The 62,332-nt window shown below is 42.0% G+C and overlaps 1 protein-coding gene and 1 long non-coding RNA gene across 3 annotated transcripts; both read right to left on the bottom strand.

Moving 5' to 3' along the window:
* Positions 1-6,791: 6,791 nt before the first annotated feature.
* On the bottom strand, positions 6,792-35,036 carry GPNMB (glycoprotein nmb). Of its 2 annotated transcripts, none has more exons than XM_060020387.1 (11): positions 34,891-35,036; positions 27,303-27,455; positions 25,256-25,390; positions 23,117-23,266; positions 20,486-20,644; positions 19,833-20,144; positions 15,614-15,721; positions 14,279-14,381; positions 12,087-12,301; positions 8,403-8,499; positions 6,792-7,958 (listed from the first exon to the last, which is right to left on the bottom strand). In XM_060020387.1, the coding sequence occupies exons 1-11, from the start codon at positions 34,958-34,960 to the stop codon at positions 7,808-7,810; spliced, it is 1,653 nt and encodes a 550-aa protein (XP_059876370.1). In that variant the 5' UTR covers positions 34,961-35,036; the 3' UTR covers positions 6,792-7,807. The 2 variants fall into 2 exon arrangements, with proteins under 2 accessions (XP_059876370.1, XP_059876371.1); XM_060020388.1 differs by having other exon boundaries at positions 25,256-25,385; positions 34,891-35,026.
* A 9,951-nt stretch (positions 35,037-44,987) lies between these two features.
* LOC132430621 (uncharacterized) lies at positions 44,988-59,860 on the bottom strand. The gene is made up of 5 exons (XR_009520539.1): positions 58,110-59,860; positions 56,678-56,801; positions 55,856-56,043; positions 45,491-45,623; positions 44,988-45,076 (listed from the first exon to the last, which is right to left on the bottom strand). It is a non-coding gene; the product is annotated as an uncharacterized lncRNA (long non-coding RNA).
* Positions 59,861-62,332: the final 2,472 nt, after the last annotated feature.

A 62,332-nucleotide genomic window follows, 5' to 3' on the forward strand; every position in this document is an offset into this window, starting at 1 on the left:
TTGGCCGTGCTGCGCAGCTTGTAGAATCTTAGTTTCCCGCCAGGGATTGGACCGGAGCCCTTGGAAGTGAAGGTTCAGGGTCTTAACCACTGGACCGCCAGGGAATTCCCAAAAACTTGTTCTTTTGAAAAGTTATAAAATTTTTCAAACACATAGTATAGTGGAGAGAAAAACAAATGAACTACCAGATTGAGCAAATCTTCATTTTGCTCTATTTATTTCAGCTTTTTTTTCCCTTTAGAAATAAAATGTTACAGATTCAGCTAAAGCCCTTTCACAATTCTCACTAATCCCATGCTTTTCCATCCATCGTTAGAGATAAATCACTACCCTGAATTTGATGTGTACTATTCCCATGCATGTTTCTATAAGTTCATATGTAAGCGTAAACAATTTACAGTATTGTTTTAAATGTTTTACAATTTTACCTAAATATTATCATACTGTGCCAATGGCTTATGTTTCACATATCTTTGTTCTCTTCTTTTGCACTTCCCCAGTCACTAGTGTGGTTGAACATCTTTTCATCTGTGTATTGGCATTTGGATTTCCGGTAGATTGTCCGTTCACAAGACTTTGTCAATTTTTTCTACTGAGTTGTCCTTATTTTAAAATTCTTTTTAGAAGTTATTTTACTCCACTTAAAAAATAAGTAATATTTCATAGAAAAGAATGAAATAATGCCATTTGTGCCAACATGGATGGACCTAGGGATTATCACACTAAGTAAGTCAGACAGAGAAAGACATATCACGTGATATCATTTATATGTGGAACCAAAAAAATGATACAAATGAACTTATTTACAAAACAGAAACACACTCACAGACCTAGAAAGCAAACTTATGGTTGCCAAAGGGTAAAGCTGGGGGGAGAGATAAATTAGGAATTTGGGATTAAATTATACACACTACTATATATAAAATAGATCATCAACAAGGACCTACTGTATAGCACAGGGTACTCTACTCAATATTCTCTAAGAACTTATACGGGAAAATAATCTGAAAAAGAATAGATACATGTATGTGTATAACTGAGTCACTTTGCTGTACACCTGAAACTAACAGAACATTGTAAATCGACTATACTCCAATACAAAATAAAAAAAATTTAAAGTAATATTTGAAAACTCCTAAAGAATACATTAGCAGATGGAGACGCAAGAGGGAAGAGATATGGGAACATATGTATATGTATAACTGATTCACTTTGTTATAAAGCAGAAACTAACACACCATTGTAAAGCAATTATACCCCAATAAAGGTGTTTAAAAAAAAGAATACATTAGCATGTAGATAGAACATAAAGAATAATAATAAAACAAACCTATCAGTCAATTTAAGCAATAAAACATGGCTGGGACTATGGAAGCCGCCTGGCTGCTGCTCCCCCCGACCCGTGTTCTTCCTCCGCAGAGGCAGCTGCTGTGCTGAGCTTCACATAACAATTCTTTTGCCTTCTTTTCCATAGGCTTATTACATTTTTTTATACATTCCCATATTGTTTAGTTTTCCATGCTTTTGAAAACTTTACGTAAATGGTATCATATTGCATGTATTCTTTTGCAATTTTCTTTTTTTCTGTCAATATTACATTGGCAAGTCTTTCCTCTGGGTGTTTATAGCTGTAGGTTCATTCATTTTCACTGATAATTAGTATTCCATTGTACATTACAACTGATTTAGCCATTCTACCATGGAGGGACGTTCACATTGCTCTGAATGTTCTTGTCCGTGTCGCCTGAACACGTGTGCAAGGGTTTCTCTGGGGCATTCTACACCAAGGAGTGAGACTGCTGGATCATAGGTGTGTGCATCTTCAACTTCACCAGATAATGCCAGATTGTCCCCCGAAAGAACTGTTCCAGTTTAGACTCCCAACAGCAAAGTATAAGTGTTCCGGTGTTCTCACTTCCACCAACACTTGATTTTGTCAGATTTTTTTTCACTGACAATCTGGTAGGTATAAAACAATGTCTAGTTGTGTGATGATTTGCATTTCCCTCACAATTCTTTACATAACCTAATCTTTTATCAGTTACATGTATTGCAAACATCTTCTTCCAGTCTGTACCTTTCCATTTTCAATCAACTTTACTGAGGTATATTTCTACAAAATAAACCTAACCATTTTAAGCCTACAATTTGATATCTGACAAATGGATACAGTTCTCTAACCACTACAGTCATGCCATAAAATGTTTCCCTTGCCCCCCAAATTCCCTTGTGCCCCCAGTCCCTCTCCTCTCCCTACCTCTAGTGTCAGGCAAGCACAGATCTGCTCTCAGTCACCAGTTTTGCTTTTTTTCAGAATATCATATAAACATACTCATTCAGTATATCTGGCTTATTTCATTCAGCAAAATGCTTTTGAAATTCATCCATGTTCTTCCATCTATCGGCAGTTTATTCCTTTTTATTGTCAAGTAGTATTTCATTTCATGAACACACCACATTTATTTATCCATTCACCAGTTGATGGAAATTAAGGCTGTTTCTAGTTTGTGGCTCTTACGAATAACATTATCGTGAACATTTACATAGAAGTCATTGTGTGAACATGTCTTAATTTCTCTTGGGTAAATACCTAAGAGTAGAAGGGCCATGTGATATATGTATATTTGTTTTTATGAGAAACTGCCAGATTGTTTCCCAAACTGCTGCATTGTTTCCCATCTTGCACTTTCACTAGCAGAGTATGAGAATTCTGTGGGTCATTAGACAAGAAGTCTGTGGCATCTTTTTCATACAGAACTTTAAAATTGTGACGTAATTTGATATATCAATCACTTTCTTTATGGTTGGTGCTTTTGGGGATTTATGAAATCTTTCATCACTTGGTTCTTCATGTTGTGATTCTATTTGTAATTTCTCCTGCGAGGATTATTAGATTTTTTTTTTTCTTCAAAAAGGTCTTTTCTGACGTTTCCCCATAGCAGTTTGTAGGCAATGTACACTTAACTCACTATGTCCGATAATACAGCATTTGTTGTCATTACAGAATAATGTGACATGAGATTGCAGGTAAGAGCTCAATGTGCTCAGGTAAGAGCACATTTCATGGAACTGAAATTCTCTGAAGAATTCTTGTTTTCTCCATTCAGTTCGGAATGGAGTTCAACAAAGTGTCAAAACACAGATTAGCAAACTTTTTCAATCAAGGACTAAATAGTACATATGTTAGGCTGTGTAGACCGTACTGTCCCTGTCCTGACGACTCATCGCTGTTGTTGGAGTGCAAAAGCATTGCCGACAGTACATAAACGGACGAGCGTGGCTATGCTCCAATAAAACTTCATTTACAGAGGCCGAACTTCGAACTTCATAGAACTTTTATGTGGCACAAAATCATATTCTTTTTCCCCCCAAACATTAAAAGATATAAAAACCAGATTTAGCTTGCGAGCCATGGAAAAACGGGCAGAGAGGCAGATCTGGCCCATAAACAGTAGTGTGCCAGCTCCTACTGCTTTAGAACACATCCTCCCGACGTCACTGTAAGGCAACTGGCTAATATCCCTCTCCCACTTTGCGCAGTGGAGCACGAGAACCCAAGGAGATGTCAGCATTCATCCAGGTTAGTTTCCCTTTCCTCCTCCTTCCCTCGTTTTACAGAGGAGGAGGTTTTGGTGCAGGGAGAGAAAATGCCCAACTTCAGGCTGCGTGGCTCGTGAGTGACAGTGCCAGGCTGGAGTTCGGGGGTCTTGATTTAAGGCCTACCTCCCTCCCTCCACTCAATTCCAAAAAGCAAAATTTAAAATTCCACCCATAGCCGCAAAATCCTCCTGCCACTTCTCATAAGTAATTCATCTTTTCTTTTTTTCACTCTAAAGGAATTTATTCTAACAAACACCTTAAAACTAAGGATTCAGTAAGCTCAAATCTTGATATTTAATTTGTATTATTAAAACCTGTGCAACGCAATTAACAGTGACAACTGCATTGTAAATTTGAGAGAAATTTTCACTGGGGAGGTGACATGATGATATGTGTGGGAAAATTACACAGAGAATTAAAATTGGTTAAATAAGGCACCTAAATTCCAAAAAGTCTATGAAGATCCCCAAAGCGAATTTTATTCCAGAATTTCGATGGCACAAAGAACGACAGTTCTATGGTAAGTAGCAGAGAAATCACCTCTGCAGATTAGACTGAGGCCAATGGGGGGCCAGGATGGGGGACTCCAGGCCGGAGGTTAGGACTCTCACTGCAGTAAACCTCTGGAACCCAAACTCCAAGAAAGCAGAGTCTTTGTCTCTTGTTCATGGCTGTGTCGCCTCCAGACCAGAGCCTGGGACATACTGGTGCTCAGTAAATGATGGTCGAAGGGTCAAAATCAGCCTGTAAGAGGCGATTCCTGGGAACTGGCCTCTGAATTTTTAGAGCACCTATTCCAGCAGCTTTGGGGCCACTCTGAAAAAACCTTAAAGGATTTCCCACCCACCAGGGGCCCCATCAAAAGGTGGTCACCTTCACCCCCTGGATAACTATCTTCTCATCTGCCCTTGACCTGTCTCTTAGGCTTGGAGTTATTACACATTCCGGATATAACGAATACGTACAAAGTATTGCCTCTGAACTGTTAAACAACTGAAAATTCATCGAAGGCAACCAATGTTTATAAATGAGTCAGAAGTGTTTAAAATGTAGACATTTATAAAGGGTCCAAGGAATAAGAAATTCCCAGAATAATTTACTACCTGCACATTTCAATTTTGTTTGGAAGTTCTAATTCTCAGCAAACATTAATCAAGTCATCCCACTATCTTTTAGGTTACTTTCCTCATTTTACGGATAGCAATTCAGCAGAAGTTAAATGACTTGTTGCCAAGGTCACAAGGAGAATATAAATCTAAATGATTCATGATTTCAGCCCTCTCTCCTGCCATTTGTTAGATTGAAACCGAGGGAGGTTTCAGGAGGATTTCAACTCACTTCCCTGGTGACTGACTGTATATTTGCTGCTCTCTGCTACCCCCTGTTGATATGAGAAGGCAAGAGTAGATCTCGAGACCAGTATTTCTCAGAGTTAGGTCTGGGAGCAGCCGTATCAACATCACATGGGAACTGGTGAGACACAGAAATTATGGGGCCTCAACCCATAATTTTGGGGGGGGTTGGGCTCAGAAGCCTGTGATTAACAAACCTACAAAAGATTCTGCTGCAACTTGATATTACTTTTCTGCTTTTGGTATGAATGTCCTGGCCTCCTAATCATCATAAAAATGGCAAGCCCCTTCACACTGCTTCTCACATGTAGTATATATACCATTATGCCCTACTCAAAGTGCTTTCACATCCATTCATTCTTTCAGAGGGGCTTGCAGTAGCCCTATGAAATAAGTTAGGGAGGGACTGCAAATCCATTTTACAGATGAGGAGACTTGAGGCTCAAGAAAGTTCAAATAACTTGCCCAGGGTTACTCAGCTTTAAGTGGCAGGGCTGGATTCAAATCTAAGTCTTCTCTCTCTACATCCATGTCCAGAGATTCTTCAGTTACTCCACAATAGGGCTGCTGACATTTGGGGTCAGGTAAGATGGGGTGCTTTGCTGTGGGGGCCATCCTGGGTATTGTAGGATGTTTAGCAGCATTCCTGGCCTCTACTCACTAGATGCCAGTAGCACCCCATCCTAGTTGTGACAATCAAAAATTGTCTCCTAGGGGCTTCCCTGGTGGCGCAGTGGTTGAGAGTCCGCCTGCCGATGCAGGAGACACGGGTTCGTGCCCCGGTCCGGGAAGAACCCACATGTCGCGGAGCAGCTAGGCCCGTGAGCCATGGCCGCTGAGCCTGCGCGTCCGGAGCCTGTGCTCCGCAGCGGGAGAGGCCACAACAGTGAGAGAGGCCCACGTACCGCATTAAAAAAAAAAAAAAAAAAAGTCTCCTAATATTGCCAGGGCCCCCCGAGGAGCAAAGTAACCTGTGGTTGAGAACCACTGACCTTCAGCCAACTCATAAATGCAGATAAATTCCACATTTCTTGTTCTGCAAATTTTGTACTCTTTGGGATGATTCCAGAATAAAGAGCTTATTTTGGGCCTCGGCCATCTATGAAGTGAATGAACTAGACTAACTCCTTAAGAAAATTAACACTAATTCTGTTATATCATTTGGTATCCAATGTGTATTCAGATTTCCCTCAGGTGTCTCAAGAATATCTTTCATAGCTGTTCTTTAATAATAGGATGCAACCTAGATTCCTCAGTGGCTCTTGGTTGCTGTGTCTCTCTAGTCTCTTTGGGTCTAGAATATGGGTCCACAAACTATGGCCTGTGGGCCACATCTGGCCCACCACCTGCTTTTGTCAATATGCTTGTGCTGGAACACAGCCATGTGCTTTCATTTATGTGTATGATGGCTTCTGTGCTACAATATTGGAGTTGAGTAGTTGCAACAGACACCATATGGCCCATGGAGCCTAAAATACTAACTACCTGATGCTTTACAGAAAAAGATTGCCAATCTGTGACCTAGAACCATCCTCTAACCTTTATTTTTAATATAATCCTGACTGTTCAAAGAGTCCAGAACCGCCTGTAGAAAATCTCTTCTTTTAGACTGGCCTGATTATATACATGCATATATATACATATACATATGTATGTGTGTGTGTGTGTGTATATATATATATAATTTACTGCAATTTCACATACTGTATACATATACTTAAAAATACAAAATACTTATGAAACGATCAGTGCTCCATGGCGCAGAGTTAAACAAATTTTTATGTGTTAAAACTCTAAATGAAATTGAATGGCAAACAACAAATTAGAAAAATAATTCCAAGAGCTTTATTTTATTTTTTTTATTTTCATATTTTATTTTCCAGGAAGGAGAAGAAAACTGTCATGACTGACATAGAGTAGCTTCAGTTACAAATGAAAGTAACATCTTTGGTGATTAAGTTTCTGTATCATTTGAATAGAGAAACCAGTAGGAAAACCAGGGGCCTCCTTTTTTTGGAAAATCATAATATATAATTTCAACTATAATTTTCAACTGTGGCACCAGAGTGCACAGAAATTCAGATATATCCACAAGAATGTCAACACTCTGAGTACAGGGCCATGTACTTAGCAACATGCCTGGTATACAGAAAGTGCTACCTAAATGTCCATGGGAAAAATGAATGAATGAGTACCGTTCCTTTACACATTTGGGCTCGGCAGGTGGTCACAAACATATTCACAATCATTTATTAGATCAGTATTTTTTTTTTTAGTATAACAAGCATGCAGAGCCTACTAAAGGCTTACCTGTTAGTGTTCTGCTGGGAGCTCATGCATGTTCATTGACATAGGATTCAGGTAGCTTGGAACATGACCTTCAGAACAGGACTACACTGGTTTTATGCATATGGTCATATGGAAAGCTAGAACACGTCCAGCCTCTCCTTCCAGTTAACCTAGGTCAGACTCTAACGAAAGTACCTTCTTCTGCTACTCTGGATACAGTGTATCTATCCTACTAATCACCTAAGACATTATAAGTGAAACAAACCATCACTAAAGAATATGCTGCTAACTGGTTTTATCAGTTAATATAACATGGGTGAGGCTGTGTGTAGTTTAACTGCTAACTGGTTTTATCAGTTAATATAACATGGGTGAGGCTGTGCGTAGTTTAATTCCCCTCCACCTCTCTAAAATGTCACTTAACCTATAATAAAAATTGGACCTCCCTAAACCACAATATATATTTTACGATAATATTTGTAAAAAGTTAATCGTCATCCACTCTAGCATAGCTGACATAAATGGCGCTGAAAAGTGAGCTGTTGGTCAGAAGTAAGGCAGAAGATTTAAAGAATTCCCGGTTGGTTCTTGAGCAGTGGATCTTCTTCCTGGTTTCCGGGGAAGAGCATCTTTGCACTATTGAGGAAAACATTCAGGCCTTTGCCTCTGACCATGATCCCAGTGCTGTTTTCTATTGGTTTGTATTCCTTGTGTTTTCTGAAAGCAATGTGTTGGACAGATTAAAAAAAGATCTCCAGCTGGAAAAGGTTGCTTTCTACAGTCTTTTACATGCCAAGTGCAGAATGGTTAATTCTATTTAATTTATGGCTTTTAAGACATTGATGTCTTATGAAAATATATTTATTTTCTCTTCTTCATGCAAGAAATGTGTCTGCTTACTATAACTTGCGATTATATGTTAAACATTAAGCTGACACAATTTGGTAAAGTTACTGACATTTGGTAGCATTTTTAGGGATTAAAAAAAACACAGCAAAATTAATAGGCTAGTTTGGTATTCGTCATTCAGTGGAAGATTTTCCTCCCACATACAAAATGTTTAAAAGCAAAAAAGGGAAAACAGCCCACTTGTGCAGAAATATGCTATTTATTTTTGACAATATACTCTAGTGATTTAAAGTGTTAGAACCAGCAACTTACTTGTACACCAAAAGGGCGATCACAGTGACAAATATGGCCATGCAGACAACGAAGAAGACCAGGGTACCATTTGCCATTCTTAAAAGGGAGTCTGGGTCTTAAAACAAAAGCAAGACCGTATTAGTGACAACTTTCACCTCGAGGACATGCTGCTTGTAATGCAATTAAATCAACGAGGAAGAGAGCTAACAGAAGATATATGGCTCTCTCTGCGCTTTCAGTAATCTTTCCCATTACATAATACATAGTCTTTGGGGGCAGCTTATCTTCCATTTAGAGAATGAGTTAGCGTGTCTGGAACACTGTGTTATGGGCTCAGGAGACAGATGTCACGTCCCGGAGATACCTGATGGGGTCTGAGCTGACCCAGCTGCACACACGTGGTGAAGGTCTTCATGATCCTCCTGCACACTCCTCTGGCCTCATCTTCCACTGCCTTCTTTCCAGCTGTGCTAAAAATCCATCCTCCCCGTGCTCTTTCAAATCTCCATGCCCTCTGCTGGGAACATCCTTCTCCCAACTCATCTCCAGCGTCTGCCCCTTTGGGACACCTTCCACACATGCATGTGGGCACCAGGTCATGCCTTCCTTTGTCACTTCTCTCCTTGTCTCTCTTCCTCTGCCTCCATCACACTGTGTTGCAATTACTTTTTTTAAAAAAATTTATTTATTTTTCGCTGCGTTGGGTCTTCATTGCTGCACGTGGGCTTTCTATAGTTGAGGTGAGCAGGGGCTACTCTTCGTTGCAGCGCGAGGGCTCATTGCGGTAGCTTCTCTTGCTGCAGAGCATGGGCTCTAAGTGCATGGGCTCTAGTAGTTGTGGCTCTCGGGCTCTAGAGCTCGGGCTCAGTAGTTGTGGCACACGGGCTTAGTTGCTCCGTGGCGTGTGGGATCTTCCCAGACCAGGGCTCGAACCCATGTCCCCTTCATCGGCAGGCGGATTCTTAACCACTGCGTCACCAGGGAAGCCCGCAATTACTTCTTTACACAAATTTCTCTCCTGCTAGACTGTAAGAGCCATAAAGCAGGGAGTATGTCTTCTCTGTACTCCCAGAACCCAGCAAATCAACTAGTCTTGTCTCTGCCACCAAAGTATAACTGGAGTCGGTCTATTTTCTCCCCATCTTCTCTGCCGCCATCACAGTCCCGGCCACCAGCCCTCTTCCCTGAGAGGACGTCTTCATTGTCTACTCGCTTCCACTGCTACTTTCCAATAAACCTTGCTTCACTCAGCAGTCTGAACGATCATCTAAAAGCATTGATCAGATCATGCTTCAATCCTGCCAGTGGTTCCCCTTACGCACAGAATAAAACCCAAACCCTACCTGTGGTGCATAAGGATCTAGATGGACTGCTCTTTTTTTTTTTTTTTTTTTTTTGCAGTTCGCGGGCCTCTCATTGTTGTGGCCTCTCCCGTTGCGGAGCACAGGCTCCGGAAGCGCAGGCTCAGCGGCCATGGCTCACGGGCCCAGCCGCTCCGTGGCATGTGGGATCTTCCCGGACCGGGGCACGAACCCGTGTCCCCTGCATCGGCAGGCGGACTCTCAACCACTGCGCCACCAGGGAAGCCCGGCTGCTCATTCTTGAAATGCAGGTCTCAGAGGTGGAGGAGGAGGCCCTTCTCATTCAGAGAAGGTGCTTCACCAAGCGGGTGCCACTGCGTTGGCAGGACTTTCCCAACATCCCAATCTAGAGAGCCAACCTCTGCCTCCTCTCTCCCATGCTTGTCACTCTCCACGCCTTGTTTCATTGTTTTCACAATATCATCTTATTTGTTTACTGCCTCTTTCTGCTCACGAAAGCTGGGACCTTCCTCATCTCGTTCCCACTCTATCTAGAACTGGCTACCTGGTGCCTGGAGCTGTGATGGACATGGAGTGGACGCCCAGTGAATATTTGTTGAAAGCATTGCACGTGCTTCATGAATGTTCCTTGAATCAATGATTAAAAGTCCTTTCAGCTAACAGGCAATGCGTTTGCCTTTGAACAGTGATGGACTTTTGAAACCCAAGTCATCAAGTTACAATTCCCATTGGATTAAAAGCTCTCTTTCTGAGCTTCCTTTTTTGGATTTTAAAAATGGCTCAGGTCACACCTGAAGTTATCACTCACTACAAGAAGGATTAAAGGGAAGCAAATATCCAAGCGTCTAATCCAGGTAAGAGAACCGTGGTTGGCCAGAACTGAGAAAGCTTCACAGAATAGGTTGGGACTCTAAAAGGCAACTCTAAAAGTAACTGCAGCAGCACAAGAGAAACAACCCCAGTAGCTCCTGGACGTGATGGTTTAGAAGATCCACACTCACTCGAATACAGAGGCTCCGGCTGCCTCTTTTCGCCTGGCTCCCCACTTCTGCACCCCAGACCCCATGCACCCTCCCTGGGAGGAAGCAGCGTACCTTTGCATTCTTTTCTTTTTTTTTTTTTAACGTACACCTTGGATCTCACCAACAATAAACCCTCATGCAAATAATTATATGCATGATTACTTATGCTTTTCTTTCAATGAGGTTAAAGCTGCCTTTTATATAGTTAATGAGTAAATATATGTTTAAGTACATTTCACCTTATAAGATAGACTCCACGACCGAAAGAGTTATTTATGAGTTAGTTGTTAGGTTGTACCCGACAGTACTCAAACTAAGGAGCAAAACACGTGCTGTAATGTGTGCACAATTTAATCTGTGCCTTCCGTCCCACCATGTAGCACTTCCTCTAAGAGGTAAAGCAGTATCTTACAACATAGTCAGTTATAAGTGAAATTCAGTTAGGGTCACCAGGTAGAGTCCTTATGGGCTGGGGAAGATTAGCAGCCACCAGTAGATGGAAATTTCTCAATGAAATTCCTTCAACCACTTGGCTAACATTTTACCTCTCTGAGCATTAAGGGGACAAGGAGTAGTTTTTCTGGTGAACATTTAAGGACTAGGTAAATTGGTTTGTTTCCGTCTCAGTGTAATGCTTGGTAGAATTTGGGAAGGGAAAGAAAGGGCACATGGCAAGTTAAAAGGGAACCAGGAGTCCACCTGGTTTCTCATTTCTCTTCATGGCTTCATATCTTTGCCCAGGTGGATTCCAATGACAACATGATACCAGCCTCCCCTTTGTTGTAGCTTAATTGGAGAACACTTTTTTTTTTTTGCGGTACATGGGCCTCTCACTGTTGTGGCCTCTCCCGTTGCGGAGCACAGGCTCCGGACGCGCAGGCTCAGCGGCCATGGCTCACGGGCCCAGCCGCTCTGCGGCATGTGGGATCTTCCCGGACTGGGGCACGAACCCGTGTCTCCCGCATCGGCAGGCGGACTCTCAACCACTGTGCCACCAGGGAAGCCCCATTGTTATTTTTTGATGTTGTGCTTTGCACTTTCCTCTTGAATTACAAATCTATCTGAGCATGCAGTGACCACATCCCATTATTACTGGTCCATGATCACAGCTGATTTTCTTCGTCAAGAAGCTTTTCTCTGGCCATTACTTCATTGGGTTTCTCTCTCTCATCCCTTCCCTAAGTAGATTTGCTGTTGGCTTTTAATGCCATTTCTCAAATCTACATTAACAACAGTTCAATGAATTTTACATGGAAATAAAACTAAATATTGAGAGTGAAGCCTTGAGTAGCTTTGGTATTGGACACACACTTTATCTCCAACATGAAATGTTCATACAACCATAAAACAAAACTTACCTCTTCCAGGGATAGAGACGAGGGTGCTTGTGAGGGCCAGGCTTGCATCATCACCCAGAGTCAGGTTCATACAGTATGTCCCAGACCCACCAAAGGCTCTTCTTACTGTCAGCAAGCACATATCGCCCAGGTCCATGTTCACAGGGTCGCAGACTGTGTTCTGAGTGACCTGGCAGGTGGGGTCGGAGATGACGGTACAGACCTCTGTGGGGATGCTGAGGGCACGAATGACGCAGAGAGAGAGAGAGGAATATGACATCAGTGTAGAAAGAAAATCACTACATTTCTATAAAATGGAATCCTACTTATTCTTACTCAAACCATATGACATGAAATTGTCACATATAATTTACTCTTTAAAAATTTTTTAAAAAAATTATTTATTTATTTTTGGCTGCGTTGGGTCTTCGTTGCTGTGTGTGGGCTTTCTCTCATTGTGGCGAGCGGGGGCTACTCTTCGTTGCGGTGGCAGGCTTCTCACTGCGGTGAGCTTCTCTTGCTGCGGAACACGGGCTCTAGGCGCGCGGGCTCAGTCGTTGTGGTTCACGGGCTCTAGAGCGCAGGCTCAGGAGTTGTGGCGCACGGGCTTAGTTGCTCCGCAGCATGTGGGATCTTAATTTACTCTTAAACAAGCCTGGGTGTGAGCCATTGTTTCCTTTGTATCCTCAGGAAGATGAGCCCCTGGTGCTGGAGGAGGAAGAAATGATGTCCCCCAAGGCAAGGGGCTGCTGGGAACTTCCCTCTCCTTTTTGGCTCTCTAGATGCCCAAAGATGCAGACGGTTTAGGTGTTAGGCAAAGGTAGTATTAAATGCCAGTCGGCCCTGCGTGGGCTCCTGCAAGAGATATGACGACAGCAGGAGCAGCAACCAGAGCTGTTTATGCAGCACCTACTGTGTGCAAGGCACTGAGTTTCTGATAAGTGATATAGTCTTGTCTATTCCTCTCAACGACCTGATGAGGAAAGTAATACTTTCCTAATGCAGCAGGTGACAAACTAGCTCTCGGAGGGGAGATCGCTGGCCCCAGCTTAAAAAAGCAGTTAGAGGTGGAGCTGGGACTTGAATAAAAGAGGTTTGACAGCTGTCCCTGTAACCACTCGGCTACCACGTGTTACTGTCTTAGCCACTGTCTCACTTCTGAGTAGACTTCCTGGATGGCGAGACCAGGCTCTGAAGCTGGGCCTGATGAGAGCGTGGGAAATTAGACGAGTTCATGTTCCCTTCTCACATGGCCCCTGGCCTCTTGAAGCAGCTTCGTCTCCTCAGTCAGGGTTTTCTCTTTTTCTGTCATCCTCATCCCATTCTCTCCCCAATCCAGAGAGCTATGGAGCTATCCCCCCCTTTTTGGGGGGTGCACCCCGCGGCTTGCAGGATCTTAGTTCCCTGACCAGGGATTGAACCCGTGCCCCCTGCAATGGAAAAGCAGAGTCCTAACCACTGGACGACCAGGGAATTCCCTGGAGCTATCCTTTTTGATCAGATAAGGCCTCGTTTTTATACCAGCCCATTCTCTTGATTAATTTATATATCACATACACATACATTTTAATTACTTGATTTACTTATATGTAAATTAGTAAGTCATTCACATATTTGATGGCTTAATTGATATAGTATTTATATATTAATTAGTTTATATTCAGTCTATTATCTATAGTTATAACCAAACATTAGGAAGTCAAATTATATAACGCATTAGAAAGAGCTTTGTAAGTTTTAAAGCGAGACAGGATGATCAGGCATTGCTACTACTTAGCACAAGGACACAGCGCTTCCACATGGCCTCCCCTGACTCCGGAGGAGCCTCAGGGAGCTTAAGAGGCTCTGAGCCAGACCTCAACCCAGGAACCTTGCCCTGCCAGGTACCCACCACCTAGGGAGGTACTGTTATCACTGGTGTAAATGAGGAGACTCATACGATTGTGTGAGGATGTGACATGAAAACAGAAGTAAAATGTTAAGGACACAGTAAGTGTTCAATCAGTAATTCTTCTTCAACAGTTAAAGGTGGTGAGCATTGCTCAGCTCTAGCAAAGCAAGTGCATGCTTGAGAGCACGTGGGAGGGTCCTTCCTCATCCTGGCTTGCTGAGGAACTAGAATCCAAATCAACTTTAAAGGGGAGAGGGGTATGAAGACCTTTGTTCAGCCTGGGGTCCTCACTTGGCCCCTTTCTTGGAGATAATGTACTCACCTCCCTTGGCAGTTCACGACGAAATCCACCAGGGGGTTGTCAGGCTGTGGCACGGGCATCAGGACGTCTGTCACCTGGATGATGTTAACCTCTAGGATTCCCTCTAATGGAACAATGCCCCACAGAAAAACACATCAAAATACAACACAAACCAAACCAAACCACTTCTTAACCAATCAGAAGGCCAAACAAAATGGACTCAGCTTCTCACCACCCCAGACCCGGGAATCTGCCCCGGAGCTTTGGGTACATGTCCAGGCAGCATTTTCAAAGTCAAACTGAACAGCTCTTCAGCCCAACCTTGATCCTTAGTTCTGGAGCCTGTGTGTCAGTAGGCGGCACCCACTGCAGGAGGTGTTTCCGGGAAAGATGACCCTGAAGGGGGGCAGGCCCAGGCTCAGGCCTCGGCTGCTGTCTCTCCTGCCCAAGTGGCTCAGCCCCAGTAGGCACAGCTTGGCGTTTATTTTTTAATTTATTTTGATTATTATTATTATTTTTTTTGCAGTACATGGGCCTCTCACCGCTGTGGCCTCTCCCGTTGCGGAGCACAGGCTCCGGACGCACGGGCTCAGCGGCCATGGCTCACGGGCCCAGCCTCTCCGCGGCATGTGGGATCCTCCTGGACCGGGGCACGAACCCGCGTCCCCTGCACCAGCAGGCGGACTCCCAACCACTGCGCCACCAGGGAAGCCCTGTTTGTTTTTAGTGTGGACCATTTTTAAAGTCTTCATTGAATTTGTTACAATATTGCTTGTTTTATGTTTTGGCTTTTTGGCCGCGAGACATGTGAGATCTTAGCTCCCCGACCAGGGATTGAACCCGCACCCCCTGCATCAGAAGGTGGAGTTGTAGCCCCTGGACCACGATGTGGGTTTTAGCCCCAGCCGTCTCCTCTGTTGGGCACCTGTGAGCAGCGCCCCAAGCACACAGCCCGGTGTGGTGGCCCTGTTCAACCCTCTTTCTTACACACAGGAGGTGTGACTTTGTGAAATCACCCAGGGGAGGAAAGTGGGAGCTGTGAGAATTTACAACTGGCCTTCCTTCAGGCCACATTCATTCAGGTTTCTGAGCTGCACAGGGTCGGAGGTCCAGGCCCCCTGGCAGGCTCATTGCTCTGTGGGCCTCACAGAGGGCTCATTTCCACCAGGATGTCTAAGGAAGGCCGGGAAGGCAGGTGGAAATCTAGCAACTAGTGGAGTCTTTGCTTGTGCACATGTGGTACCACCTTGGACAGAGAGTGGGTGCCCTTGCTCTCTCCATCCTCACCCCTCCAGAGGCAGGTAAGGGAGTGGGTGACCCAAGGTGGATTCTAACATCTTTCCTCCGTGGTCTTACCTACAATTGTGATGGTGGCTTTAAAGTAGCCATATCTGTTAATACGGCAGTTTTCATCAGGAATCTCCCTCGGCTCCAGGGCACTGTCACCAGCAGGTACTGGAGAGTCTGAATAACAAGATTTTAGGGTACTTGTTGAGAACGTAAAAGATGTACATGATAGTACCAAAGATCTAAACATTTGTCTACTTGCTCTTTAGAAAAACATCAAGAGTTCTATACTATTAAATTGCTGCAGAAATTTGAACTAAATGGGTAACAATTCATATAGATGTGAGAGCTATAAAGCATTATAAAATTGTTAAATTATGTAAGTAAACACAATCCCGTATCTTGTTCAAGCACAGATATCATATGAAAGGTGGAAGCCATATTAAAATGTGTAGTACAACAATCATGATGAAATAAAGCAGGCCACGACAGATGAGATTATATTGTAATTTTGGAGGAAGGTATTCTGGGCTCAAATTCTAGGCCCCTTGTTTTTAGCTGTTTGAGACCATGGGCATGTCATTTAACCTCTCTTTCCTCAGTTTGCTCATCTGTAAAATAGGGACAATACTTACTGACCTACTAGAGTTGAACTATAAAACTTAAATAAAATAAAAAACTTAAACCAAATTTTATAAATAAAATATATAAAACTTGCTTCTCATGTCTGCCATGTAGGAAGTATTTAATAAATATCTGTTTCCTTATCCCAATATGTACTTCTATACATCTATGTAGGTACAGATGTGCTATAACATATATATGTAATAAGATATGTAATTTTAAATGTTAAGGTGGATAATTTTAAATGATAAGAAGGAAACAACATGGAAAAAGGCAATTCTTTCCCTGTTTGAGTGTCTCATAGATCCTAAGTTTACATTCTAGAAGGCATACAGTCACTATGATGAGCAGAGGTGTGGGGAAGGAAAGGAGTGAATACAAGATGCTGTTGAAAAATAACCCTTTGAGTGTGATTAGAGCAAAGAATTTAATGCTCTATTAGTTACAATTTAAAAAGCTCTAATTAAGGTGTTGGTGTTCCATTAACAAGATAAAAAGACTAGAAAGAAAATATAATACTGAAAATACAACATTACTGTCTCAAATTTCCAAAGGCATGAAAATGGACCCAGTTTGAGGGGAATCAAAGCTTCATAAGAGCTGCATCTCTGACACAGGGATATGTAAGTATGAAGCCAATCGGGAGACTTCTCCAGGGCTCCTCAGAGCCTCTAGTGGGTGAATGAATGTGCCTGTGTTGCTCCTTTGCTCAGAGGGACCTTCGCAGAGCAGTTCTCAGAGCATCTCTGGAAAGTAGCGCTTCATGGCACACAGTTTGGGAAATGTTTTTTGGGTAAAACCCAGAAAGTTCTGATGCCATGCCAGATTCAGATGCAGTGGTTCATCAGCAGGCTTGGCTGTGTCCCCTGAGTTTCACGGTGGTCCTGTGGAAGTTACAGGGTAATCATTTTTCCTATTCAGAGATTTAACTGATGGGCTCCGAAGCAAAAGATATGTTTGTGAAGGGTATTAAAGATGGCTGGCTCTTCCCTAGAAATCTCCTTTTGAAGGTCTTGACAGGTGAAATTTAGCTGTCAAGTTAGAGCATGGAATCATGACCCTGCCATCTTTTAAAGTAAAACTTCTCATAAAAAATGACTAATAAATGTCCATGATTCTATCTTTGGTAGAATGCTTATAAAAATGCATGTGGAGTTTTGCAGAGGTATGTACAATGTCAAATCTATATCTATACATATAAAGTCAAGGTATGATTAAAGGGCTAATGGAGAAAAGCTAACACCTTAAAAGACAGATGGGGAAGAAGGTAAGCGTCCTACTTAATTCACTATTTATGTCCCTGTTACTCAGAGAATGGTGTGAGATCCTTTGATTCTTTGGGAAAGTTCTACATGATATGATATATATATGATATATACATATTATATATAATATTACACTGATTAGCATCAGTCTTACAAAGGTTTTTCTTTCTAGATTTGTACACAGAAATGATCAATGGCACGGTTACCTAAGGGAGGAGAATTGTGTGGCTTAAAACTAGAGCATACCTGTCTGCCCTATAATGTAATTATCTTCCTGAATCACCACTTCAGCTCTGCTTCTGTCTCACTCCTTTGGTTGCATTTGGTTTCTATTTAATAGCTGTACTCATTTTGCAGCCACTTACTATAGCAGAGACAACATAATTTTTGGTCAAATAATAATCCAGTGCTCAATAATCCAAGCCTGTTAATATGCTCTGCATAGCTGAAAATGTTCTCTCTTCCAGAGGACAAGTACCCCAACCCCTTTCTCAAGTCATGGGCGGACTCCTATCATCACCTTGGGTCCCATTACGTATTCCCATCCCTCCATTCCCTAAGTCTCACAGCTGCTCTAAGGCATTTTGGGGTTGATTACAGTTGATCTAACACCTTTAAATAAAGCCAGGCAGTTTCCTTTCACTATGACATTTAACAAATTCAACAAATTTAACAAATTGCTACCTTATATCTTATGGTCTAACCTATAGAAAATAATAACAAATTTAAAATACTCTTTCATTGACTTAAAATATATTTTTTTGCATGTTATGATACAAATATGTTCTAAGAAAAATAAGCTAGCTTTATAAAAATGCAATTCAAGATAGACTAACATTAAATAACCTAACCTTAAGACTTTTACCATTCAGGAATTTCTAGACAGATGTAACAAGCACCTGTAATTTATTTTGAATTTTACACCTGGTCTGCTTATTTGTAAGGAAGACCGATGCTTGTAGATAAATAAATTGACTCTCCTATAGAAATACCAGAATGAAGCTATATGTTTTGAGTTGTTCAATGCAGTTATATTTACAACTGGAATTAGGTTTAACTGAATCATCCACCAGTAAGAGAATGGTTAAATACATAAGCCATTGAATCAAGTGAGTCAGACTTAAATGTACTGATAACGGGAAGATGTCTATGATGTTTGTTAAATGAAAAAAGGCAAACTGTAGAATACATATTTCATGAACCCATCTACCTAAAAATCAAAACCACAAATTCTATATGTATTTATAGAATATGTTTGTAAATATACAGAAAAAGATCTGGAAAGAAACACTACCAACCCTTAACAGGGTTTAACTCTCGAGAGGAGAGCATGAAGAGGAACTTTCGCTTTTATTTGAAATTTCTGTATTTGAAGTTTTATTAAGGGATATGCATTAATTTTATAATTTAAAACATTCCAAGAAAGAATTAATCAAAATCGGTAATAACTTATAATGTCTTGCTTTAGATATGCTTGACTTAGCAAGATATTTTTATTAATAACACACTTATTAATAACAGTTTATTATTTATATCTAACAGGTTTGGGTAAAAAACCAATTGCAACAGGTCTGGACATCATCATCGAGTGTTCTGTCCCGACTTGGTGATGGTGCCCTCTAGTGTCCAGTGAGAGGATGTCAATCTATTACCATCCCCGGGATGCCGGCATGGTAAGATGTACTCATGGCTTAGTGGGGAAGGATGGTAATGGTGTGGGGTAGGGTGTAGAATCAGATGGAAGCTAATGCTTCACAAAGTAAACTCTGAAGAACTTCTTGAATGACCTCATATACTATTATTAGAAGGTGGGATTTAAGTAATTATGCCTTATATCTAGAATAATTTTAGGGTCTGGAATCTTTCCAGCCTGCCGGCCAAGAAATATTCTCAAGGTGCATTCTTTTTCGAGCCTATCTGTAAGCTACATTTAAGGGTGGCTGAGTTTTCATGGGACATGGGGTGGATGTGGGCACGGTGGTGAGGAGAATGGAAGTGGGAAGGAAATGTGGGAGGGGGAGGAAGGACAGTGGGATGGCCTGAATGTTTACAAGGGGTCAATGTTTCTTAACTACAAAAAAAAGGGAGGCAAACAGAAATGTGACAGGCTAGAAGGGGGAAAGCATCCGTACACATAACAAGGGCCAGTGAGGATTAGGAAGGTCAAGGAGCTGTATACGAGTCACCAAGTGACTTTAAACACGTTCTCCTTTCTTCCAAACTCTAACAGCTAAAAATGGTGATAAAGTAGCTAAACGAAATCAACAGGTAGAAAATGGAATCATTGCAGAGTTTTTACACAGTCTCTTTAACTAAGGATCTAATTATACAACCCACATGAGTTTTTTTTCTGGCTGTTAAGGAACCCTGACAACAAAAAAGACCTGGAAAACACTTACCCAAAGAAGCGGTGGTTTTTGGAGGTCTGGGTGAAGGTGAAGGACAAGGTCCAGGCACTGTAGCTTGCACAGTGAGGTTGAGACTGAAGGTTCCATTGAGAACATAGGTGTGGTTCAAAGTGTGATTGTTGGAAACAAACAGACCAGTATTATCCCCAAAGTTCCACTTGTAGTAAATGGCAGACTCATTGAGGAAGTGGCTGGGATCATGAATCAGGACATCGAACGTAATGGGGAGGTCCTTGAGGAAGGTTTCATCAGATGAATTTCGATTGTTCTTCTGGGACATAGTCACAAATACAGGAATCTGATCTAAAAGATATATCCCCCCCCACCAAAAAAAAAAAGAAATAAAGTCACCACTGCTTGACTTTAAGTGGATGACTTTAATGTTTTTAAACTAAAAACGTTAGAAATTAAAATTAGGGATAATTCAGCATCATTTTCCCTTTTCTTATACAAGTGTGCTAGAGTTTCCCCAGGTTGTTCTGGAAAACATAGATGGAAAATGTTATTAAATATATAAGGTTGAGAAGGAGTCCAGATGACATCTAACCTAACCCAGAATACTTGGTTCGAACTCTTTCTAACCCACTGACATCATCAGAACTAAGTGTCTCACGCTCAGTTAATTTAGAGTTCAGTCCACTCACCTGTTACCACATACACATCTTTCACTTTTGCTATGGGAACGTACGCCCGTCGGTATCTTCTATAGACAGTTACTTCCATGATTTGAGGGCCAAGAGTCACATTGGCTGTGTTTATAGAAACTCTCACTGAACACTGTCCCAGTTTCTGGAAATACTGACCTTTGAGAGGATGGAAATGTTTAGTTATTGGCTACATTATATGATCATTACAGAAAGTTGATGTTTCTTAAAGCATAACAACTGCCATTTAGAGATAGTTCTGGGAAAGGGAAAACAGGATGGGGATGCAGTCCTGGCTCCTTCAGAAAAGAAGGCGGTGCTCATTTTCATATAAACCCTTATAAAACAATCTCACAAACATAAATGTAGTTGTATACAGTTGATTAAAATGAAAAGAGCTGTTTAGTGGGATGCCATTAGTCCTTAGTTTACAAATAAATAATTTGTATAAGGAAGTGATCTGGCACTTGAAATACATATGTTTCCCCCAGAAAATACATTTGATGTAGGTGTCCAAGGGAGTTAAAAATATATCCAAAAATCTACCTTATTTTTGTAACCATATTAGTAGTTCAGTTATATTGTTAAGTAACTTTTTTCTTTTAGGGAACTAGAATCCTCCACCTTCTAGTAGTGTTTGTTTATAAAAATGCAGTAAGTGATGAAAAACAAACAGGGTATTGTGGGTATAAAAAGGAACGGAGTAGTTCCATTAACATTTCTAGGGCCCTTGTAATCCTTCTTTTTCTTTCTCCAACTCTAACCTAAATCTAACGCCACTGGCTAGCTAGTGAAAGTAATTCCTCTCCTTCAGGGCTCGAGGATTTTTCTAATCCTTTTGAGGCACCTGGCACAGATGTGTCATTGAAACAACAAGTATTGTAAGATGGATGCTTGTGAGACGGAGATGTTTAAAGACCATGTTCATCACATGGTCAAAGGTGTCAGGAAAGGGACGACTTCCCTGGTGGGCCAGTGGTTAAGATTCTGTGCTTCCACGGCAGGGGCCACGGGTTCGATCCCTGGTCGGGGAACTAAGATCCCACACGCCGCGAGTTGCAGCCCAAAAAATAGAAAATAAAGTGTCAGGAAAGGCTTGCGATCCCCCTTTACCTTGAAATGAAGAGCCAGTTCTGTTAGAGGTTACAGGAGGAAGAGGTGTCTCTTGGAATTAGTGATACGTGAGGAAATGTTAGTTCTGGCACCGACCACAGAGGCAGCGCTTGGCTGAGGAAAAATATTACTTAACTCTGAGACCTCAGCAGAAGATGGAAATTCAAAACCGTCCTGTTAGGAAAACAGCGGTTTCTGGGCTGGAAACTGATGTTAAATAAAGACATCTTAACTAGTTAAGTTAATGGTTGTTAACTAGGCTGAACAGAATCTGGAGTGTTAGTGAGCCTAAGTGACTCCATGCAAACTGTCAGGTCAAAGAAATCATGACACTTGGGGAATTAACTGACAGGGCCATGAAGGGACTGAAAAAAGTCGGCTTTATATCAGCTGATTTAAATAGACGAGCATAGTACTTGTTATATATTTTGTACTCTGTTCAATGGGACCATGTATTATTAATATGTTATTTTGATTTATAAGTAAGTTAACTGAAGAAAGAGAAGCTGTCTGTAATTCATGAAGACAGACCAAACATTTAGAGATTTGGAGTCTGCATGGCTGGTAGCAGATTTGCAATACTCAGAGCCAGGTGGCCCCTGGTAAGATTTTTAACTAAGAATTTAGCAGCTTTGCTAATAACCTAAATTTAGTCCTCCTTAAAAAAAAAAAATCACTTCACTAATAGTAAAGCAAAGTGGATACCGTTTGTGGTTAAAAAAAAAAAGAGGGTAGGCTATGTCAAAGAAGAAGAGTAGTTAGATTATTATACTTTTACTCAATAGAATATTATGCAGTCATTAAAATAATGTATATAAAAAAGTTTAGAGAACTCTCACGCGGTCCAGTGGTTAGGACTTGGTGCTTTCACTGCCGGGGCCTGGGTTTGATACCTGGTCAAAGAACTAAGATCCCAAAAGCCATGCAAGAATTTTAGTCAATGCTCATGATATTGATCAAAATGTATATATTTTATGATCTTAATCAAGAAACACTAAGAAAAAAGAAAGAAAGAAATACTGGTAGAGAAAACACCATCATGTTAACAATGATAATCTCTGGTGTGAATTATGGTGACCGATTTTTCATTTGTGTTTTTCTGCATTTTCCAAATTTCCTACAAAGAGCATCAGTTAAATTCTTAAAATTCTTTTAAAAACATAAAAAAATTAGATAATAAATCAGCAAATGCCCATCCGTGTGTGATGCAAATAAATAAATATTATTTTTCATATTACTGTTTTAGACGGAAAAAAATTGAGTAGTTTTGTCTTAAAAAAAGAAAGCTGAACCTGTCTTTTTCTCGTTTTAATTATTTGATGTCCTGGAGATATGGCAAGGCTAACCAAGATTTAATTTTTAGCCCTCACCCTCCACTCCAGCTAAGGAAATTTAGAAGAGTAACTGTTGTTAAACTCCCAGGGTTGTAATTCTCAATTATAGAATACGGAAAGAGAAAAAATTTAAAATTTGAAGGAAAGGAAAAGAAGCAGCTAAGGGGGTTTGTAAAAGTCCAACCAAGTGTGTGGAACACAAAGACGAAATTCCATTTTCGGGGGTGAGGCAAAGGCTTCCTGTGATGGCCTTGTCTGGTGCCATTTCCCCAGTCACCACCCTCTGTCCATGCTGTCCAGTTGTAAACATATGGGTCAGGAGATGGACCAGTATCTAAAGAGAGAAAGGAACACGCCGTGATTGACTCAGAATACTCAATGCTCTTCATTGAATTAAACACATTTTCATATTTTTTCATAACTCATTTAAATATGGTTGGAGAACTAAAACCCTAATATTCAGAATTCATCTAATGGTACCTTTACGACCTGTGCATTTTTCTGCCTACATGTTATATTTCAATGAGTTTTATATAAAGCAATTTTTCAGGAAATTTAGAGCTATCACTTAATATGTTTATCTTCATATTGGGTCTCCAAATCACAAGCATATTCAAACCAAACCGAGGGATGCTGTATCTTTTTACTTTGATACACTCTCTCTATCTGTAGCTTTTTTTCCCTGATTCATTTGACATCATGACTCTCCTAAAGACTTCAGCACACATCTCCAAAGAATAAGGACGTTCTCTTACATAACCACGTCATCGCCACGCCTACCACAGTCAAGGGTCACATCATACATTTGGCTATTTTGTTTCTTCAAATGATTCAGAAAGAAAAAAAGAAATATGCCTAGAAATGTAGATAGATGATAGATACATAGATAGGTAGATAGATAGATGGAAACAGGAAAAAAATGTTAAATTTGTTGAATCTCGAAGTACCTGCTTTCTACTTTTCTGTATGTTTGGGAAAACATCAGTTTTCCATTTTAAACAAGTCATGATCAATATCTTTTCATCTAGAACAATCCCCCCACCCTCTTGTTTTTTTTATGTCACTGACATTTATGAAGAGCCTTTTTATTTATCAATCTACTACAGCCATTATTTTTTTATTCTTAAATTGTTCCAAATATGGCCAGTAGGAGCCCCTCTAGCTGCCTTCCGTGTCCCTGTGACATGTCCCCATTACTCCCTTGTTTTCTGGGACAACAAGATGTCCCTGGTTCATGTGGTACTTTCCCTGTCCTACACCTGGAATTAGTCATTTCTTCAAAAATTCTAGTTTCTTCTAGTGGTGATATATACTTTATATAACTTTTCATAAGTCACAAGGACTCTTTCATATAAAAGTGCTCAGAGGGTTAGATTGCCATTTGAAACATTCATAAGAGTTAACTTTTTTAGAAGGAAAGAAAAAATGCTACAGACGATTATAAACAACACTTTTTAATTATCAAACTCTTTCTACACAGAATTCATTGTTCGCTTCATAGGAAGATGAAGAATTAATAAGAAATAAACACATCAACTGTTTCACAGAAGTTCTAAGTAATAAAATGAGATCATAACTGCACTTATCAGCCTTGTTACTGACTGAGGAATCTCAGTAATTACCTGAACTTTTGAGGCTGTACAGTTCTAACAAGATAATCCCCCTTGATGTACTTGTAATCATTTGTGCTCTTTAACATGGGCAAAGAGCTTATCTGCTTTAACTAAGAGCAAAGCAACACCAAAATAGACACATCTTAGCATTTGTGCTAGGCACACAGTTTAAGGAATTCTTGTGAGCAGAAGCCTATCTGATTAACAAAGATCTGACAAACTGACTATTCTTCGAGTAGCCAGAAGAAGTCCAAGTAATAAAACCCAAATCTGAGAATCAACAAGGTATTCTCTGTCCAATCAACTGGGCAATAAGAAAAGGCCAAGCCTCGGGACTTCCCTGGCGGTCCAGTGGTTAAGACTCCGAGCTCCCAGTGCAGGGGGGGCATGGGTTCGATGCCTGGTCAGGGAACTAAGATCCCACATGCAGCAAAGGGCAGCCAAAAACAAAAAAAGGCCAAGCCTCCCAACGTAGATTTGAGGAGAGTTCCAAGTAGTGGAGAGACACCCATTGGCCGAAATGGATTTGACTGATGTTGATGGAGGGACATATTCACATTCCCTGTCATCCAACTTGAGGAGGGGGTGACAAGGGACAACTGCAGCATCTTGCATTTATAGAAGTACCTGTGAGCATTAAGGTTTATGAGGAGGGTCTCCAGTAGTTAGGAGAACTAGCATGTTCCTGTAATGTGACTAACATTCCTTACCGTTTCTGAAGTTCTTCTCATAGACTATGTTGCCACTGGCACCTTCCTGTTGGCATCTGGGGAATACCAGGTTCACTGCGAATGTTATAGTTGAGCCCACCAGTGCCGGCGCATCACTGGTAAGGAGTGCCTGCACTAGGACATAGAAAAGTGGAGCTCAATCAAACACCTCTGTTCCCTTTCACTGATAAACAAAAAAAAGTAAAGTTAAATCTACAAATAAGAACCAGAGGATCCTTATGCCTCTTTACAAACTATTTGCAGAATTCTTCACTTTTGCTGTCAGAGTACAACATTCCGGAAGACAAACTTAAAAAGTCAGACCAACTGAAGAACTCTCTAACCACAGAAAGAACATTTCCTTAAAATAATTAAAAATCTATTTAATTGGATTGAGGAGACAGGTATTAAAGGTTTGCAATTTTCAATTTCAAGACCAATGACTGAAGGATTCATTGGCTTTTGATATGAACAGAAAGATATTAACTTTCTGAGAAACCACACTTTTGAGATGGTCAAAGTGCCCTGGAGTCTCAGAACTTCTGAAGATGACCATTCCCACATCAGTTACTTAAGTTTGAGGCCAAACCTGCTTGCTCTTCGAAATCTTCCAAGAGGCACCAGTTGCAAATTTCTAAGGCGATTTTACTGTGCGTGTGGTGGGGGAGAGGAGTTTAGAAAGTGATAGTGTTGAGATAAAGGAAAGATTGCCAAATCCAGGTGCCTCCCACTTGGTAGCTAGAGTGCTGTCATTCATGGACGCACCATGAGCCCTGTGATCTGCAATCTACAAGACTAACTGAAATAAGAAATTACAGCTGTTTGGCGGATGCAACCGAATCAAACTTACAAGCTTTTGCACAGCCAAGGGAACCATAAACAAAATTAGAAGACAGCCTGCGGAATGGGAGAAAATATTTGCAAACGATGTGACTGACAAGGGATTAATTTCCAGAATATACAAACAGCTCATACAACTCAACAACAAAAATCAAACAACCCAATCGGAAAATGGGCAGAAGACCTAACTAGACATGTCTCCAAAGAAGACATACAGATGGCCAATAGGAACATGAGAAGATGCTCAATATTGCTAATTATTAGAGAAATGTAAATCAAAACTACAGTGAGGTATCAACTCACACCAGTCAGAATGGCCATCAACAAAAAGTCCAGAAATAATAAATGCTGGAGAGGGTGTGGAGGAAAGGGAACCCTCTTACACTGTTAGTGGGAATGTAAATTGGTACAGTTACTATGGAAAACAGTATGGAAGTTCTTCAAAAAACTAAAAATAGAATTACCACATGACCCAGCAATCCCACTCCTGGGACTATAGCCAGACAAAATTATAATTCAACAAGATACATGATCCCCTATGTTCACAGCAGCACTGTTCACAGTAGCCAACACATGGAACAACCTACATGTCCATCAACAGATGCATGGATAAAGAAGATGTGGTACAGATATACAATAGACTACTACTCAGCCATAAAAAAGAATGAAATAATGCCATTTGCAGCAACATGGATGGACCTAGAGTTTATCATACTAAGGGAAGTCAGAAAGAGAAAGACAAATACCATACGATAGCACTTATGTGTGAAATTTAAAATATGACACGAACCTATCTATGAAACAGAAAGAGACTCACAAACATAGAGAACGGACTTGTTATTGCCAAGGGGGAGGAGAGGTTGGGGAGGGATGGACTGGGAGTTTGGGGTCGGCAGATGCAAACTGTTACATATAGAATGGATAAACAACAAGGTCCTACTGTATAGCGCAGGGAGCTATAGAACTATATTCAATATCCTGAGATAAACCATAATGGAAAAGAATATTAAAAAAAAGAATGTGTGTCTTCATATATATATGAACATATAAATAAATATATATCGGAATCACTTGGCTGTAAGCAGAAATTAACACAACATTGTAAATTAACTATACTTCAGTTAGAAAAAATTGAATCACTATGTTGTACACTTGAAATTAAAAAAAAAAGAAATTACAGTTGTTTTGGTTGAGTCTTTTGATTTACCTTTCCAAGAGTTTTTCCACCTCGAGTCTCCCCTCTTCCACACTGGATAGAGTTTTTCATTCCAGTAATTTTCATCTGATGACCAGCCATTTAATTGCCTGTGCTCCCGCATATAACCAGAAGGTCTTTCATTGCTCAGCACATCATGAACGCCTATAAAAATATTGAAAAAAAAATTATTTTGTCTACCTCATCTCTCATTTAGTATTATCTAACAATGGTTAAAGCAACTTTTCACTTCATAAGATTGGAAAACACATACATAATATTTCCAATATGTGAAGCAGATAGAAGGTGCTTTTTAAAAAAATGTGTACTGGAAATACCTTGAATACAAGTACTCAGACCCTAGACCCTATCTCTTTACGTACTTTAAGTGGATCAAGGAAAAGTTTTGAATGTCAGTATTTCTTAGACATCATTTGGTTTCTCAAAACATGTCTTCTGAATATTTGGATTTGATACACTATCATTAGGAAAGACAGTGATGCCAATGATCTTCAGAACAGTTTTTCATCTTTTTCCATTCTGAATGGTTTACTTGGCTCAAGGAGTGCCAGGCTGAGGAATGCCTCCAAGGTTCCAGGAGACATGTACCAGTCCTGGAGGGCCCACTGCTGAACAAATGTTTTTATGGCCCAGCACATGGTCTGTCTTGGTGAACGTTCCATATACAGTTGTGTAGTATTGTGTTTTTTTAATGTCACTTATGTCAAGCTGGTTGGTATTGTCTTTGGCAACTTCTCTGTTCCTGTTGATTTTCTGTGTGCTTGTTATTTCGTTACTGAAAGAGGAACGTTGAAATCTTCAACTGTAATTATGGATGTGCCAATTTGCCAACTTTGTCTTTCAGTTGGCATTATCTGCTTTATGTATTTTGAAGCTCTATTTTAAATTGTTAAGTCTTCTTGATGAATTGACCCTTTTAACATTAGGAATTGACTTTTTTTTCTTTGCTAATATTCCTTGTTCTGAAGAATACTTTGATATTAGTGCTTAGTGTTTAACTGGTACATCTTTTTCCATCCTTTTACTTTGTTTTACATATTTAAAATTTTTTAAATTAATTAATTTATATTTATTTTTGGCTCTCTTGGGTCTTCATTGCTGCACGCGGGATTTCTCTAGTTGTGGTGAGTGGGGGCTACTCTTCATTGTGGTGCTCAGGCTTCTCATTGTGGTGGCTTCTCTTGCTGCGAAGCACAGGCCCTAGGCGCGTGGGCTTCAGTAGTTGTGGCACACGGGCTCAGTAGTTGTGGCTCACGAGCTTTAGAGCACAGGCTCAGCAGTTGTGGTGCACCGGCTTAGTTGCTCTGTGGCATGTGGAATCTTCCCAGACCAGGGATCAAACCTGTGTACCCTCCATTGGCAGGAGGGTTCTTAAACACTGTGCCACCAGGAAAGTCCCCATCCTTTTACTTTTAACCTATAAATATTTTTATATTTGAAGTGGGTTTCTTGTAGACAGCATATTGTTTTTTTAAAAAAAATAGTCTAATAATTTTTACCCTTTATTTGGAGTGTTTAGGTAATTTACATTTAATGTAATTATCAATATTGTGGGATTTGTCTACTATATGTTTTCTATTTATCCAATCTGTTCTTTATTCCTTTTTTCTTCTTTTCTTATACTTACTGGGATTATTTTTGGATTCCATTTTATCTGCATTATTGACTTATTAGCTATACCTCTTTGTTTTGAGTGGTTGCTCCAGGGTTTATAGTATTCCACTTCTTTTAAATTTCTTTCCAATCTTGATGTCTGTCTTTTTGCCTTTCCTGATAAGTCTGGTGGTCACATTGTCTGTCCTTTCTTTGAGGACTGTAGCAGACAGTTCCTGCCTGCACCTGTCCTCTTTCTCTTGTTGCAGAGTTTTTACCATAATGATTCAAAATTCTAGAGGATCACTTTCCTAGCTTTCCTTACAGTTTGGGCAGGAACTGATGATTAGATCCCGGCTGACGGGAGCTGAGTGTAAGTCTGATGGAGGCTTCTGGGAAACATTTTTCTCTATTATTAAAAAAAAAAGTGGGAAAAAACTCCATTTTTTCCTCCTGAGAATTGATTTTGGAGACAGTAGTATAATGATGTGATGCCTGGACTGTGACAGCCATATTTAACCATGAGGGAAAAAATCTGAGGAAGCAGGCCAGCACACCAAGGGTGTCAGAATAGATGGATGAAAAGAAAGAGTCCTTGACAATATTGTTGAGCTCTTCCTCCAGCCTTGTCTACCTTTGGGTGGATTGAGACGATAAATGTCTTACTCAACCTATTTGAGTATCTGTTACTCACAGGCAAAAGCCCCACTGTCTATAACCCTTGGCAGCCCCTAATCATACACTGCTATAAACTGTTGTCTCATCTAGTCATATGGTCTTGTGTCTTGGTCTGGCTATGGACTCAGAGCCAGGAACGCTGCCTTTTCTCTTACATCCTGAAAGAGGCCTCCTATGAGGGGTGGTATTTAGAAGGTACTCAGAGAAGCCATACTGAATGGATGCCACTAGCCTCTGCCTTCTATTCCTCTTTGTTGGTAGGAGGAAGGGGAAGCATGTAATTGCCTTCTTATAATGGAGGCAGATGGAGTGGGAAAGAACATTGAGCTGGAAGTTACAGAACCCACTACGAAACAGGCTGTGGGATTTCAGGCCATGTTTCTTCTCTGGGCCTTCACATCAGGCAAAAAACCACATGTCCTGTGATACTGTGAGATAGTATCTGTTTCCAAAAAGGAACAAAGTGAGGGCAGGAAATTTATGTTTATCAATAAATGTTTATTATAACTGGAAATTCAGTTGAATGTTGAGTCATGGAATGGTAGAATGTTCGATATAGAAAGAACTAAGAGTAGTTCGTTCAAATCCTTTCATTTACAGACGAAGAAATTCAGGCCTAGGGCTTCCCTGGTGGCGCAGTGGTTGAGAGTCCACCTGCCGATGCAGGGGACATGGGTGCGTGCCCCAGTCTGGGAGGATCCCACATGCCACGGAGCGGCTGGGCCCGTGAGCCATGGCCGCCGAGCCTGCGCGTCCGGAGCCTGTGCTCCGCAACGGGAGAGGCCACAACAGCTAGAGGCCCGCGTACCGCAAAAAAAAAAAAAAAAAAAAAAAAAAAAATTCAGGCCTAGAGAAGTGATACGATTCACTCAGAGTCATCTGTAATCAAGTAGAAATGAAGATTGGCATCTTTGAGTCCCAGGATCAGATTTTTCTACTCTTCCGAAGTCTTCCTCTTCCTCAGATCCTGAGTGAATGTCAGTGTTTCCAGAAACATAATCCAAACACAGATTTCTCCTCTGATTTTAAATGTCAAAAGTCTGGGCTTCCCTGGTGGCACAGTGGTTAAGAATCCACCTGCCAATGCAGGGGACACGGGTTCGAGCCCTGGCCCAGGAAGATACCACATGCTGCGGAGCAACTAAGCCCGTGCACCACAACTACTGAGCCTGTGCTCTAGAGCCCATGCGCTGCATCCACTGAAGCCCCCGTGCTCTAGAGCCCGTGCTCAGCAACAAGAGAAGCCACCACAATGAGAAGCCCGGGCACTGCAATGAAGAGTAGTCCCTGCTCGCCGCAACTAGAGAAAGCCCGTGTGCAGCAACGAACACCCAACACAGCCAAAAAATAAATAAATAAATAAAAATAAATTGAAAAAAATAAATGTCAAAAATCAAGGAAAAATACAAACTTAAAAGGCAAGTGACAAGGAATAGACACATAGGCCCATAGAACAGACTATAAAACCCAGAAATAGACTCACAGATATGCCCTACGGATTTTTGCAAATATAATCCAATGGAGAAAAGATAGCCTTTCAACACATGGCACTGTAAAAAAGTAAAAAACATAGGAAAAATCTTCAGGTTCTAGGTAGGCAAGAATTCTTAGACTTAACACCAAAATTTATAATTTTTTATTTTTTATTTTTTTTAATAAAAAATTATAATTTTTATAAAATTATAAATTATTTTGTAATTTTTAATTTTTTAAAATTTTTTATAATTCTTAGACTTAACACCATAATTTATAACAGGAGAAACTGATAAACTGGGCCTCATTAAAATTAAAAAATTTTGCTCTGTGAAATACCATGTGAAGAGGGTAAAAAGGCACATTACAGGGAGAAAAATATTTGCAAACCACATTTCCAAAACAGGAATAATATCTAGAACATATAAAGGATTTTCAAAACTCAGTGTTAAAAAATCAAATAATCCAGGTAAAAGATCTGACCAGACATTTCACAGATGTGGATGTACAGAAGACAAAGTAACACATGAAAAGATGTTCAATATCATTAGCCAGTGAGTAAATGCACATTAAAACCACAATGAGATATCACTGCATACCTATCAGAAAGACTAAAATGAAAAATACTGACATCAGGGGCTTCCCTGGTGGCTCAGTGGTTAGGAATCTGCCTGCCAATGCAGGGACCATGGGTTCAAGCCCTGGTCCAGGAAGATCCCACATGCCACAGAGCAACTAAGCCCATGAGCCACAACTACTGAGCCCCCGCACCACAACTGCTGAAGCTCGTGTGCCTAGAGCCTGTACTCTGCAGCAAGAGAAGCCACTGCAATGAGAAGCCTGACCACCACAACGAAGAGTAGCCCCTGCTCGCCCTGACTAGAGAAAGCCCACACGCATCAACGAAGACCCAATGCAGCCAAAAGTAGAATAAATAAATTTATTAAAAACAAATGACATCAGATGTAGGTGAAGATGTAGAGAAACTGAATCACTCATACACTGCTGGTGGAAATGGTACTGCCATTCTGGAAAACGTTCTGGCAGTTTCTTGTAAAACTAAACATGCAATTACTATGCAACCAAGCAGTCGTACTCATGGGCATTTGTCCCAGAAAAATGGAAACTTATGTTCACATAAAAACCTATACATTAATGTTCAGAGCAGCTTTACTCATAATAGCCTAAGCTGCAACAACCCAGAAATCTTTCAGTGGGCGAATGGCTAAACTGTGGTACATCCATGTAGTCCGGCATACCCCTCAGTGATAAAGAACTGGCTACTGATACACACAACAACCTCAATAAATTATGTTGAGTAAAAAAGAGCCAGTTCCCCTAAATTACATACTGTATGATTCCATTTCTCTAACGTTCTTGAAGTTACAAAATTATAAAACTAGAGAATGGATTAGTGGTTGCCAGGGGCTGGGGGTTGGGTGGAGTGGGAAAGGGAAGTGGGTTTAGATCTTTGTGGTGATGTGACTGTTCTGTATTTTGACCGTGTCAAGGTCAATATCTTGGTTGCCACATTGTACTACAACTTTGCAAAATGTTACCATTGGGAGAAACCCCGTAAAGAGTACATAGCGGGGATCTCTTTGTATTATTTCTTGAAAGTGCATGGGAATCTATAATAACCTCAAAATAAAAAGTAGAATTAAAAAATAAAATAAAAAAACCCCAACAGTAAGACTTTAAAAAAGAAAGTGGGGAGGGGAATAGATGTGAAGGTAAATGGGGTCACACCCAGCACCCCTGTGGCTGTTCCCTCTACCCTTCGGACGCCCTGCTCTACTAGCAGAGACATGGCGGCTTGGCCACTTGTGAGCTACTCTGTCAATAGCCTCTCCTTCCTCTTTTTACCACGGCTGTGACTGGAAAATGGCAAGGAATCCCTTGGTGTCTTATATACTGCTAAATTCTACCCATCCTTATTTTTTGCGGCCAGCATATTTCTTCTTAAGGCAAGGTGAAGCCAGGCACAGCAGGTTTTGTTACGTGGTAATAGGTTGGGCCTCCTCTCAAACTGCCGGCCAGCCTCAGGCTGATCTGCCTTGCTGAGCAGAGCAAGGGGGTGCTGGTGGACCGGAGGCTAGAATTAGGTGCAGGGGCCAGTCACTCGTGGTCCAGCCCCACGGCTGGCAGGAAGGACAGCGGCTGCCACGAAAGCCTTCCTCGTCCTCGTATCCGCCGTGCGGCCCTTCCCCCTTGCCTGGGACAGGGGAACAGCGCCAGCTTGCCCGGCCTCCCGGGGCTGTTGCAAGGCCCCGTGCGGCCCAGACGAGTGACAAATCCCTGGTCGCCGCTCTCCGGCCCGGCCCCGCGCCGGCACAGCCCCTGCATCTGGGCTCCTGGGTCAAAGTCGCTGCTCCTCTTCCTGCCCCGTCACCGGCCTCAGCGCTGGCGGCACAACTGGCCTCCCGACACTCTCCTCCCCTACCCCCCAGCCCAGGTCCCCATCCCGGAACCCCAGCACCGCGGGCTCCCGGCGCGCCCAGCGCCCCCCACCCCCCATTCCAAGAGCCTGCAGCGCCCCCCTCTCTTTCTCCTCCACCCAGCCGCCGCCGGGCATCGCACTCTGCAAGGACCTCTTCGCTGTAGGGCTTTTCTCTCCCGCTGGGAGGAGTGAGAGGAACGCGTGCACGTGTGTCCAGGATCCTCCACTCTCAGATCTGGGCCCAGCAGGTGAAAAGCCGGACCTGGGCTCGTTTGCTCACCCGTTAAAGAGTGGGAGGACCATGTGCTCCACAAAGGGGGCTGTGAGGACTAGCCGACTGATTTAAGGCGGCCAGCTCAGTGAGCACACATGGTGGGTCCCTTCTCAGCGCCTACCTTCCCCCCCTCCCTCCCGTGGGGTCGTCTGGCAAAATCAGGACTTTTCCTCCAGGGAACGTTGTCACTCTACTGGAGTGAGGTGGAGTGGACCTTCTGGGAGATGTCTAATTCACTTCCTTCTCCCACTCCACTGGAGGATAGGGGCTGCCATGGCCGCCCATCCCCTGGACTGGACAAGTGGGCCACCGGTGAGCTCAGTGGCTCGCAGCTCTGGCTTCCGTTCCAAACACAAGAGGAGATTTTTAAACAAGGATGCTCCAACCCCACCTCCAAAGATTCTCATCTCATTGATCTGGGCATCAGCATTGTTAAAAAGTCCCCAGCCTCTACTCTAACTAGAAAAGAGACCCAGGGCTTTAGCGCTTTTCTCAGTATCCTCACTACAGTGGCAGCAAACTCCTGCAGGTCTGTGAAAACCTATCAGCAGGATTTTTTTTTGTCAAGCGGCTTGTGGGATCTTAGTTCCCTGACCAGGGATCAAAGCTGGGCCCTCGGCAGTGAAAGCGTGGAGTCCAAACCACCAGGGAATTCCCTCAGCAGGATTGGCGATAGCTTCTGGGTTGGGATTATTAGAAAGTCTGATTCCAGATTTTGGGCCCCATTTCATCTGAGGCTCTTTCCTGTTGGATGGCAACGAAACAAAATTTAGTGGGTAGCGTTGCTGTGGTCTCAAGCCAGAGACTGTGCCCTTCATCACCGCCCCCCCCCCCCCCCCGCAATGTCTCTAACAGAGTGGGTGGCAATTTTGATAGAAAAAAGCTCCACAGCAGAGGGGCTGCACGTCTTTCACTTCAAGAGCCTGGAGCAAAGAATGGGAACTGAACGCATTCTGCCGTACTTTCAACATCCCCAACGGTTTTCAGAAGAAGAAACAAGTGAGCGTGAAATCTTCCTAAAGTCCAACTTTGGGCTCAGGCAGAGTTACTTCAGACAAACCCATCACTTCAGACAAGAGCCAGAGAATGGGTTAAAAATACAGAAATGGACAGTTACTCACGTTTGGCAGCATCAAGTGGCAGTCTTGCAGCCAGCAGCAGAAATCCCAGGAAACAGTAGAGACATTCCATGCTGAATTCTCACGGATCCCGGCAATCAAGGTTTAACTTGTAACTCCTCTGGCTCCATCCGCTAAGAGCAACAGTGTTCTTCTGGTTTTTGCTGTGCTCCACTCCTTATTTTCATTAAATATGGGCCTCGGGGCAGATCATGTGATGGTATTAAGCTGCATGGCTTGATCTGGTCTCTGGAGTTCAACCACTCATGTGCTTCTGACTCACTTGCTCTTAGTATCTATTTATTCACTTTTCAGATGCACACCATTGCAGTGTTGCTATTCCATATTTCTAGTTAAAGGGACTTACTTTCCTATGGGTCCTATTTTGATAGCCTTCCCCAAATAAAATTTCAATCTCCAACCTCACTGATTTTTTTAATTTTTAAAATGTTTTGTTATCTTATATTTTGAATTAGATTCTGTTCATTCATTCTGTTCGTTTTTTTTTGAACTTTTGAATTTTATTTTATTTTTTCTACAGCAGGTTCTTATTAGTCATCAATTTTTTAAAAAATTTATTTACTTTTGACTGTGTTGGGTCTTCGTTTCTGTGCGAGGGCTTTCTCTAGTTGTGGCAAGCGGGAGCTGCTCTTCATCGCGGTGCGCGGGCCTCTCACTATCGCGGCCTCTCTTGTTGCGGAGCACAGGCTCCAGACGCGCAGGCTCAGTAGTTGTGGCTCACAGGCCTAGTTGCTCTGCGGCATGTGGGATTTTCCAAGACCAGGGCTCGAACCCGTGTCCCCTGCGTTAGCAGGCAGATTCTCAACCACTGTACCACCAGGGAAGTCCAGTCATCAATTTTATACACATCAGTGTATACATGTCAATCCCAATCGTCCGATTCATCACACCACCTTCCCCACTTGCCGCTGCTTTCCCCCCTTGGTGTCCATACGTTTGTTCTCTACATCTGTGTCTCAATTTCTGCCCTGCAATCCGGTTCATCTGTACCATTTTTCTCCAACCTCACTGATTATTAACTTGCTGTGACTCGTTTGGTGATTCACTCACCCAGCTCATGTTGAAATGTCACAATTATGCTTCTTTTGCCATAATTTAGACGACCACCTCTTCCCAGCGCTAGCTAGTGCTTGTACATCCCCTTCCCCCAAGAGGAAACTAAGACGGGGAGCGATCTCTTCCATCACTTGAAATGGTGGATGACATACATGGATAAAAACATACACTGTGCCGAAAGGGGACTGAAGTAGCTGCACCACCTCCAGTAGTTGAGAAATTTACTCAAAAGTGCATTTAGGATATCTGTGCAATTCCATATAACTTTTGGAACCACCTGCATCATTTTTGAGCTCAAAGCATTACTTGTGTTGTATCACTCAGGACCAACTGCATTCAACATAGAGCATATTTACTTCATGTTACAGAAAGCAAGCATTAAATGTAAAAACAAGCTCGCCTAGAACATACATCTTATCAAATCGTTTCTGGTTACAGAATGTGCAGAAAATGTGGCAACATGACTTTACTGCATGTGATCGTTCTCTAAGTCACACCCACATAACCGCTTTCAGTACACATAGAAGCCCTGGTCAGGGGTGAGGGGAAAATTTGTGGTAGTGATTTATGTTTCAGTTGTGCTAATGATGAATAGAAATAAATAGTCTGTGAAACTCCCTACCCTAAGGCCACACACAGCTCTTTAGAGCTGCTTTTACAGCCTTTGAAGCAAATATGAAGCGAGCAACAGGGAAGGGAACAAATGCAAAACTGAAACAAAACTGTTTTCAAATACAGATGAGTAAGTGAATAATGGAAGTAGCTGTTGGTTTTATGTAATGTATATTACATAAATTACATATAATCTATATAGTTCTGTTTTCTTTTTACAACAAACATGAATAACTTTTATAATTAAGAAAAGCTCTTCAGTGTAGGGGAAACTCACTATTGATTTTTGAAAAGTATGATTTCCCTTTGTTGCTTACGATTAGTTCTGGCCTCTATTTTTGGCCAGATTAGCTCTTTCTGTCTCTAAGAAAACTGGAAGTGTCAGACTCTTAGGTAAGGAGATCTTATTTAGGGTGACAGACACAATGATCAAGTCTTCTCTCCTTCCCTCTCCCGTCAACAGGCGATAGCAATGAACTAAGGCAACAGGCAAAAGGTAGGCAGCTGGATGGAGGCCAAGGCACCAGAAATTCTTAATTTCAAAGCACCACAAATTGGCTAATCAGTGCCTTGATAATCAACAGCTGACAACATATAAAGTCCTTTGTAGGTTTCAAGATACTGGGCTATTTTGGATAAGAAATATCTTCAAGCTGTTTTTCTTTCCTTGCAAAATAAAATTATACTGTGAAAAAGGTTTGAAATAGTTCCTTCAAAGAAGGGAAGCCTCGCAATTACCTGGTATTATCCACATGATTATCCTGGTGGAAATGCTGTTGAGCAAATAGTCAACTTCTGAGAACGTCCTAAATGGCCTCTCAGCGGCCTGGGTTCTGGCACCCCTCGTGCAGCCACAGTCCCAACCTGAGGAGTAGCCCCTGAGCTGGGAGAAAGGTAGCAGCCACCTCAAGGAAGGCTCGTGGAGGGGCAGGTGGCAGCCACGCCCAGGTGTCATGGCAGGCGGTGGGGGAGTTCCCTTTAGTTTTAGGAATTTTTTAGTTCAAACTGCTGTTTTTAAGCAAGATAATAAAAATGAAGGCCCTTTCCTCTCCAACTCTTGTAAATAGCTGTTGGATGAGTTCCCTATCGCCACCGTTAGCAGAATTTGCAGAGACCTGGAGGCTTGAAACGACACAAATCTAATACCTTGCTTTCTGGTATGGGTCTCAGCAGGCTAAAATCAAAGCGGCAGCAGGGAAGCTCCAATGAAGCATCTGTTTCTTTTACCTTTTCTAGCTTCTAGAGGTCTCCCTGCATTTCCCGGCTCGGGCCTGCTTCCATCTTCAAAGCCAGTCGCGCCGGGCACGTCTTTCTCACACCCAATCACTCTGACACTGATTCTCCTTTCTCCCTCTCTCACTTATAAAACCTTGTGATTACATTGGGCTCACCTGGATAATCCAGGTTAATTTCCTTGTCTTAAAGTCCGTTGATTAGCAACGTTAATACCATCTGCAGCCTTTAATTCCCTCTTGCCACAGGACAGCTTCACAGGTTCCCGGATTAGGTTGTGGATATCTTTGGGGGCGCCATTATTCCGCCTATCACAGTTATACAGCAGGTGACTTAGCAAAAAATTCTGTGTATAAGAACAGTGTGTGATAAGAACAGTGATGGGAAGTAACTCTCAGAGGTTACATGACTTGCTGAAACAAAGCTTTTGATATTTGGCAGAGCAGAAGGCAAGAATAAACTGAAGATAAAGGAATCAGCAGAGAGAGAGAAAGCCCATGTGACTGTTTTGTCCTAATGTGGGCTTTTTAACGTGTTATAATCAGAGTCACAGTTTTCAGATTTAAGCATTAACAAATGACGCAGAGACTTCTGTTTTGTGTCCCGTTCCTCGGCCTCTCCTGTCTGGGTGCTTCCCACATGAATAAGTAATTAAACCCCCTGGTTTCTAGGTTTGCTAAGCTTTGAAATTACTCTTCCGTGAAAATACTTTCCCTCGCTTTTCAGGGAAAGAGGAGAAAAGGTCAGTGCATCGTTTTCTGGTCACCTCTGCTATCACAAAGTGGCAACAGCTGTTGTATTTTTAGCCTGATTTTCTACCTGCAGGAATCAGACCGCTAGACTCCGGTAAAGGAGTTTTCTTCTTGGGGTGCTGGCTGCAAACGTTTTTTGACGAGACTATTCTTAAGGAGTTGCCCATTTGAACTTAGAAAGAGCAGTAGGTGTAGAAAAGTGTGGGTTATCATACTAAGTCCTAGTTTTGTTATTAAAGTATTTTCTCTGAATTATTAGTGTAGAAGGAGAATAAGACATGAGAGTTTAATGAGTGGATGTGGAAGCAACAATGCCTTTCTTTTCTACTTTTGGTGCCCGTAGATCAGTGGGACACAAGAGAGAACTAGAATGGGATCTAAGCAGACAGAGAGAAGGGAGGGGCAAAAATAGAAATCTGAATGGAAACCTGGCTTCCAGATTTTTGATAATTATGGATTATCCAGACATGTCTCAGATCACAGGAGCCAGTGCATTGAGCTCATTCATGGGAGATCAATTGTAAGCCCAAGAAAGAAGTTAGAGCAAAAATCAAAAGGGATTTTAACTGTAGAAGAAAGGTCAGGAAACTGAAGCTGGAATAGCCTCTTGGATCTTTATTCTCATGTCTAAATTCAGCTTTTTCTCAATGAAATTTTTTAACACCTCAGATAGAATTTAATTCACCAATGGAGGTCTGCCTTTCTATACTAGCCATCATCAACCAAGGCATGAATGACAATCTCTGACCTCAGAGGAGCATAGGATCTCATGGGGAGAATAAGACTCATAGACCAGGTAATAGTATGAAACACCTTTTGAAATTCTTATTCTGGAAACTTTCAAACATACACAATATAGAGAGAATGACATAATCAACTTCCATGTACGCATCACTTGCTCCAAGGATCATCAATATATGGCCAGTCTCGTCTTATTCATCCCCCTCCCCACACCGTTATCTGCTGGATTATTTAAACACCAATCCTACACATCACTGGTGTGTGGCGTTTAAATTAAGTAATGTAGATAGAGCTAAAGGAGTTCAGAGAAGATGGAGGATGTAGAGAAATCTTTATGGAGAAAGTATGACTTAGTTCTTGAGTGATGAGTTAAGCTGGATAAGCACAGAGGAGGCACGGGGAGAGTGCATTCAGGTAGGAGGGCGTAATGTGAATAGAAGGACCATTTTTTACAAAAAGGAATGAAGCACAGATGCGTGCTACGATGTGGATGACCCCGGAAAACAATATGCTAAGTGAAAGAAACCAGACGAAAACGGTCACATGTTGTATGATTCTCTTATATGAAATATCCAGAATAGGCAAATGCATAGAAAGAAAACAGATGGGTGATTGCCAGGGGCTCTAGGGAGGGGAGAATGGGGAATAACTGCTTAATGAGCGTGGGTTTCATTTTGGCATGGTGAAAAAGTTTGGGACCTAAATAGAGGTGGTGGTTGGAAAACATGGTGAATGTACTAGATGCCACTGAATTGTTCACTTTAAAATGGTTCATATGAGTGGCATGGACATATATACACTACCAAATGTAAAATAGATAGCTAGTGGGAAGCAGCCGCATAGCACAGGGAGATCAGATCGGTGCTTTGTGACCACCTAGAGGGGTGGGATAGGGAGGGTGGGAGGGAGACGCAAGAGGGAGGGGATATGGGGATATATGTATATGTATAGCTGATTCATTCTGTTATAAAGCAGAAACTAACACACCATTGTAAAACAATTATACTCCAATAAAAATGTTAAATAAATAAAGTATAAAATATTTACTATAAAAAATGGTTCATGTTATGTTATGTGAATTTCACCCTGATTACAAAAACAAAAACAAAAAAAGAACAGTAATGATTAACTCCATGACACCCTTTGTTAGGTGTTGCAGGCACGATGCTAGAAACCGAGGATAAAAGGGCACCAAGCATTATGGCGCTGGCAGTCCAGTTGGAGTTAGCAGCCAGGTGAAGAAGCTTGTGCAGGGGCTACGGTAGAAATATGTCAGGGTGCACACTGAGGGCACGATGAAAGGGGCTGCTCAGTCCCAGCTGGGTAGCACTGTCCAGTACAAATATAATGTGAGCCACGTGTGTAACTTTAAATTTCCTGGCAGCCACATTTTAAAAAACTAAAGAGAAACAGTTGAAATTCTTTTCAGACTATGTTCCATTTAACTCGATATCTCTAAAACATCATTTCAGCATGTAATCAATGTGTAAAATTATTGATGAGATATTTTATTTTATTTTATTTTATTTTGCGGTACGCAGGCCTCTCACTGTTGTGGCCTCTCCCGTTGCGGAGCACAGGATCCGGACGCGCAGGCTCAGCGGCCATGGCTCACGGGCCCAGCTGCTCCGCGGCATGTGGGATCTTCCCAGACCGGGGCATGAACCCATGTCCGCTGCATCGACAGGCGGACTCCCAACCACTGCGCCACCAGGGAAGCCCAGATATTGTATATTTTTTTCATGCAAAGTCTTTGAAGTCCAGTGTGTATTTTAGACCAGCACATTGCAAGTGCTCACTGGCCATATGTGCCAGTGGCTGGTGTGTCACACAGAGCAGCTCCACAGGGACAGGAAGAGCTTCCCCACGGGTTGAGCAGTGGCCTGGAGTTTGTGTTGCTCCAGGCAACCAAGTCAGGGGTTGGGGGCCACAGCTGGAGGGGAGCTATGAGGGTGACATGCTCACCCTACAGCCAGGGCAGAGGGTCAAGCCTGATTTCTATGGAGAGCGTAATAGGGACAATGTTTTAATGCACATCTGGTATTGTTTTCTCTGACCTATTTCCCAGGAGTGGAGATAAAGAAGAGGAAACACAGAGGTCGAGTTCCCATTACACATAATTGATTTAATGCCCACTCCCTACACCCAACTGTCTGTCTCCAGCATTCTTTTCTTATTTTTTTTTTCCAGAGGAAAATTTATTTATTTATTCGCTGTCTTGGGTCTTCGTTGCGGTGCGCATGCTTCTCATTGCGGTGGCTTCTCTTGTTGCGGAGCACGGGCTCTAGGCACGCGGGCTCAGTAGTTGTGGCTCGTGGGCTCTAGAGCGCAGGCTCAGTAGTTGTGGCGCACGGGCTTAGTTGCTCCGCGGCATGTGGGATCTTCCCAGACCAGGGCTCGAACCCGTGTCCCCTGCATTGGCAGGCGGATTCTTAACCACTGCGCCACCAAGGAAGCCCTCTTTAGTCTTCTTGAATCTGGAACATTCCCTCAGCCTACTTTATCTTTCAAGACATTAATATTTTTGAAGAGTGTTTTACAGAATGCCCCTCATTTTAGGGTTCTCTCATGCTTCCTCATGCTTACATTCAGGTTCTGCATTTTGAGTACTGCATAAGTAATACTACTTCCCTTTTATTGCATCACATGTTCTAATAACTTTTGAACACTTTTCTAGTCACTAAATTGAAGAGACTATTACTTAAAAGTAAGTACATACAAACACTTGGCACAGGGCAAGGCATAGAGTAGGCTCTGGACAATTCTTATGGATTGAGGTTTGGAGGCCTTATGCCAGTAAGAGAGGGCTATTGCAATTCTCACATGAAATTTATAAAACAAATAGAAGTTTCCTTCACATAAAAAGCAGGAAGCTTCTGATTTAAGTATATATGGGAAAATTCTGAAAATGTGTAGAATGTGATTTCATTAAAGACATACATAACTACAATGAAACAAACCTCAGCTCACACACATAATAACACAATCTCTCTCGTTACAGCTGATCAGTTTTTATAAAGAGGCTACATTCCATCTTGCTCTCTTTATCTTCAGCATTTTCTTAATTTGGTGGGTTTGGACAAAAACTTTCTTGCACATTTATTTATCTTTCTTTTGTGAATCATGTGAATTCTAAAGCTTATGTAGTTTTAGAGCTAAATGGTATCTATTCACTAATCCTTTACATGAAATGACTGAAAATGAAACAGGGTTTTTCTCGATACCTTGAACTAAATACGGAAATGCAAAAGAACTCCAGTTCAGTGAAGATTGTGCCCAGCTGCACACTCTCTTCCAGAGCCGAGACCTGTGAGTGGAGTCGGGTTTAGGGCCCAGCATCACAGCCCTCACCCCCTGCTTCTCCCAGGGACCCAGGAGAAGGGGATACAGTTGGAAGCTGACACCAATTCTCATGGATCCCTTTCTTTTCACCCGTTCACCACAGAATGCAAATTCTATTACAATTTTTGAGTGTGTGTGTGTGTGTGTATTGGGGGTGCCGATAATATTGACAACAGGTCATAGAAAGCGTAATGTTTGACTGAAGCAGAGAGAGCAACTCCATAGCCACATTTGAATTTCTGGGAGAAGTTTGGGTAGACTGTGGTTCATGGCAGGAGTCAATGCTTTAAAGTTTAAATTTTTAAATATGTTTTGTTGTTCTTTTGACCACTTCCTTACCTTCTTCTGGCATTAGGAAACATTGATCTACAAAGTTAAGGCTATGCACTGAAGTGGTCAAGGAAGTTGCCTTTGTGAAACAAAGTGTTTTACTCGCTACATATAAATTTGTAATGTCTACCCCTGCACCTATTTCCCCCAAATTTTTGTGGGGCAGGACTGTGTGGATTATGTTCATGCCTGGGTCTTAAAGGCAGGTGGGACTGTCAGAATAGGACAAGAGTGTGGGGGCAGATACCACAAAGTCATAGACTGAAAAAAATTTGGGAAACACTGATATTGAGGAAGAAGAGCGGCCAAATCTTCTAAAAGTATATAAAACCCACCTCATCATAACACTCTCTTTACAGAGCTGGCATTTCGAGATTTCTAGGTTTAAAAATTATATTAGGGCTTCCCTGGTGGCGCAGTGGTGGAGAGTCCGCCTGCCGATGCAGGGGATATGGGTTCGTGCCCCTGTCTGGGAAGATCCCACGTGCCGCGGAGCGGCTGGGCGCATGAGCCATGGCCACTGAGCCTGCGCGTCCGGAGCCTGTGCTCCGCAGCGCAAGAGGCCGCAACAGTAAGAGGCCCGCGTACCGCAAAAAAAAAAAAAAAAAAAGTTATATTATTTTTCTTGCTATTACTTGTCCTTGTTTGATTTTGTCTTCATTTGCTCATCTGCTGAACTGAGTGTGCAGAGGTTCATAAACAGAATGTGAAACACGGGTCGGGAGAATCAAAGGGGCCACCTGTCGGGGCAGGCTGCCAGAGCCGGCGGCTCTGAATCACAGGGGCCCGGATCACATGCTGGGCATTGGCTTCACATCTCTCTGGAACCTGTGTGTTCACATCCTGGCCTTTCTTTCCTACACGCAGCAGCATGCTTTGGTTGGAAGCCATTACTATCGTCCTGTTTGATTGCTTGTTTAACCATTGTGAAAGATCACTCCCGTGATCCTGATGGACCAGCCATTATGCATATAAGAGTTTTGACTATAAGAGGGCAGGCTGTGGGATGCTATTCAATTTATGGTCTCCCACCATGTGACTCTGTGCAGCTGAGGGGCCTGACTGTGGACCGTTAAATTTCATTAGAAAAGACCATGCAGAACTTGTAAAAGCTACTCAGTCAATTTTGGGGCTTCTACAGTTTGAAAACCATCTGAAACTATTTGAAAAGTTTATTCTCTTTTAAAATGAGTTATCAATCATAGGGAAGGTTGGAATCAAGCTATTGCTTGGTTCCACTCAGAAAAAAATAGCTCAAATTTTTGGGTTGCCTTTCCAAGTTCAAAAATCAGCCTCATCATTAGTTAATCCTTAGGCAGACGCTATTCTTTGCCTACTCCAAAGCCATGCCCTATTCCTCGTTCTCTGATGCCGTTTGAGTTTTGGGTGGAGATCTCTAGCTCTCAAGGAAGGGGGATCCAGCCCCTGGCCTAAGTGAGCACATGATCCACTTCTGGCTAATACCAAGGAGGGAAGTCTGCTGGGATGGGGGTGTCTCAGGGAATATTTTCTTCTCCTATAAGAGAAGCGTATACCAGGTCATTTCTTTGCCCTTGTTGCTGCCAGTTTTCTGTCTTTGAACATGGTCACTTGAAGAAACGCTCTGAGGAGCTATCTCTATTCTCTTGCAACCCTGAGGGGACAGGGGAAGAGACCTTGAGCTGTTGAATCAGTGCCAGCCCTATCTCTGGATTCCTTGTCACGTTAGAATTAAAAACCCTATCGGTAGGGTATTCTGTTACTTGAAGCCAAAAGTAGTCCTATGTGTTATAAATAGCACTGCTTACCTGCAAGGCCCTGTGCTAAGACATCAGGGAAATAAAAGACCTATTGGATACGACTCCCATCCTCAAGGGGCATGCAATCCAGGTGGCAGACCTTTTCCAGTCAAGGGCCAGAGAGTCAATACTTCAGGCTTTGGGAGTTGTACAGTCTCTGTCACAACTACTCAGTCCTGCAGCTGCGGTGAGAAAGCAGGTGTAGACAAGATGGAAATAAGTGATTTTGGCTGGGTTCCAACAGAACTTTATTTATGGACACTGACATTTCATAGGTTGTTCAAGTGTCACAAAATATTCTTCTTCTGTTTTTTCCTCAACCATCTGAAAATGTAAAAACCTTTTTTAGCACACTGTACCAAACTGTGAGGTAGGCTAGACTTGGCTCATGGGCCATAGATTACTGACCCCTGAGCCGGACGAAGGAAAACCCTAGAAAAAAGACTATCTCTTTGATTTACAGGAAGGGCGAATTGAAGGTTTTGTTGTTCCACTTTTGTTTTTAAACAAAAGATAACCTCTCGGCAATTGAGAAGGGCTGACCAAGAGGTGAGGGAGGACTGGAAAACCAAGGTGAATGGAAGAAATGTTCAAGGACTTTCATGCTTTTGAGGTTTAGTTTAAGAAGTTCTCTACTCCGCCAGGTCACTTAGATAGTCACCCACACCTACTTCTATTAATCCCATTGTTTCAGCTTTCGGACATTGGTCTTTAATCGATCTAGAGTTCACTTCGTACCTAGTGGTAGGTGGGGATCCAATTTTATTTTCATCCACGTAGTAGCAAGATTTCCCAAGACCATCTTCCGAGAACCTCTCTTTTCCCTGGTTTGTTGTAGAGGATGTTTGGGAGCAACTTGGGTGTCTGTCACCTGGGGACCAGGAGAGTCAGATGTAAGGATGGGTGCTCTGGGGTACTAGGCAGCAGGGAGAAGAGAAGCCTAGAAGTCCTCACAACCGCGTGGACCTTAAGACTGTAGGGGGAACATCACACACAACACATGTGTAACTTAAAGACACGTGCATTCACCACTGCCACACCGCCTTTTCACAAAGCCCGAAACAGAGAGTCACCTTAAACATAGAATGCTGGGGTGGGGGAAGATGGGAGTGAGGAAAGTGAACAAGAGAATAAGTAAAATATAAAACAAGGGAACAGACTTATGTGGAGACTAATGAGAATGTGCTTCAAACAGAGGGATAAAGTTAGCTCAACTTTCCATCTAGGTTAACATTTTTTTTAAAGTTTTTTAAGTTAATGAGGATCTTGAAAAACCAGATCTGTTTCATGTTGTGACCTGGGGTTTCCTGATCATTTCTGCCTTCTGAGTGAAAGCCTGGTGATTTATCCTGCCACAGAAATGAAACTTCCCCCAAGGGAGAGTGGCAGATCACTTGATGAATGAAAAAATGCCAGAGGTTTTGTCAAGTGTGGGCTAGTGTGAGAAAAGAAGGTAGCAGTGCTGCAGGAAGAACATTCTGGCAGGGCTGTGAGGCTAGAGCAGAGAGAGTTAATGGTCATCCACCCAGGATAACAACAATGGCAATGACAATGATTGTTTTCCATATGTTGGACAATATATTTTTTTTTTTGCGGTACACAGGCCTCTCGCTGTTGTGGCCTCTTCCGCTGCGGAGCACAGGCTCCGGATGCGCAGGCCCAGCGGCCATGGCTCACGGGCCCAGCCGTTCCGCAGCACGTGGGATCTTCCCAGACTGGGGCACGAACCCGCGTCCCCTGCATTGGCAGGCGGACTCTCAACCACTGCGCCACCAGGGAAGCCCATGTTGGACAATAATTTAAGTGTTTTACATCCTCACAACAACCCACCAAGGTGAGGAGAGGAGACAATAGGTACTCTAATTGTTCTGATTTTTCAGATGAGGGGACTAAGGCACTGAGAGGTGAAGCAATTTGCCCAAGGTCACACAGTAAGTACTAGAACTGAGATTTGAACCCCTGCAGTCTGATTCTGGAATCTGCCACTGAACCCTCTTGCTGGGCTGAGGGTTTCACTAGGTGTTATCAGTACCTGATGAAGCTATATCACTGGTACCACTTAACTTATGCTCGTGGTATTAGTGGTTTAACTATAAAAGATTTAACCTTTTAAAAATATGGGGGCATTCAGTATTACAGGGGACAATATATAGATTTTTTTGCCTTAAAATCTTCTTTCAGGAATATTTGTTCTGTGGTTTTATTTCTCAGTAAATTCATATACCACCAATTATTTTTAAGTAAAAAATATTGAGGGTCATATTCTTTGCTGGTGCCACAATATACTGTGAAGTGTTCTTCCTGGGTTTGGATATTGGGAATGACACAGGTGAGAAGGGGCCGTTTTGATGGAGGTACAACTATGACAAATTAACAGGTTAACTGGACCTCTTAATCTCTAATTATATTATTCATAACTGAATCAATGGAAAGGATCCTGGCATGTCTTCATTAGTCTCAAAAACAAATGGTTGCATTTTACACTACCAAACAGATAAAAATACTGTCAGTGAGCAGAATAAATGAAGAGGAAAGAAAACGATTAGAATAATGTCAGTGAGCTGTAGAAAAGGGAAAGTTAAAGATTTTTGTATTCAGTGCTGTCCAGTGTTAAACTGATCTTTCAGGCCAGTGTTTTGGAGTGTGTTCAAACCACGAAAAAAGAGCAACATTCTTCATTAGCTGGAGATAATAAGAGGCATTTTCAGTGGGATTTAATGCTGGGTAGAGACTGCACCAAGCATGGAAATAACTGAGTCTGAACTCATTGAACTGATTTGTGCTGTTTACTGATGTTCAAAAATAAAAAGACCCCATTGATTCAAGTTTTCTGCCCCCAAATCCTTTCATCAAGTGTGCAAGGAATTGGCATGACACTCAAGGCCACAAAGAGCGACACCATGGAAAAGAGACTCGTAAAGGAAGTGGACTTTTCTGGCAGGAACACGCCACGGCCTGTGAAAGGGAACACTGAATGTCTGTAGGGCCAGGCCAGGGGCCACAGCTGTCAGATGGGGCCTGAGCGGACACATGGCTTCTGCCGAAGGAATCGGGTTTCTGAGAAAGAATTAAGGCTCGGCCGAGGTGCCGGAGGAGAGCTCAGAATGGTGAAAAAGACAGCTGGGGTTGGCACCAGGAGAGCACGCCAGGCCCCCTGAAAGGCAGCAAATAAGGGCCATTGTTCAAGGGCATTCCAGCCCCCAGGGGCTCAACCAGACCTGCTGAGAGGAGGTGGCTGTCCCCCTGTGGGGGCTCACACTGGACTCCAGGACGCACAGAGCTGGAGTTTGCAGGCTTAATCCAACTTTTAAGAGGAGAAGATTATAAAAGTATGCTTTAATAGGGACATCTTTTAGAAATACAGTCCACCCAAAGGGGATACCCTCGTGAGACAAATGAAAGCGACAATTAGGAAACATCAACATAAAGGAGGAAGAGGAGAAACGGGCTTTAAGACAGAATTCTCTCTCTATACACACCCATCTATATGTATGTATATTTACATTTTAATATGAAAAATTTCAGACATATCTAAGGGCAGAATAGCACAATGATTCCATGTATATCTATCACCTGGATCTAGTCATTACTAACATTTTACCGTGTTTTCTTCATATATTTTGATCTATTTATTTCTTTACCATTATTTTAAAATAAATCCCAGACACTTCCTGCATATTTCTGTATGTATCACTAATAAAAAATCACCTTTTTTTTTTAAAGTTGGAATTGCTTTCACTGGGGTGAGCACCGCTGACCCGCCGTGGTCAGGTAAGTGTTCTACCCCAGAAGGCAGCTGAAGCCTGGCGCCTCCACCCACCACCTCCCTGGGTCAGCGGAACATGCAAAGCCCAGTCAGAGGGTAGAGGCAGGGGTGGAAGCCACCAGGACCTGGGGCTGGATGAACAGGAGCGGGTGGCATCGGACTGGGCCGCCTTGGTCAGCACATACTGTCCAGGCAGCGTCACTGGGCCCAGCACAGGGGTTGAGGCTCTCTGGGAGAGGCAGGCAGGCAGCACCCCAGGGTAAAAAGAACATGTTTTGTAACTCCAAATTGTAACAGTTCTAACTTAATAATTCCTTAATATCACTTCATACTTAGGCGACTGTATTGGTTATCTGTTGCTATGTAACAAAAAAATTTAGTGGCTTAAAATAGCACAAATTCATTATTTCCCAGAACCCATGATATGGAGGACCACCTGCATTATTAATTAAACAATAATTATTAATTAAGACAATAGTAATTATTACTAGAGCAAACACACTTCTTTTGTGACAGGTATTGTTTTAAACAATTTACAAAACTTAACTAATTTAAGTCTTCATAGCAACCTTACTTAGGCAAATGCTATTACTATTCCCATTTTATAGGTGATAAAATTTGAGGCACAGAGATGTTAAGTAACTTTTCCAATGTCACACAGCTAATAAATGATATAGGTATGATATGAACACCAGCAGACTGGGTTCAAGACCCAGACCCAACCCAAGACCCAGAATCTGTGCTTGTACCACTATATTATGCTGCAGCATTTTATTCCCCTGCCTACTATACACCTCTACTATTCTATCTAAAAGGTACCTTAAAGTTACCATGTTCAAAACTGAACTCCTGATTTTGTCCCCCAAACCAACTCCTTCCACAGCGTGATGGGTATTGTGGATTTGTTTGCTCTACATCTACCCCAAGCTCCTTCTAAAGTATCTTCCAGGGCTTCCCTGGTGGCGCAGTGGTTAAGAATCTGCCTGCCAATGCAGGGGACATGGGTGCAATCCCTGCTCCGGGAAGATCCCACATGCTGCGGAGCAACTAAGCCTGCACGCCACAACTACTGAGCCTGCGCTCTAGAGCTCACGTGCCAAAACTACTGAGCCCTTGCTCCGCAACAAGAGAAGCCACTGCAGTGAGAAGCCCGCACACAGCAACGAAGACCCAACACAGCCAAAATAAATAAATAAAAATAAAATAAAGTGCCTTCCAGTACTGCAGAGGCTGGAAAGCTAAAAACTACATTGCCCAGACTTTCTTGAAGCTAGAGTTCCAGATGTCAGCTAGGTTTCAACAATCAGTTGCAAGACCTGAATTTGGAACTGATTTTATGAGGAGAGGCAGGGCACATGCATCTCTTTACTAATGAGGAGGAAGTGGTAGAGCTCTGAGGCCTGCAGAAGTCAGGGTGGCTTCCTAGCTTAGCAGAGGCAGCTTGCTGACTCTGGCTTGGTCGTGAGACTGAGAGTTGTTCCTAGAAGCTCAGGGTAGAGCCTCTATTGTTACATCATTTTATACTCTGAAATGTCTTTTTCTGCTTCAACTAGAGTGGCATTTTCTGCTAGAATGTATTCTGTTCTCTGCAGCTGAACCTTGACCGATGATGTAGTCTGCCTTCCCTCAGCAGCAATTCTGTTCTTCCTGGATACGTATGTGTGTCAAAGTTATTTAACTGTACACGTTAAATATGAACAATAATTTATTATTATTTATTACTATTTATTATGCCTCAGTACAGCTATTAAATTAAATATGAAAATGAAAATATGGTCCATTTGAATGAATTTTTATGTATGATGTGAGGTATGGCTCAAAGTTCATCTTTTGCATGTGAATATCCAATTGTTCCAGCACCGTTTGCTGAAAGACTACCCTTTCTCTGCTGAATTGCCTTCAGATATTCGTCAGAAATCAGTTGTCCACCTCTGCTTAAGGACCTGGTATTAACCAGCCCTGGGAAGCCACCATGGTGCACCCTAGGGACACTATTAAGGATGCTATTGAAGGCATCACATGTACACTAGAAACTCCTCTGATCTCAGCACATGGAATGGTTAGCCTTGTCCTGAGCAGCTGTTTGTTTGTGTTCTCTTTTTAGGAAAAAAGTCAGGGTCACTATGGGCTCATCACTCATTGCTGCCTTCACGCTGTGAGGAAGCCTAGAGGCCCCTGTGCCACCACCGCTAGAAAGCGCAGAGCCCGTATTGCAAGCATGTTGGTGACAGTCTTCATTCTTGGCTCCATTTTATCTTTCCTGCTCTCACTTTCCCTTTTTTTTTGCGGTACGCGGGCCTCTCACCGTTGTGGCCTCTCCCGTTGCGGAGCACAGGCTCCGGACGCGCAGGCCCAGCGGCCATGGCTCACGGGCCCAGCCGCTCCGCGGCATGTGGGATCTTCCCAGACCGGGGCACCAACCCGTGTCCCCTGCATCGGAAGGCGGACTCTCAACCACTGCGCCAACAGGGAAGCCCTCTCACTTTCCTTTTGCCCTAGTTTCCTCATCTACTTGTTTAAAGTTTTATCTTACTGTGAATATTTTTGTAAGTCATCTCATATCCTTTCTAGAATAAAGTTATACCTGAATAAATAACAATTGTTAAAATAAATTAAGTCCTACAAGATCAAGCACCTTCTTCCCATAAAATTCTTATAACATAAGAAGATTTTTCCAGGACCTACTCACTTGAGCAGTATCATTCACAGGGGCATTCTGGCACAACAGTGAGTGGGGGCAGTCCCTTGGAGTCATGGGATTTGCTCTGCAAGGGCCCGAGCCTGGTGTTGAAATGCCTCCAGGCCAGCAAGTCCTGTGACTCTGAGTCAGCTGCCCAGGACTCCTGGAGAGAAGATCATTACCTCCCTCTTTGTCCTTCTCAAAAGTAAAACAAATGCCAAAGAACTCACTAGCCACTGAGCAGATAAATGACCAGCATCTTTTCTGATGCCCAAATTCAGCACAATTAGTTCAGCAGGTGGGTTCTGCTTTGCTGCACCAGCTATGCAGGAAACAGGGAGCACAGAAAGCCAGCCACTAAGTTAACTCACCTTGCCTGTGGCAGACTATTTGAAATATTGCAGGAAAAAGGATGGATGAGGGTCAGGTATCACATTATTGAAGTCTGATGAAGCACCATAATGTTTCAGGCAGCATGAGAGAGAGAGCAGGGTCTTCTCAACCTCAGTCACCCTTGTACCACCTTCCTGATTTTTGTCATATCTGTGTACTTTTTATTGTAGTTTTTACTTAATATTTATCTTTGGATCTACTAGTGATACTTTAATCTCACCCTAAGCAATAGTACTCATGAATTCAGGAGTTTGATACGCTAGCTATGTTTTTTTCTATCTGTAGAAAAATAATCTACTGTAGCTATAGAAAAGTAATCTATTGTAAAATAAATATTGGAAACCGGTTGAAATTTAAAAATGTGTTCACATACCTCCAAAAGTCATCTCAGGTACCTCCAGAGGTAGACGTGCCACACTCTGGGACAAACCAGAGGAAAACAATCCTGGATCTCATAGGACTGCAGAAAAGTGTTGGCTCCAGTGGGACTTGGGGGATCAGAGAATCTGTTCTTTAAAAGAGTCATATGTGGGACTTCCCTGGTGGTCCCGTGGTTAGGAATCCCCTTTCCAATGCAGAGGACGTGGGTTTGATCCCTGGTATGGGAACAAGATCCCACATGCCTCGGGGCAACTAAGCCCGTGTTCCTCAACTACAGAGCCCACGTGCACTGGAGCCCACGCCACAACTAGAGAGAAGCCCACGCGCCGCAACAAAGAGCCCGCGTGCCACAAGTAAGACCCGACACAGCCAAAATAAATAAATAAATTTTTAAAAAGGAAGGAAATTAAAAAAAAGAGTCATATGTACATATGTGCATTATTATAGACTGAGACATTGAATACCATAAATGTAATTCACCACCCCCCAAATTAATCAAATCAGCAAACATTCGTATATTGATTCACCTTCTTTTTTGTTTGGCCACACTGCATAGCATGTAGGACTTAGTTCCCCAACCAGGGATCAAACCTGTGCCCCCTACATTAGAAGTGTGGAGTCTTAACCACTGGACCGCCACGGCAGTCCCTTGATTTACCTTCTTAATTAGGTAATGGAAATAGGCCAGCTGGGGTTTCTTCTGCTTCAAGCCTTAGTTATTTTCTTATTTTCTTTTTTTTTTTTTAATTTAGTTTCGGCTGCATTGGGTCTTCGTTGCTGCACATGGGCTTTCTCTAGTTGCAATGAGCAGGGTTACTCTTCGTTGCGGTACGCAGCTTTCTCATTGTGCTGGCTTCTCTTGTTTCAGAGCACGGGATCTAGGCATGCGGGCATCAGTAGTTGTGGTACGAGGGCTCAGTAGTTGTGGCTCGTGGGCTCTAGAGCGCAGGCTCAGGAGTTGTGGTGTACGGGCTTAGTTGCTCCGCAGCACGTGGTATCTTCCCAATCCAGGGCTCGAACCCCTGTCCCCTGCATTGGCAGGCGGATTCGTAACCACTGCACCACCAGGGAAGCCCGCTTAGTTATTTTCTTACTAGAAATTTTGTTTCAAGTTGAATAACTTTCCTTTTGAGCTCCTCTTCTAAATCTTGTGAGTAAATGGGAATTAGGGAGCTATGTAGTGATAAAGTACTACTTTCACAGGATAAAGAATCACTCATGTATGCAGATCTAGAAAAAAATGAGGCTTTGGAAAACCAAAATAATCACAAGGCAGGGACTATAACTTGTACATCATTCCTGATTCTGTTTTGAAGCTTCTGATAAAACTGAGTCTTTAAAACAAATGTGTTAACTAATGTCAATAGTGCAGCGTTTGTAACACCCTTTAGAAACAATGCTGGCAGTTGTAAGTTCTCTCTATATTTTATGAGTAGTACTTAAAAAAAAATTATTTATTTGGTTGTGCCGGGTGTTGAATTGTGGCATGTGAACTCTTAGTTGCGCCATATGGGATCTAGTTCCCTGACCGGGGATTGAACCCGGGCCCCCTGCATTGGGAGCACGGAGTCTTAGCCACTGGACCACGAGCGAAGTCCCTATGAGTAGTACTGATACTTGTTCATTCAGTTTACTAAGTGCCAGTAAAAGAAAGTTTCGTTTACAAAATATCAGCAAATGTGACCCGAGGGAAGACCGTATTCCAAAGGGGGCTGGGATTTTCCCTGGGAACCCGTGTGGAGTTGCAAATGCTGAGGGAGAGGGGCAGGGATCCCATCAGAAAGGGCTAGGAGAGAGAATATTTTCAGTCTGTGTTTTCGCTCTCTGCTGGGCATGGGGGGAGAAGGAGGACAAAGAGGACTTTTGTTGTAAGGACGGGAGAATGGGGTTGGTGGTGTTTGGTCACGGCACTGAGCATGTACAGGCACAAGAGAAAAAAATGCAAAAACAATTTTCCACAAGTCAAGGAAGAGAAAGCTTATTTATCAACAATAAAAGGACAGGAAGGGGCTTCCCTGGTAGCGCAGTGGTTGAGGGTCCGCCTGCCAATGCAGGGGACACGGGTTCGTGCCCCGATCTGGGAAGATCCCACATGCCGCGAAGCGGCTGGGCCCATGAGCCATGGCCACTGGGCCTGCGCGTCCGGAGCCTGTGCTCCGCAACGGGAGATGCTACAACAGTGAGAGGCCCGCGTATCGCAAAAGAAAAAAAAAAAAAAGGACATGAAGTGTAATCAAGTATTAACTGCAGACAGATCTGGATAGTGTTAGAGCTGAGTTCTAGGACTTCTAAACTGAAGCTAGCCCAGAGAGGTTTGTAAAGACATTATTTTTTTAAAAATCAGGCATCAGAAGCAGAAAGAACACATGACATTCTGAGAGATGCTGCATTTAGTTAACCAGAAGTGCTGATTTATAGCTTCAGAGTGATGGGTTGGCAGGATAAGGGCATTGTGGGACAGGCAAGGCCAGTACCACAAAGCAGGGGATCAAGACAAGGGCTAAGACATCAGGCATTGGTCTGGGGGTGCTGTCACCTCCTTGAGGATGGAGGTTGGAGGGATGTGGTAGAGGCTCTCTCTGCAGCTTGGGTCATAGCAGCTCTTAGACAATGGCAAAAGAAGGCAAATGGGAAATTTCAAGGTTTTTAACAGTTCCTGCGAACTGTTATGGTGGAAACAGAGGCTACAGGGCAGAACAGATTAGGAGAAAGTTGCCTCCCCCTGCACCTCCAGGTCACCCAGAGAAATTAGAAGGCAAATGAGACTTCCATAGAAATTTGAAGCTTTTTTTTCTTCTAATTTTAGGTTAAACTTCATAGAGCTCCTTTCTTGACAGCTGGACTACATTTAGTGAACTGAAGACAGTGAAGACAAAGTCTAGACATTGCAGCCTCCAGTGTCCCCTCCCCCCTTCTCTTCCACATAGTGGTCACAGGAACATACAATGTGACATGTTGGTGGTGTGATGGAAAGATCCTCAAAAACACAAAAAGCACAATTCAGCAGTCATGAGCTCTATGAGTTTGGTGAAGAAAGAACTGTGTGAGTATGAGTGTGTATGTAGGTGGGCAAGGTCTAAGAAAGTGCATCCTGGCATTATTTATGTTAGTAAATTGCCAGAAAAATCCAAATGTCCATTAGCAAAGGAGAGGTTAAATAAATAATGATACATTCATGCAATGGAATACTATGCAGCCATTAAAAAGGAGACCTTTGTATCAGAGTTTGGTCAGGACATCAGAAGAGCCTCTGTGTATTCCATGACTGATCCAGGATGGGCACATAGCCCTGAGCAGAGCCAGAGAGGCTGTGGGAATTTTGCTTGGAATCTTTTTTTCTTCACTGACTTTCAGAGAAGATGTAGAGTCTGGAGCTGTGGCAGGAATGTTGTCAGATGAAAAGGGAGCCTGAAAAGAAGCCTAACTGGTAGCGAGACCTTACCAAGGACAGTTTCAGGCGAATGGCGGGTGGGAGACAAATGGGTTGAAGAGTGAGAGGAGACTGGGCAGAGGAGGGGAGCCACCAAGTGAAGCTAACATTTAAAGACACACGGCTGTTACAGGGAGTAGAGAGCTGGAGTGGTGGCGAGAAGATGAGATGGAGAGCATTTTGCATTTGTTTCTCCACCCCCCAAGCAGGGAGGAGATGCTACAGCATGTGTGACATTTATGGGAGACTCGGTGAAGGGGGAGTGGATAACTGGTGGTGTCAGATAGCATGTGTGAAGGGCTGGACTTGGAGTGCAGAAGAGAATGACCAATGTCTTCTTGGATGGCTTCGAATTCTCTGTGAAGTATGAGGAGGGGTCATTCTTTCAGAGAGAAGATAGATTAGGCGACAGTGGAGAACGGCTTAGTTGGGAACAGTGTAATCGAGTATTACCTGCAATCAAGTATTAACCTTTCGGTACTGCCCGAGCCCCCTGGAGGAACTGTGTGGATTTCTGGGCAGTGTCACCGAGATCGTAGATCGTGACTCACAGCGCAGCTGTCTGTAGCACCACTCTGCCCTGCAGGTGTGTTGGTCACAGGAGACAGCCTCCCTGGGTTTCAGGTTGGCCAGGCAAGTACCTGGAGGAAGGGGATGCAGAAGAGTTGCAGTTACATATCTTTAAGAGTGATTGACTGATAGGCCATGGGCTCTAAGCTAGATAAGGAAGCATGTGAGGTCAGGAGGTGCCTCAGTCACTTGGGGATAGTTCTTTCTCCCTTAGAGTTTCATTTTCCTCTTCCTTTAGCAGCTTGTTAGAAGCTGCTTGGCCAGTTAGAAGGCTAGGGTTGTTTCTTAAAGCCATCCCTGTCCAATTCTGCCCCCACCAGTGAGCTGCCTAAGGTGGTACTTTCTGCCAAGAAATTTTTTTTTCCTTTCTGTTTTGATGAGATTCCGCTGTTTGGTCAAGCACAAAAACTGGCCTGCAGGGCAGATGGCATCTTCAGAGCAGTTGGGAATCCTGTCTCTCTGGGTCTCTGGATTGTTCTTTTTGTTTTTTGAAGGTAAAAGAAAAGTTTTATTTTTCTTACTGTTAATTGATCTAACAAATATCAGTCTGCTCAAAATAATAATAGCAACAATGTATCTGATTATGTATGCATATGGATGTATTATATATATATACAGATCTCTGGTTTTGATGAAAAAAAGCACATAAGACCTGAGGCAATGTCCACACAGGACTGGTCCAGGGGCTCACTGGAAGGGACTTACGGCAACGCTGCTGGTCAGTCTCCCAGTCTTCATGGCTATTACTGCTGTATATTTTCAATGACAAAAAATTCATCATCTATTATCCTTTGAAATGCGAATAGGTTATGTCTTCTGTCTTCAGCACCTACATGGTGGGGAGGAAAGCGGAGAGGGATAAATCAATAAGACTTTTCAAAGAACAATTTAACAAACTCTATTAAAATGAAAAATTTTCAACTCAGCACTTTTGCTTCTTACAAAACATTACCACAATGCAAAGATATATGTTCTAGAATGTCCTAGTGAAGGACTGTTGGCCCATAAATAGGGGCCTGGTTAAGTAAATTAAGCAATGGACACACAGTGGAATACTCTATGGACTTTGAAAACAGTGAGGTCAGCCGCTCTCGCCTTTTGAGATGGCCCGCCCCCTGTATGTGGAGCATGTTTCTGCTGGGGCCACTCTCGCCTTTTGGGACAGACCGCATTCTGTCCATGGAATGTGTATCTCTGCTTTCAGTTTATTATGGCTCACTCTTGAATTCTTTCCTGTGCGAAGGAAAGAATTGATGGCCCAACCCAGGGACTCACCTGGGACATGACCAACCTCTTGTGCCCAAGTTTCCTGCAATAATTTTACAAAGGAAGAGGAAGAAGGTGGTCTTTTCTCCCTCCCCACTTTTCCTTTGATTATAAAAATGTAGCCCACTTAGTTCTCGGGGCAGAGCTCTCTTGCTTGCCTGCTTCTATCCTTCATAAGCATCCTATATTAATAGATCTACTTATCTAAAAAAACAAAAAACTGTAAGGTAAATCTATATGTACTGACATGGAAGGTTCTTCAAGACGTTCTGTTCAGTGACAAGATGCAAAATAGTATGATAGCATCGATAATGATAATACCTATCAGAATGTGTATAAGGAATAAAAATGGAAGAAATGCACACAAAAATGTTAAAGACAATGTTATTGGGAACGTGGAGTATAATTTTCACTTTATGTATTTCTATGTGGTCTGAATTCTCTATAGTGAACAAGCATAATTTTAGTGAATAATGGAATTATTGAACATAATTTCTCTCCTAAGGATGTTACACTCATTACTGATCACACAATCTCTGGGTGTTGAATATTACCTATTCTACAGATAAGAGGATTAGAAAAGTTAACCTGCCCAAGCTCACATTTAGATCATCTAAAGAGATAATCTTTTCAAACTCTATATCATAAAGTGAATATAGTCTTCCCAGGCTCCGCTTAGCTCGCTTTAGAAGCTCACTTCTGGCCCTTTGAGCTATTTCTCCTTCCCATTATGATTTCACTTCCCTCTCAAAACTATTAAAATTCATTTCCTCTGGGAAGTTACCACAGGCTCATGGCTCCTCGTGACTCCATTAACCTTACCCTGTAGCATTTTGATATACTCACTGCAGTGCTTTTGTATATATGTTACCATTTGAATTTGATTCTATTCTCCTTCATCTTCATCTTTGATGATGAGCTCCTTGATAGACTTGACACTTTGTTTAGAACTTCCCATAATCCTTCAGAGCCTGTTTCCAAACCTCAATAGGTCTTAGGACTGAATCCTTAGTGTAACATTTGCATTTGGCGGGTCCTTAATATTGATGATCAACAATTCCTATAAATCAGGCAAACTTTTTCTTACACAGAACTGTATGTTTTCTCTGCTGAATTATGTAAATGTCCCTCAGTTGAATAGCTTCTAAATTAATAGATAATTCCAGTAAAGTCATGTCCTCTTTTGAATTTTTTTTTCTTGGTATAGGGGAGATGTGAATCATATAGAGTCAGTAGAAGGTTTCCAAATGGAAAAGCTTGACAACCATTGTGATAAAAAAATATCAGTGGCAGAGAATTCCTCTATTTCTCCACTTCAATGCTGACAGGACTAAATGCTGTTTACGTTATAAATGACCAAGGAAATAAGACTAGACTTCCAGTTGGTTGATAACATATGGTTGAGAAAAGAGCCTCAAGGTTATCATATTGATTCTAGATTATCTTCCTTGTCTGGTGTAAGTAGAGAGACAAACACATATTCTTACCCAAATAAGTGAATCAAATGTAGTTTCCATTTTGCTCCACAAATATTTGAATGTGTACCTTTAACATTTCATTAGCAGCAAAAATAACATGGTCTACATCCACAGTCAGTTGTTCTTTAGAGTAGTTTTACTCCTTGTACTTCAGTACTTGAATGAATGGAATCTTCAGAGTGGAATATTTAATTCAAGACTTGGAAACAATTTGACAAACTAGTTGATTCATAGTGATCACTTCAGAAATCTAAAAGCTACTCGATAATACAAAATTGAGGGTGGGAAAGAAGGCATTCCTTTTTTTGTTTTTCTAAATTAAACCTTTAAAAATTTGTAAACTTATTTCAAGTACATGGAAAAGTACAGAAAAAATATAATGAATAATTATGTACTCATCACCCACTCTATAAAATTTTACTATTGTCATATTACGTTTAAATTTTTAAAAAGTCACAGATATAAAGCCCCCTGTATATGCCTCCTAAATCTCATTCTTTTTTTTCCCCACCCTGAACAAGCTCTATTCTGAATTTGGTGCTTATTATTCTCATGCTGTTATTCCTTTACTATGTTTATAAATTCATAAGCAATATATAATATTGTTTTGTACTTTGTACTTTCAGTGGTATATTAGACAAATCATTCTGCACCTGTGCTTTCTTGGCTGTTTATACATGTAACTCAAGTTGTTGTACAGATGTATCCTATTATACCAAAGTGTATCTGTTATCATGGGCATGGACTTCTGGTTTTTTCCAATGTTTTGCTACTACAAGCAATTCTATTTAAAGTTTTATACATGTCTCCTTTTCCCACATGCAGTAGTTTCTCATATATTCATGTGCATATAATCATCTGGTGAGTCTTGTTAAAATGCAGACTCTGATTTGGTAGGTTTGGGATGGGGCCTGAGATTCTGCATAGTTTCCAGATGGTGTTGATGTTGCTGGTCCTAGGACCACGCTTTGAGGAGCAAGGGCCTTGCAGAGGAGTAAAACTTCTAGGTTGCAGAGGATGATCATCTTCAAAGTTACTAGATATTGCCAAATGGCTCTCTGGAGTGCTTGCACCAATCCACACTCCTATCAGCAGCTCACCAGAGTCTCCACAATGTTACATCTTCATTAACACTGTTATTGTAAGACTTTGATTTTTGCCCATTTGATGGGCATGAAGTGGTATTTTGTTATATTAATTTACCTTTGATGAGTATTATTGAAGTCAGACCCCATTGAGTTTCTTCTTCTGCAATAATTTTCTTTTTTTTTTTTGCAGTACGTGGGCCTCTCACTATTGTGGCCTCTCCTGTTGCGGAGCACAGGCTCTGGACGCGCAGGCTCAGCGGCCATGGCTCACGGGCCCAGCCGCTTTGCGGCATGTGGGATCTTCCCGGACCGGGGCATGAACCCGTGTCCCCTGCATCGGCAGGCGGACTCTCAACCACTGCGCCACCAGGGAAGCCCTGCAATAATTTTTAACATAAACTAATGTTTTGGGTAAAGAAGATGTCTTCATTCATCTGTTTCATACTTTAAAGCATCCTTGTGCAGCCATGGCCAACATTAAGTCTTGAGACTTTCAGGCTAGAAGAAGGAGGAGCTGCTGAAACAGATGGATGACGTGAAAGTGGAGCTGTCCCAGCTGCATGTCTCCAAAGTGACAGGCAGTGCAGCTTCCAAACTCTATAAGATTCGAGTTGTTTGAAAATCTATTGCCTGTGTTCTCACTGCCATTAACCAGACTCAGAAAGAGAACCTCAGGAAATTCTACAAGGGCAAGAAGTACAAACCCCTGGAACTGCAGCCCAGGAAAATATGTACTATGCACTGCCAGCTCAACAAGCGTGAGGAGAACCTGAAGACCAAGCAGCAGCAATGGAAGTAATGGTTGTGACCACCACCGAAGTACACGGTCGAGACCTGAGCATTGTGGTGTCAACAGAAAACAAACTGGCTAGGAAGAAAAAAAGGAAATACTGAAGGGAGTCCTTCAAGTTAAAGCAGAAGGATGATAAAGAGCAACAAAAACCATACAAAAATATAAAACTCCTTGGTAAAGGTAAACATATAGATAAATTTAGAATTATGTAGTATTGTAAGGTAAGTGCATAAATCACTTTTAAATCTGGTACAGATTTAAGAAAACAAAAGCAAGCATAAAAAGTAATTATAAATTTATGTTAATAAATATGCAATGTTACAAGAGATAATTTATGTCTCAATAACATAAAGTGGGTGAGGCAGAACTGTAAAGGAGCAGAGTTTTTATATGTGATTAAAGTTGTTTTCAGTTTAAAACATATTATTATAACTTTAAAATATTTTATGTAATTACAGTGATAACCACAGAGAAATTATAGAATATACACAAAGGGAAATGAGAAGGGAATCAAAATATGTCACTACCAAAAAAATCAGCAAAACGCAAAATAAGGCAGCAGGATGGAGAGAGGGACAAAAAGTTTATAAGATACAGAAAACAAAATGGCAATATAAGTCCTTTCCTGCCTATAATTAATTTATATGTAAATCGATTAAATGTACCAATTAAAAGACACATTGGTTGAATGGATAAAAAACAAGAACCAACTAATATGCTGTCTACAGAGACATGCTATAGGTCTAAAGACACACATAGGCTAAAAGCGAAAGGATGGAAAAAATCTTCCATGCAAACAGGAACCTAAAGAGAGCAGAGGTGGCCATACTTAGATAAAATAGACTTTAATACCAAAACTATCATATGAGACAAAGAAGGACATTGCATGATGATAACAGGGTCAATTCACCAGGAAGATATAACAGTTATAATATACATGCACCTAACATTAGAACTCCCTAATATATGAAGCAAACATTGACAGAACTGAAGGGAGAAAAAGACAGCAACACAATAATAGTAGGATACTTCAATATTCCACTTTCAGTTATGGATAGAACAGCCAAACAGAAGATCAATAAGAAAACAGAGGACTTAACACTATAGAATAATTGAACGAAACATATACAGAACACTTCACCCAACAATAGCAGAATACACATTCTTCTCAAGTGCACATGGACATTCTCCAAGGTAGTCCATATGTTAGGTCACAAAACAAGTCTTAGCAAATTTAAGAAGACTGAAATCATACAAGGTATCTCTGACCACAATGGAATGAAATTAGAAATCCACAGCAGAAGGAAAAAACACAAGTATGTGGAAATTAAACAACATACTCTTAAACAACAAATGGATCAAAGAATAAATCACAAGTGAATTTAGAAAACACTTAGAGACAAATGAAAAATACAACATACCAAAACTTACGGGATGCAGCAGAAGCAGTGATAACAGGGAACTTTATAAACACTTGCATTAAAAAGAAGAAAGATCTCAAATCAATAATCTAATTTTATACGTTGAAGAAATAGGAAAAGAACAAACTAAACATAAATTTAGCAGAAGGAAAGAAACAATAAAGATTAAAGGAGAGGTAAATGAAATAAAGAAGAGAAAAACAATAGAAAAAATCAATAAATCCAAGAGTTGGTATTATCAATAAAACCAATAAAACCAACTGAATGTTTGTGTCCCCTCACCTAAATTCATATGTTGAAGCCCTGACCACCAA

The sequence above is a fragment of the Delphinus delphis genome, chromosome 9, assembly GCF_949987515.2.
Source record: "Delphinus delphis chromosome 9, mDelDel1.2, whole genome shotgun sequence".
Taxonomy (NCBI): Eukaryota; Metazoa; Chordata; class Mammalia; order Artiodactyla; family Delphinidae; genus Delphinus; species Delphinus delphis.

Coding starts and splice junctions, on each gene's coding strand:
- GPNMB (XM_060020387.1), bottom strand. CDS start 34,960: ATGGAATGTCTCTACTGTTTCCTGGGATTTCTGCTGCTGGCTGCAAGA. Junction 27,456..34,890: donor GCCACTTGATGCTGCCAAAC/GTGAGTAACTGT, acceptor ATATTTTTATAG/GCGTTCATGATGTGCTGAGC. Junction 20,145..20,485: donor AGATGTGTATGTGGTAACAG/GTGAGTGGACTG, acceptor TATATCTTTTAG/ATCAGATTCCTGTATTTGTG.